The sequence below is a fragment of the Patiria miniata genome, unplaced genomic scaffold (genome assembly GCF_015706575.1).
Source record: "Patiria miniata isolate m_02_andy unplaced genomic scaffold, ASM1570657v1 HiC_scaffold_29, whole genome shotgun sequence".
Taxonomy (NCBI): Eukaryota; Metazoa; Echinodermata; class Asteroidea; order Valvatida; family Asterinidae; genus Patiria; species Patiria miniata.
The window spans coordinates 25,475,037-25,532,267 of record NW_024037068.1 but is presented as its reverse complement, the minus strand read 5'-3'; the positions used below and the strand labels follow the sequence as shown (position 1 = coordinate 25,532,267).

General features: G+C 40.4%; 2 protein-coding genes across 2 annotated transcripts; one reads left to right on the top strand and one right to left on the bottom strand.

Moving 5' to 3' along the window:
• Window positions 1–2,293: 2,293 nt before the first annotated feature.
• Window positions 2,294–19,852, top strand: LOC119735317 (multidrug resistance-associated protein 4-like). The gene is made up of 26 exons (XM_038209016.1): window positions 2,294–2,400; window positions 2,643–2,763; window positions 3,385–3,600; window positions 4,133–4,222; window positions 5,093–5,256; window positions 6,334–6,459; window positions 7,119–7,368; window positions 7,758–8,105; window positions 9,962–10,051; window positions 10,671–10,862; window positions 11,199–11,380; window positions 11,477–11,573; window positions 11,864–12,046; window positions 12,167–12,304; window positions 12,555–12,641; window positions 13,033–13,237; window positions 13,570–13,649; window positions 13,848–13,998; window positions 14,484–14,714; window positions 16,012–16,118; window positions 16,556–16,747; window positions 17,117–17,272; window positions 17,851–17,940; window positions 18,276–18,448; window positions 18,834–18,939; window positions 19,594–19,852. Exons 1-26 carry the CDS (start codon window positions 2,294–2,296, stop codon window positions 19,771–19,773), a joined length of 4,062 nt encoding a protein of 1,353 aa, XP_038064944.1. The 3' UTR covers window positions 19,774–19,852.
• A 30,672-nt stretch (window positions 19,853–50,524) lies between these two features.
• LOC119735316 (tripartite motif-containing protein 3-like) lies at window positions 50,525–53,186 on the bottom strand. The gene is made up of 3 exons (XM_038209015.1): window positions 53,165–53,186; window positions 51,897–52,739; window positions 50,525–51,147 (listed from the first exon to the last, which is right to left on the bottom strand). Exons 1-3 carry the CDS (start codon window positions 53,184–53,186, stop codon window positions 50,525–50,527), a joined length of 1,488 nt encoding a protein of 495 aa, XP_038064943.1.
• Between the last annotated feature and the right edge of the window lie 4,045 nt (window positions 53,187–57,231).

The following is a 57,231-nucleotide window of genomic DNA, read 5'->3' as shown; positions in this document are numbered from 1 at the left end:
ACTCAGCAATTGCTCTGTGATGGATTACTTGAACAGCTATCACACGATTTTGCCACGGAAGGGGGGGCATTCGTGATACCATTGCTATAACGTGCCCGGATTGGCCTTTAGCCGCAAAAGCTTATGCATCGACGCAACTTGCTTTGAGCTGTGCAGAAAGTTGCATGTGATCATCTTTCTCAACCATCCTTTTCAGAAGTATTATAAGCTCTTTTTATCAGATCAGTTATTTTTCTACATGGGATATAGAAGTCCATTTCGGTCTGTTACGCGTCGTGTCTCATAAGTTTGGTAGTGATTGATGATTCTATTTGGTAGATATTGATGATTCTATCTTGGTGGCGCTTTTCAACAAGCTGAAAGACTAAACAACACAAGTTGTGGCATTCCAAATCATTTAATTTACGAATCCAGAAAATTTATCATTCGGTTTTCTGAATCGCGTTGATTAAATGTAATGGTTATATATATTTATTTTTATCAATTTCTGAGATACAATTATTTGGGTTGGATTCTTTTATCGCAAAATTCAAGCTCTTCCTTATGATTAAGGGTGTCTAATACCGAGATTTAAAAGTAAAACAACCACACAACTATCCTTTAAAAAAAACTGGGCGCTGTTGTAGTCTTATTGTGTTATTGTGACTTTCGGGTCCTCTTTTGCGACCCCAAAAATCGGGCTGTTCGTGCTAGTTGTGATTCCATCCGGAATTGTTTGCGTTTTGCGGATTTGTAAGAAATCACAAACCGTGCCGTGCATTGGTGATTGGTCACTGCTGTTCGTAAGCACGGCGTTGGGTAAGTGTGGAATACCAGACACACCAAACGTGTATTGTACATTGTATGAAAACGACAGGAAACACGTTTTATACTCCGTCGTGTCCGATGTAAATAACCGTGGTTTGAGTTTGTTGGTTTTTTTCTTGGGAACGGTAAGACATTATTAGTTGGTTTCCTTTTCAACGTTGTTCAACCTTCCTTTTCAATGTTTGAAATATGATATTCAAACAATTCAAAGCATGACTTTTGGGGGATTTCAGGACGCAGTACCCTTTTAAACGAAATTATATTTACTAGAAATATCGTTTTGAAATAATAATCACCAACCTTTAAAAGCTGGGCGTTTCTGTTTGATTCTTGCGAAAACCATGCAAGAACGAATTTCGGTGGTCACAGTTTTGTCTCTGAAAAATCGAGCTGTGATCCAGCCGCACAGCGGTGAGAAACAACATTTGTGTATTGGTAATGTGTGTATTATGTACCACATACACAACGTGTGCCGTGCCGGGCCTTGATTAGACACGACTTGAAATACGTCTGTGGTTATGCCACAAGATGGGTATGCCAACACATGCTGGGAATTTCAGGCCGTAATGTCCATTTCATTACTGATTTTGTACCCTGGACCCAAATCATATATACTCTATTGTTCTTTGGTCCAATGGACACACTCGAACTTTGTATTTTGGGAAACACACGTGTACACGCATCGGTGACCTTATCGTTCGGCAAGTACGTGTCACTGCAACAAAATAGCTGTAAGAACAAGCACCTATATTCTGACACGATAGACAATAATTTATTCACTCCATATTATATTTCCAGAACCGTCATGGCGGCCCATAATGACGGCGGATTGTCCAAAACGTCGGGTCACGACAGCAACCCTAACCAAGTTCCAGATTCGACGCAGACTGAGGACGAACCCGTCAAAGCACCCTCCGGAGTCAGAAGACCGCCACATCCTATTAAGACAGCTGGTCTCTTCTCTAAACTATTTTTCATGTAAGATAACTATACACCATACCTGCACATTTACCCATACTTACTTTATAATCAGGCGCGGTTCTAGAACCAATATTTTTGGGGGGCTAGCACGGTGGATCCAGAATTTTGTTCAGGGAGGCGTGCTGAAATGTTGACTGGTTATTTTTTCCAGACACTAAGGCCTCCGAAAATCAATAGGGAGCTCATGCCATATTTTCAATGGGGAGCGTCAATAAAATCCTAAAATCATTCACACTAAATGAACTAATGCACCCTTGTCAGGGCTATTTCTTCTTTAGCGGGAGACCGTTCGCATGTACATCACAATCCTTCTTTTTGCTAATGTTTTTTTTTTTTTACGGAACTTATTTTTTGGGGCTAGACACAATTTTTGGGGGGCTACAGCCCCCCTAGCCCCCCCCCCGTAGAACCGCGCCTGTTTATACTCCCTGTATTGTTATCTACATTTCCTCCTTAATTTTTTTCTCCTTAATACAATAAATTATCGTTTTCTTCTTGAAGCTGGATGTTTAATTTCTTCCGTCGGGGCTACAAGAGACCTCTTGTTGAAACAGACTTGTATGACGTTCTGCCTGACGACTCCGCTGTTTTTGTGGTCGGTAAACTCGAGAGGTAAAATATGTGCTAATGCAAAACCCTATCCCAAAACGAAATGTGTAAATGAAAACAAAGTGTCAATAGCATTTGAGCACACTATAAGCTTTCAGATCAATGACAATAACACGAACAAATACATTTACATCTGACTACCCATGGAGAGGGAAAACAATGACTATATTACAGTTGTAAATCTTTATTGTATGTTATCGGTGGTAGGTCGAGTATGGTCTTTTGAATTTCATTTCTCCACGCAGGGAGTGGAATAAAGATATTAAGAAAAGTGAAGCCACTGGAAAGGCTCCGTCTCTTCGATGGGCGTTGGTTAGAGCTTTTGGCTGGTATTCCACAACACACGGCTTTCCTGCATTCATTGAGGTAACGAAAACCAGCTGTATGATGTGAATAAGTTTACTACCTTCCACAAAAGAGATGTAGGGAGACATTTTTCAAATACTTGGCAATTGAAACGCTAGACATTGATTACATGAATAAGACATCCGATTCGAAGTTAGTCACCTAAAGTCGAAATCGTTATTCTGGGTTATGTAATCCTAGGTTATTCACAACATTTTAAATAAAACGCATCTTTTAAATGGTAAACATTCAACACCAGATTTATGTTGAAAAACGACGGAGAGCACTTTCTACAGCAATTAATGGGCTTGATTTACCTTAAGGTGGGGATCGCTGCTGATCAGGGGATCGATATCGAGGCCAAAGGGCCGATTGATAATCAACGATAATTTTCTCAAAAACGGCAGCGGGGATTCTGATGCAAAAATAATCTTCGCCTACAACTTGTAATTTGGAGTGGGTCTCGTGTTTGTAAATAATTGAACAAAATTCACTGTGGAAAATAACCACAAAGGGTCCATGCTGTTTACATAATATATAACTTCAACCAATCGTAAATACGTTATTATATCAGTGTTTTGTTTATTCAGATGTTCTTCTTAATTTTCAAACATGTATTTTGGATGTGGACATTGTCAACAGGAGGTCGTCTTGAAGATGGCGCAGCCAGTGATGCTGAGTCGTCTGGTTCTGTATTTCTCCACGGATCTCGTGTCGACCACGGAAGCCTACTTGCAAGCATTGGGCATGTCCTTGTCTTCCCTCCTCATGGTTATCACCCACCATGCCTGCTACTTCAGCTATGGGATCACAGGAATGAGGCTAAGGACGTCCTGCTCAGGTCTCATCTTCAGAAAGGTGATTCAAGATCCAAATAGGAAAATTCAGTATGGAGTGAACCCTTCATTGAGTTAATCCAGCTTAGTGTTATCCCCGCACGGTCCAATTCCGACCAACCAGTATAAGCTATTCATTGTTATTTCGGTTGTGTAAAAATCAAACGATTGTGTACTATATGAACCTAGCAACCTGTTGTCTACACAACTTGTGTAAAATAGTACACAACTTGTTCAGTTTTTTACACAACTGGTTACACAACTGTTGAATTATAACAAAAAATAATGTGATATTAAAAGACCAATCCCTACCATGTTGTCAGTACAACGCCATTACAGTATAAATAAACCCATCAATGCGTAGCAAACGCAGAGTACATGATTACTCCAACGATGTGTATTTAATCATTTAATCATTCATGAGTAATCTCAGCACAGCTAGTTTAAACACGATATGATATTGGTAAAGGAATCTTCACAAAATTTACAAAATGTCCTTACAAATGACATTGTAAGGAATCTAGCTAATTCTTGTTTTGTTCTCAATATTGCAGGCCTTAAGACTCAGCAACCTAGCTTTGGGAGAAACGACAATCGGTCAACTGGTCAACATCTTATCCAATGACGTCAACAGATTCGATTTGGTACGCGCCAAAAAGAGATCACGTGTGACTGCCAGTGGGACTTACAATTACACGATACTCAAAATGTGGTGGCAAATTGAGCAGTATGTAAAAAACAACCCTGACCGATTGCTGTTGACGTACTAAATCCTCTGATAATTATTAAAAAAAAATTGACAGCGTCTGACCAATATACCAACTTGTTACCTTCAAGAACATTTTTTTTTGCAACAAAAGTGATGCGTAGTGAAGCAGAAAAGCTTACCCCTCTTGCGATCCGAGTGCATTCTTGATACATCAAGTCGTCAATGAATTACAAGGGTTTTATTTTACGTTCAATTACGTTCATTATTTAATGTTAATAAGCAGGGCAGGTAAAGAAAACCTATTTTATACCCAAAACTACCCAGGCGCTATCCGATAGTGTTGACGAAACGCATTCGAAAATACTCCCGTTTTGGTCACGTGACACTGACGGCTACATGACCTTGGATTCATCAGAAATAGTCAGAATCTTTTGGTTTTGGCAAAACTGTCTTGCATCCAGACCAAAAGCGGCAAATCATGGGTACTGTCCGACAAAAGGTGGTGCTCTTCCTGGCGGAACAATGCCAACAATTGCGTGTCGTTTAAAGAAAGAAACTTGTCATAAAAAAAGACACTCCTGAAAACATAATTGATGGACGTGGTTAATGCTCCTTATTCTCACGATGGGTTCTTCACAATGTTGAGACTACGTTTGACTGGCTGTTAACTTTGTGTCATTGTGTCATGGTGCACCAGCTGTAGTAGCAGCTATATATACCCCCATCGATCCCACATCCTTTCCACATTTCGTATGTCAGGAGTTGCTTAATAATGAACCAAACTGCATCGTCTCTTTTTTAATAGGTCGCCGTGTTCATCCACTACCTCTGGATAGCTCCTCTACAGCTGACTGCTGTGGTCGCCCTAGCATGGAGAGAGATCGGAGTGTCTTGCCTCGCCGGGATCTCCATTTTGATCTTCATGGCACCCCTGCAAGGTTACATGGCGAAACTATGTTCCAAATTTAGGTAATCCTGGATGCATTAAGAAACACATGGTGATATCCGTTTTGACTTATTCTTTGGCAAACTGTCGATCAGATAACTAAAGACAGTTTTGACCCCTGTACCAACAGGCAGTAGGCCTTTAGCTGTGTTGAATGTTGACATGGGATTGCTCTCTATTACGTGCACAGTACAATAATAATGACCACTTGGTGCAACAACTACTATACTACCACAACACTGGGCTACAGCTTTCGGTACACTGTGGTACCGGGGCTGTATCATTAGTCCGACGCCTCATAGGTCCGACGCCCCATAAGTGCACAATTTCGGACTTATGAGGCACAAAATTCATTTATTCAGCCTCATAGATCCTACGCCTCATACCGTCACCGGCACCACGAACTGACACCCTCTGCATCACATGTGTACACAAAAATTTAAAAATTCAAATTTCCTTTTTTTTGGCCGATATTAGCAGTTTGTATCATGAAGTTTAACATGACGAAGATTAAATTGCTGAAATCATCTAAAATAAGCAAATTTTACTAATGAATTTTCAAGAAATTAGTCAATTCTGGTCTTTTTTGTTACCACGAAGTGACCCTGCACAGGGTGTCAGTTCGTCAAAAACAAACATTTACGTGTTTTTTTAGAGTGTGCGCATGCAATAGCGTTAGGGAGTGTCAGTTCGTGAAAACGAAAATTGACGTGTTTTTGGAGAGTGCGCGCACGCATGCGCAGTGTGTGCGCGCACTCTCCCAAAACACGTCAGTTTTTGTTTTCACGAACTTCTGACTCCTCATAAGTCCGAAATGTCGGACTTATAGGCGTCGGACTTATGAGCAGACCCCGTGGTACCAATGTCGTCTAAATATACAATTGTCTGGTATGCATATGTGCATATTGTGTTAGACAAACCCTGTGCAATGTGAGATGTTTCGTTATAAAACCAAAAAGGTAGGTTAACATTATACTACACTAATTTCCGAGGTGAGGAGTGTTTTGTTTTAAATTGTCTTCACTCTAAAGTAATGCAACTTTAAACAACCTCAAGATCTTTGTTGTAAAATTTCCCATTTGCCGTTTTCCTTTTTTCAGATCCAAAACGGCCTTGTTGTCGGATGCAAGGATCCGCATCATGAATGAAGTGATATCTGGCATACGCGTCATCAAAATATACGCGTGGGAACACTCGTTTGGAAAACTTGTCGCCGAAAGCCGAGAGTAAGTTGACTTCCCTCATACAATATATCTGCCCAGAGCAAGGGCGGATACAGAACTTGATTCTCGGGGGGGGGGGGGTGAAGATGGCTCGAGTATTATTATTTCTTGAAGGGGAGGGAATGCAGTGTATGAAGTATCGCACGCTATTGCCATAGTGTAATTTAAAACTAAAGGGTTTGTGTAATGAGCTTACCTGCTGACCGGACTTGTTGTCAGCTGTCTGGGGCCGATGGCTGCTGTGTGGAGCCCTTCCGACCTTTGGCAATTCCAGTCTGTTCAGGTGATTATCGACAACTGGGGCCTATTTTTTGGCTTTGCTTAGCACAAAAAAGTCTGGTTTATAAAAGCAGGTTACCAGCAAAAACTCCATGTATGTATATTACTCTTGATTAGTATTTAGCTGTTGTTTGCTATAGCATGAAAACCACGCGGAGTTTTGGCTGATAGGCTGCTTTTATAAGCCAGACTTCCTTGTGCAAAGCAAATTGGTTTGCTTAGCAGCACCGTGAAATTGGGCCCTGGTACCGTGCAGTGAGTAGGTCTACAAAGTTGCGATGGTGAGATGGTCGGCAAATAAACCAGTTTATCTAAGTAAGCAGTCTGCTGAATAAACAAAAATAAGTTTTTTTGTAGACAGTTTTGTTTCTTCCTGTCTACAGAAAGGAGGTACGGAAAATTTTGCACAGTGCCTATTTGCGCGCAATAATTGGAGCCCTCCGGTTCGACGTCCCTCTATTGACGACATTCATCACATTCATCGTCTACGCCTCTCTGGGAAATCCCGTCACGCCTTCTAAGGTCTTCCCCGTCCTCGCACTGTTCTACAGCGCCAGGACTTGCCTGTCCAAAAATTTCCCAAGCGGGGTCATGTACTTGTCAGAGGGACTCGTCTCCATTCGAAGGATTCAGGTGAGAATTGCAAACAGAAAATCCTCAGGCCGACAAAGTTAAGATTATATGTATCCTCGATTTGTGAAGATCGTCTTCCTAAGTGTTCACTATCATTAATGGTTGTTGGCTTCCAATTTTTCAGAGTACTTTACTCTATTCAAAGACTTCGGGTGATAAAGACCGTGGTGAAAGGGTACACTCAAATATAATTAGAGTACACTTTGTAATACAAACAAATTATGGATATAATAAAAATAAATCCTTTGTCCCGGCTGGTAATTATTATCTGCTCACTGAATAGGACCAGCACTACACTCGTTTCTGCTAGGTCTGGCTGGGTATGCTGTACACAGACGAAGGTGTCTTTCATATTGTCTTTGATGGTACTTCTTTGTTCTTCTGACCAGATGTTTTTGCTGATGGAGGAGCTGCAGAGACAGGCAAATGAGCCTAATACGGACATCATTGATAATATTTTCCTGGAAGAGCAAACGGCCTTATTGGAAAAGATCAAAACAGATGGTTTTCTTGGGAACGAATTGGACATCTCAGAGCATTCAGAGAGCGCGCAAACAGAGAGAACGAGTAGTCTAAATGAGTCTGTGGACAATGGTGAGTTGGTTGACTACCTTAGAACTGCCGTAAACAAGGAAAAGGAACCAGACGAGACTAACCTTGATACGAACGAGCTCGATACTGAGAAAGAAGATGGGGCACGAATTGTTGTGGAGAACATGCACGGATCTTGGAACAAGGTAGAGTTGCCCATATTAATAATAATAATAATAATATAATTGATAATCATATACAGGGAAGACATTCACATAGATTTGTGCGTACACACACACACACACCCATTCTCAAATTTGTATCCTTGTGGAGACATTCCTTTGTTCTCATGTAGTAAAGTGTTCAATTTTGAAAGTGAAGATTCAAAATGCTCTTATTTTAACCAGAATTAGTTTCCTTGGCTGAAATTTGGACTTAATATCCCTTTTCTAAAACTCTTTCATTTGCGACAGATCAACCCACCTTGGAAATTCCTAGTTTTTGAGTAAAACCCATATATCTATTTCGTGAAAACCTTGTGGAGACCTATTCATCTATAGAAATTGCCCTGTGGAGACCTTTACAATGTTTTGTTCCCTATTGTGTGTGTGTCTCCACAAGGATACGAATTTGTAGTCACCCCGTCGCGAATTTCTATACGCCCGAGGACAATGCTTTGTGTTTCATTTGTCCTTGTATTATAACACTTCCCCTTACACTAAGCACGCAATCGTGCGATCGAGGACAATTTCGAAAAAAAGCACCGTCGTTCGAGGAATTGAAAGGATCTTTTGTAATCCTTTGTGGGTCTGTCCTCAATCGTAATGCCATACAAGAGCACCCACACACACACACTGACGCTTACATAGGCATAGAAGTGGGGTACTTCATTTGTTCTAGTGTACTAAAATTTCGCAACGTCGCACACTTTTTTTTAAATGCTCTTATTGTAACCATAGTTAATTTCCTGGGCTGAAATTCGGACTTAATATCCCTTTTCTAAAACTCTTTTATTTGCGACTTATCAACCCACCTTGGAAATTCCTAATTTTTGAGTAAAATCTATATATCTATTTCGTTAATAACTTGTGGGGTACCAAAACGGTACCCCGCAAGTTGGTGGGCATTCCTTGTGGGGTACCTCCCATTGTTCCGGTACCCCACAAGGCAGTGGTTGTACACGCCCACACACACACACGCGATTATCCGTTTTTTTCTAAACCCAATTTTCCTCATCCTAGCCCATGAATTTCGGTATTTTTGCTAATTGGAACATGAACGATCGATCTAGCGTATTTGCGACAATGAAATGTCGCCTCTAAAAAGGCGGCTGAGGCATTAGGGAGACATTGAAACGTCTCTCAAATTACGCATGTCTACCCAATGGGAAACCTCACAGGCTAAAGTGTGTCCCAAATGGTAACATTTGCGATAGTATAAATAACAACCACAGTTTGACACTTCATAGACTTGTGACCGAAACTAAGAAGACGTGCATATGAGACGTCATGCACATACATGCCATGCAACCAAAAACTTAAACCGTACGTAGCTCTAGCCTTTGACAAAATGGCGGCCTTAAGAATAGGGCGACAGTACTACTAGTCGACCTAACCAAGAAAATTTTTATGACCATAATGCTTATTCATAAAAAGTACGTATCCACCATTGTTGGTGCTCAAGGCGTTACATTATTGTCATCCTGCTCATGCGACCAATAAAACATTCAAAATACCATCTCAGCTCCATGGGGTGTATACAGCTCGATAATGCCATTTCGGCGCATAGCAGCTAAAATCTACCATAATAACCATCTCTGACCTCACAAATACCCATTTACTCCTGGATTAATAGAAGCAATGAGTGACAAAGTGACTTGCCCAAGGTCACAAGCACCATGGCCGCAGGCTGGACTCGAACCCACAACCTACATAATTACCCAATGGAACGATTGAAGTAATATTGTGTCATTGTTTGTTTTTCCATGACTTCTATATTTGATTCGAAGTAGAAATATCGTATAAAACACAATCAGATAGAATTGTTTTTACTCAATCAAAAGGACATCAGGAACACAGTGCTACAAGACGTCACTTTCCGAATTCAACCAGGGGAGTTGCTTGCCGTCATTGGGCCCGTTGGGTGTGGCAAGGTGAGTAAACCAAATGATTAGAATCCGGTGAATCCTTCCTTTGACATATTGTGGCGGATTCTCCTGATGAGACCATTTCTCAGACCCGAGACGTTGCAAGCAATGTTAATGTTAAGGGATGCAAATTCGTTTTGGTAGAAATGTACCGCCGAATGAATTGATTAGGTAACTCGGCCCAAATAAGTCAAATAAGCACCGTAGGACACCTTGTTTTGGCCACAGCAATAACAATATAGCTTATTGAATCAACAATTAATTGCGCTAGTCTCCTATGAAACAAGTCAACACGTGGGTTGCACTTTCGCTACAATATAGAGGTTCATATTTTTCTGCCCCTTCATATTAGTGTGTGTAGTTCATCTTTCAATATTTATACACGAGGTAAGCCGGGCGGCTTACCGTTTACATCCTGAAGGATTGGTTTAATTTGGGATGCTTGACATGTTCTCCTGTTCTCCATCTTCTCTACAATTTCTCTTGACTGGTACAGTCAGTCAAAGACTTATTCGATAGATATCATTGATCTCTTTGTGTGAGTCCCCGCATGAAATACGTTAATTTATACCCACAATGATGAAGGCGTCACAATCTCAGGTGTTTGATGTTTACTTCTTAACAGTCTTCGCTTCTGATGTCCCTTCTGGGAGAGATGCCTACTGTATCAGGAGTTAACGTCTTGAATGGTCGGGTTGGCTACACGGCTCAACAGCCCTGGATCCTTTCTGGCTCGCTAAGGGACAACATCCTCTTCGGCAACGAATACCAGCCGGCCAAGTACCAACGAATCATCACACAGTGTGCGCTAACCAGGGTAAGTTTGTGGGGACCATTGAAAGTGGCGCTGTTCAATCGCTGGTGATCTTTGCATGACACTTCTTGGGTTTTAAAAATCTTGACTTCGTCCACAGACTCTGTTCTAAAAGAATTTGGGGGCCCTTACTTAAAGGATTTGAGAGACTTTGACTTAATGTCAGGCCGCGTTTTGCTTGGGAAGACATTGAACTATGTTATCCCGGCAAACAAAATAAAGAAAATCCTATGTTGTCTTGACCCTTTTGATAATTCTTAAGCCACGGATGAAAACTCGAGGCTGATACACTTTTTCTGTATGCAGAATAATTGTGTAACCCTGAGCTCCTATTTACAGGATATCGAACTGCTTCCTGAAGGTGACCTGACGCTGGTTGGTGAGCGTGGTGTGACCCTTAGTGGAGGTCAGAGGGCAAGGGTTAGCCTCGCCAGGGCCCTGTACAGCGATGTCGATGTGTATCTACTTGATGATCCTCTGAGTGCAGTAGATCCAGCAGTTGGTAGACACCTCTTTGAAAAGTGAGAACCTACGATGGATAAAAACAAATTGTACTTATCTTTCCAGAAACGTCTCATTTCAAGAGATGGCAACTTTTGTATTTGTTTTTCCAATAGGTGCATTCTCCATGAAATGAGGGACAAAGCTGTGATCCTTGTCACCCATCAGCTTCAATTCATTGACAAGGCGGACAAGATTCTCATTCTTAAGGAGGTACTTAAATAAATATACATGAACCTTTTCGGCACTCACCTTCGTTTCGCGGCAATTTCCGAGGTAAACCCAACCAAGGTAGTTCACGTCATTTAAGGATGTCTTCATGTGAAGATATATATGTGAAGATATAGTACAGGCTGCAGTGCTGAATTTTGATGATTTTTTTTCTTATTAAGAAGCAGTTCATTTCACGTTGATAACTTCAGTGGTGATAGAGAAAAGATAATAACATTATTTGTTTTTTAAATATAGTTATTATTGTCAGATATTTATCTCTCATCTGTAAGGGTAAGGTGGCTGGATACGGAACCTTCCAAGAGCTGCAGGAAGACGGCATGGACTTCGCTGCCCTTTTGAAGAAGAAATCTGTAGATGGTGATTACGATGGAGAGAATGATGTAAATCCTGAACGACTTGACGACACGGTGTCCATCTGTTCCGATGTCTCGTTTCACCCCGACAGTCATGAGGTGCGTTTTCTTGGTTCATGCACAAAACGATTCGTAAAGTGGATTCCTTCGTAAGAAAAAATACAAGTGGAATTTATTCAAATGAGTTTATATATATCAATCAATTATCTAATTGTCTAGGTTGAGACACCTGTTGATGTCGTCCTTGAGGATATGGCGGCCGGCACTGTGGAGTGGATGGCGTACATCCGGTTCTTCAGAGCGGCTGCTGGGGTACCCTTTCTGCTCTTCTGGGTCATTGTTGTAGTCGGTGCACAGGTAGATTCTTATCGCCGGGATTATAAAAAAAAGCTTCACCTGCCTCTTTAACCTCAATAATATCAAAAATTAGGTTTTTGGTATAATTTGGTGACTCTAAAATCAATTGGAAGGCTACACCGTTGATGGGTAATATGCTTACCGTTGATATTGTGTTTGTTTAACAGTAAAAAAAAAACAACCTAAAGCAGCATCCTACTGATTTGGCTTAACTAAGCTACGGTTTCTGCTTCTCTGCTTTTGGTTTAAGGCATTGCTTTCTTACACGAATGTCTGGCTAGCGATGTGGACAATCGAAGAAGAGAAGGATCTAGTGGACAGAAATGTTACCAGTCAGGTTGGTTGACGGGTAGGATCAGTATCAGGAAAGGTATGGCGTACAGAGCCATTTGCTGAAGTACACTTGGTCAAATAGTCAGGGTAGATGCAGTTGTATTGAAATTGAGATACCTTTTTGAAACCTAGCGAGCATGTGCAAGCTTTAATTATGGTTTAATCCTTTTTTAGTTGACCACCCACTAGTTCAACGGTTTGTGCTGACTACTCACAAGTGAAAGGGCGTCTCGAAGAACGTAGCGATGACGCTTACGTGAAATTCCAATCAGGCCATCTTGAAAAATAAAGTTATTCTTTATCCACAAACGATTAGCTCAGTGTTAGTTATGTGACAGGTAAAACCTAAGGAAACGCTTGGCCTAGCTTTTTCTTTCATTTTGTCCTATGTGTAGTATTATCAGGACGGCACGGAGTACGAGGACCGGTCATACTACATAAGCATATACGCCATCTTGTGTGGAGCTACCACCGCCGCCTTGTTTCTTCGGGCCTTTCTGTTCTTCCATGTCTTTGTTACCGCCTCAAAGGCCCTACACAACCAGATGTTTGGCGCTATCATCAGAGCGCCCATGCAGTTTTTTGATACAAATCCTGTGGGTGAGACACTGTTAATCAATTACCGCGTTGGTCAAGTGTAATCGGTGTCCTTAGAGGCAAGGAGAGGTACATGTTTTGTAGTTTACAAAACAGAATATTGTGCGTTGTGTATGCACATCATCGCGGCCGTTCGTTTGTTTAATCATACTGCGGGGCCTGCACACATGCCCCCAGTTCGATGGATCATTATTGGACAGTTTAGTGCACCGAACAGGCTCTACGCTAACCTCAAATGGGATCATGGAAGATACCACATATTGTCTGCACGATGGCAAAATGTAAACGTTCTGCCAGAAATGCAAGGACCTGATGTATGTATATTTCGGTTCCAGGTCGGATTCTGAATCGCTTTGCTAAAGATATTGGCTACATGGATGACGTTTTGCCATCTACATTCACCGAATTCCTTGAGGTAAAGTACAGACTACACAAACACAATTATGCGTATATCAAAAAAAAGGTGAGTTGCCTTCTACTGACAATTTCTAACAAACTGGATTTACTTAAATATTGATTATCTGAGTATCTAGAAAATTAAATCAAAGACCTGATTGTCAGTGCCTCAATTTCTGGTTGTTAATTAATGTCATTGTTTCATTGTCTTCTCCAGATTTCTTTAAGTGCCATTGCCAATGTCATCCTGATCTCCATCTTCAACCCTTTTTGCCTCGTTTTCACATTGCCGATCGGAGTCGTCTTTCAGTTCACGAGGAAGTACTACCTAGCCTCCTCTCGAGACGTTAAAAGATTGGAAGCAATAGGTAGGCCAATCTTGAACGTTGAAATGCATAATCACAAGATCATAATGTAAAATGATGAACAATGATAAAAGAAAAACTTTGTCACAGGCGGTAACATATCCCGCAGGGGGAAAGAGACAAGGGAAGGGGGAATTTTACCTTAATAACTTGTTTTGGGGAAGAAAATAAATAAAAAATTAAGATTACTTGAGGTTGTTTTCCAGCAAAATGAGGTACACCTTTTTAAATTAAATATATACTCTTTTCCCCTTTTTTACAAAATTGGGGCCGTGGATTGTTTTCAGAAACATTACTCATTTTGCCCATTGGACACAAACATGCATTTTACGGTGTAATGATAACACAATTCTTGATGTAGCTTGTCATTTCACCTGATATTCTTTTGTGATGAACTCGTGATGACTACAGATATCGAACACAACTGTCCTGTTGCCTCCTTCATTGGATGGTTTGACCGATTATGTAATCATGTGCACCTGTTTTAGCTCGCAGTCCAGTATTCTCCCACCTGTCAGCCACCCTGACTGGTCTTAGTACCGTCCGCGCCTTCAAGGCTCAGCAGCGATTCACCGAGGACTTTGACGGGTACCTGGACGGCCACACTAGGGCCTGGTTCCTATTCCTGTCCGCGGCTCGATGGTTCGGTGTTCAGCTGGATTTCTTGTGTGTGTTATTTGTCACCGGAGTCAGTTTGGCATGCGTCTTTGCCGCAGATCGTAAGTCAGTACTTACACAAAGTAACTTAGTCCAGTAAACAAAGATAATCACAGGTAGTATGGATGAAGTGGCCTTAAACCATTAAACCATTTCATAATAATGAGTGCAAAACTTCACACTTAAACAACTTTGGTAATATAGTTTTGCCCAACCTTATCATGAAATTACAGTGCCTTAATTGTGGGTTGATTCGGGTAATAAGTGGCGAACCTCAAGGATGAATATGCTCAAGAGTGTAGACAATTGGTGAGTGGCCAACATGGGGCTAACTGCCAAATTTGAGAGTATATTCAACTTTATGTGAGAAGTTAACTTGGTATAACCTATGACAGTACAGCAGTTTAGAATAATATTAATTTTTGAGACCCATTGGGGGTAAAACTATAAAAAAAAATATGCTTCAAGATGTGACTACGATATGCATGTATAGGCTACATGTACAATGGCTTTTAAACACACGGGTATGTACAACGCGCATGTACACTGATCATGTTGACGCGCGCGTTTGCACACCTGACATGTGTATAAATAACGACAGTCACCCTAATAAGCATAATTTGCTACATTAATTTTGAAGTAAAAAAACCTGTCATCAGGTACGTCCATTATTGTTCGGAATGTGGGGCTTAAATGAATATAGTATTAGGCCAAAAAAAGTCTCCAGTTTCTGGTATGGAGCTTGCCCAAAAAGTGTTGCGGCGACGCGGCTTCTTTTTTTTTAACCTGACTTTTTTGCTTCAAATGTCGGCTGATGACTGCAAATGGTGCCTGACTAAACTTAATGCAAATATATGGGAGTCCAGAGAGGCCACATAAAGCTTATTCTTGATCATAACCCCATCTAAATACACGTTAAAATTGTGCAGCAGCAGGATTCCAGTCAAACCAGTGAGTTTGGCGGTTTTGAGACATCATCTTTCATTGAAAAAAAAAATCCTTTTGCCGACGCGCATGGCTACGGCGACGCGCGCGCATACCAGAAACCGGAGACTGTTTTGTTTGGCCTTAGGGACACAGTTATTACAGATATTAATCTTTACTTCATCTTCAAGCTTTGCGCATCCTTTGCATTACCATCTAAGTTTTCAGTTGACCGCCATCTTGAATATACCTATAACAGCTTCAACTAATTAGTAATGATTAAAGAAGGGGTTTTTCACTTTAGAAGGCTTAGCAGATGGTCAACAAAAGACACAAGTGATAGATTTGGTATCCATTGGTCTTAACAATTTGCCAAAGTCCGTGTCGAAGATAATCTGGTTAAAAAGGGTGTATTTTATTTTGTTTTTCCCGTAGTTCTTGATCTCAACTCTGGCATTGTCGGTCTCTCATTGACGTATGCGATGGGTCTCATGGGGGAGTTCCAGTGGGCGGTGCGACAGAGTGCAGAGTTAGAAAACCAGGTAAGCTCTGACAGTTATCCCTCTCCAAAAGAAACGCTTGTGGCTACGGCTTTTTTTCACCGTGTCGCTTTGCCAGAACCAAATCTGTAGCCAAAAATGATCTCGTGCATTTGGACACGACTCAAGTCGGATGCGAGCGGATCAGCTATCATGGTGATCAGCAGAGAGATGTCAGAGAAGATGATATTTTACAATATTGATCTGGTGACTAACGTTTAGTTTGACCAAACATTTCATTTCATAGAGTGACACTTCCGAAGTCCATGCATGTAATTAGGACAGTCCCCAGTGCATCTATGCAGGACTCGACAACATCAGAGCTTTTCATCAGAATTCATTCTGTTTTGACGTCACAACATTTTGTAGACAGAACAAACTGAAGTGATTGAAGGCTATCTGTGTCATCAGTGGCACTCTGTCTTTTTATGTACGTTCAGATGATATCTGTAGAGCGTGTTTGTGAGTACATCGATATCAAACCGGAGGCACCGTTGCAAACCGATCACAAGCCACCTTCAGACTGGCCTCAATGTGGCGGCATTACGCTCCAAGATGTCTCTCTGAGATACAGTGATGATGGGCCACTGGTACTACGCGAAATTAACTGCGTCATCAAGCCAAATGAGAAGGTGAGGCTACATGTCCATGTGTGCAAACGAAGGTTCTACTTTACTTGTTATCGTTATTCTTGCCAAAACAAAAATGCAAAGCAGAATCAGGCGTCAGCCGAGTGATTTGAAGAAGGAAGAGTCTGCATGTACTTTCCGATGTAATCCACGACCATACATGTATTAATTAGAATTAGATCGTATACCAACATGAATTTGGAAGGGAGGTGGGATCAATGCTCTCTCGGGATTGCTGCATCAACCATAGCTTGGTCTATGATTAACTGGTTAAAACAGATTTGTGTTTGGTGAATTCGATCAAGTTACATGAAGCACTTATTTCGAAGGCTTAAAAAATCATCCTGATACCCATCACATCGCGGCTTTCAGGTGGGCATCGTAGGCCGGACAGGAGCCGGCAAAAGTTCCCTGATGACAGTGTTGATGAGACTGGCTGAGCCCACAGGTACCGTAATGATAGACGGTATCAACACAGGCCTGATAGGACTGCATGACCTCCGCAAGAAAGTCTCATTCATCCCACAGGTAATGAAAGCCCATTAGCATTGGTGGCATGGGTGGCTTGTGCGTAAAGCGCTCGCCTCTCACCAAGGTGACCACGGCTCGAATCCCGGCCGCGGATCACATGTGAGTAGAGTTGTGCGTTGGTTCTCCCCTGTGCAACGAGGGTTTTTCTCCGGGACCTCCGGTTTTCCTCCCTCTGGAAAAAAATCAAACACTTTTCTCACCTAGGCTGTGCTCCGTAGTCGTATATGGGTCGATGTGGCCGGCAGCCATAGGCGTCTTTACGTGCCAGCGGCCCTATCACGTTGTAGCCGCGTCCTCTGCAATTCAGCATACCAGCTGCGAGTAAGGATGATTAGCCTCCCCAAATTTATTATAATTATTTTTATAACTTAGCAAACTGTACACATGTTCAGTTTATCACCTCGAGTAGGCCTACGCCATGAGCTTTTGCTACTTTTCTGGAAAGGTTAGGGGTGTTAGTTCTTTTTTAACGTCGAACATAATATCTACGTATCTGCTTTTAAAACTAGTTCGTGATATCGTAGAACCATTTTTTTTGTAACCTTGTGTGTTTTTTGGGTTCCCCATGCTCAAAGGACCCGGTTCTATTCAGCGGAACACTTCGCAAGAACCTGGATCCTTTCAGTGAACACTCGGATTCTGATATATGGAGGGCTGTTGAAGAGGTACGCTATGTGTTCTGCTTTCGTCTATGCCCTGTTTGTTCATTCAGGCTATACTGAGACAATGACACACAAACAAATCTAAAACTGCAGATATAAAAATGCCTTTTTCTCGCACTGGCTTTCGCTCGGTATCGATTTCAGCAGTAGGTAATCTAAACTGTAAACCGAATTAATAATCCAAGATTTCCATCATTGGGGCTTAAAAGCGATGAAAAATGTTGCGACAGATAACTAGACAAATCTCTGGAAGATGGAGAAATGTAGAAAACAAGAAGAGACTACTTGTGGATATGATATTCACTCTTACGAGCGCCTTTTTGTGTCCCAAATTAAAGGTTGAGTTGAAACCAGCGATTGAGGAGCTACCGGACAAGTTGGAGGCAGTCTTGACCGAGGGAGGCACTAATTTCAGTGTGGGTCAGAGGCAGCTACTGTGCCTGGCTAGGGCTATCCTACGCAAGAACAAGATCCTCATAGTGGACGAAGCCACAGCCAACGTGGACATCAGGTGAGTGAACATGCTTAGGAATTACCTGGCAAACGCCATACCCCCGTTTTAACTGAATCAACTGTATCATCCACCTGTTTTATTTCTCATACATACAATCAGATAGCCCGTAAAAAAACTCGCTGGCGCTTTACACTAATCCTGAAAAATAAAATGAGGAAAGACCACTTATAAATATACGCCTATTTCCACCTGCTACTGATTTACAGGATCAGTGTTGATTGAAGAGCTGAGACCATTTATGGTCAAAGTGGATTTCTGGATAAACTGATAGAATTGAAAAGTGGGCTAAACCCCTATTTATATTTGGCGGCGGCTTTTAGAGATCTTATTATTGTCGTAAAAATATTAAGTTCTTATTTTATTTTTTATTTCCTTCCAATAGAACTGACCGCTTGATTCAGGCAACCATCAGACGGCGGTTCAAACACTGCACAGTTCTGACAATAGCTCATCGTCTCAACACAATAATGGACTTGGACAAAGTTATGGTATGACTTCAGGGCATACGAGATTTAATAATAGAATGTTGATTGACCAACAGAATATACTGTTTTCGCATTACGTCGGTCGCACCACGAACCGGCGTATCTACATTTTTGGCAAAATGGAGTTTTCGTTATAAACGTTTATATTGCATCGAAATGCTCCTCTTCACATAGTATTAATCTGATCTGAATATCAAAAACACTCACCAGACTCTGCGGTATATCTCTAAAAACTCCGAAATCATTCACAACAATGTGACGTTTTACGATAAACCGCTTTATACGCAAATTCCCAAAGTGCTAAGACGTCACCCAAGAGCATCGACATGAAAAGTGTGAATTTGGCGTTTCACGAACCGACGTATCCCGGTCTCTGCCACAATTACGTGCATTGTAAGGAATACGATAATGTTTCACGAAGTGACGTGTATCTTGAAAACCGAATTTCTTAAAAACTAAGCAACTAAGATGCACACGGATTGCATACAATAAAGTTTAAATTGGGATACGTCGGTTCGTGGTGCAACCGATTTTGTAATACATTGTGATGTGATGTGTTTGATTGATCCATCCAAAATGTCGGGTTTTTTAACAATTCGGAGGAGATGTGTCTTTTGATTCCCGAGGTGATCATTAAGTCTTGTTGCTGTTTTTCAGGTGCTTGACGCAGGGCAGCTCATCGAGTTTGACGAGCCTTACGTTCTGCTTCAGACGAAAGACAGTATCTTCAGCAAGATGGTGCAAGAGACCGGCAAGGCAGAGGCAGCCAAACTCCTGCAGATCGCCAAAAAGACCTCATCGACACTGAAGACGTTGACGAACCTATCTACCTCTTAACCTTTACCAATAAGGAGTATCTTTTTCGGCTGGGACGGGCTACAAATTCCCAAAATATAATATTGTGTTCAAAACAAATTGATTTACATGAAACCATGTAGTGTATTTTAATTAATTTCGTAATTGATTAATAAATCTTATAAAATATTATATAGCGTCGAATCCGCCAAGTAAAATGATCATGGCGCGTTCAACATCATTAAATGATAACTGTAAGGTTTCACAGCAAAAATTAGTGAAATTCAAACTGAAAAGAAAGGAGAGGTGAACAAATTTAAATAACTGCAAAGAAGACGTTTGTCGTAATTCAACTCTTGGGTTGTTCCAGAGGCAAACGCATGACAAACGTTCCATGGCAAACGCATGATGGAGCACTGCATTGTGAGAAGCTTTTCATGTGGACATGATTTACAGACGTAGATACGAGTTTGCCGACACGAGCCAAGATTTGCAATCAACAATGACTAGTAGAAAATGCAGATGAACCTATGCATGCCTGTCTATACATGTGGACACCCATCGTTGCCCAATGATGTTGATATGGTCATGGACGAGGGAAGCGTAAATTGTATTCCCAGAACAGTTGGGGCCAAGTCATGCATAATTCAGTAGTTTCAATCTGCCAGGTATGTTTATTCATGAAAACAGAACAATGTTATCAAGAACATTGTTGTTATTTAGTCAACCAGTTACGTTAGAGCATTTGAAAGTGCGGCCGTCGTCGAGTTACCGCAGGAGCCTAGCTAGTAGATAACGAGATGAGCTATGGATATAAAGATCCCTGGTTCGAATCCACGTCGTTTTTATCAACTTTTTTTTTCTCTCAATTTATCGTTGCAATAATTTTAATTTAACCCAAAGTGCCTTGCAAGTGCCTTGCAATGATTCAAAGGAAAAACTGAACTGTGCATGATTAGGCCCCAACTCTCCAAAATTGCGCACGCAGGAAGTGACTTACCATTGAATATGAATTGCGCCCCCTATTGTTTTCAAACGATATTGAAACTATCAGGCAGTAAGTTCTTGGAAGAATCCATGGAGGGATTCGGGCATATGGTCACCGTACACTCACGAAGACCCCTTCAATTGAGAAACCGTTGTGTTGCTACTGTACAAAGCAATTGCTCTGTGGCGGATTACCTGAATAGACAACACAATGATTTTGCAATTGAAGGGGGCCTTGTGATAGAATTACTAGCGTGCCCAGATTGGACTATAGCAAACAATTGTATGCATCAATGAAACTTGCTTTTAGGTGTGTAGTCAAAATTGCATGTTTGTAGTTTCCCCACCATCCTTTGAAGAAGCATTATTAGATTTTGTTGTCAGATCAGTTATTTGTCTACAGGTGACACGGAAGGTAATCTCGGTGTGTTACGCGCCGTGTCTCATAGCTTTAGTAGTGTCTGCAGATTCTATCTTAGTGACACTCTTTAAGAAGCTGAAGGGTTAAACAACACATTTTGTGGCATTCCAAATCGTTTAAATTACGAATCCGGAAAACTTATCGTTCGGCTTGCCAACTAGCGTTGACTGAAATATATTGTTTGTTTTATTTATTATTTTTTGGCAATTTCGGAGATACAGTAATTTGGGTTTGGCATGCAGCTGTTCTTTTATCGCAAAGTTAAAGTTCTTCTTAATGATTAAGGGTGTCCACTGCCGAGATCAAATGTGATCATGGTTTTCAAATTATAAATAGGCCCAGCCTATCCAACTAAACGCATCCAAACCTGTCAACCCAACCAAACTCAAATAAGCCATTTCACCTAAATAAGCCTAACTCAGGACAAAAACAAATTAACATAATGTGTTATCTTCAGTTGTTGTTATATTCCTGTTTATTGGTTATGTATTGCATATAGTTTGATAATCAAATTCTACATATTACGCTGAACGACCTCATCATCGATTTACACGATGCACTTATGCACTACGTTTTTATATCGACGTTGCTGCAGTGAAGTATTAAACGTGAATATTACAAAGCGATCCAAAATATTGGTAATGATTGTAAAGTGAACATTTTTCCCGCAAGATGGTATTGTTTACATATTAATTAGACATAGCAATATACAACAAAACAACAATCACTGACAACCAGGTATGTAGTCGGGTCCATCACATGTTAACCGCAAGTCCAGTCACAAGCTCGGTCACAACTGCAGTCACAAGGCCAGTCACAATTTCAGTCACAAGTCCAGTCACAACGCCAGTCTCAAGGCCAGTCACAATAATAGACGAAAGGTAATGAAGAAATATCTTTGTCAAATCTCAGTTGTAAAACTTGTGATTTGAATCGGAGGACTTGTGACCGACTTGCGGGGACTGTCAGTGAATTGTGATTGATTCCACTACATCCCCACTGACAACGATTATTAAAAACAACCGAAGCGTCCAAAACAAGATTGTTTTGATTAATAGCACATATCTACTAATACAGTTAATTTAATTTAATGCATGATTTGTTTTCTGATAACTGATGGTTAATTAAGTGATAACAAACATTTTTTTTAGAAGAATTGTAGCTTACTATGTACAAGCCATTAGTTATTTGTGTAAATTATAATCTTTTTAAATCGATAACGACAAAATGTAAATTATTCTAGGGGGAATATGGGGAGGTGAGATTATACATTCAAACATGTACAGCTTCGAATAACCGTTAATGACGATATGCGTGTCTTCAAACTTTTAATTGTGTTGTAGGGAACTCAAACCTAGGTTCGTCAACAGAGTTGAAAAGAAGAAGGGATATTTGCGCATGGTGGCATTAAGCCAGCAGGTGCAAAGTACCAAGATTCCTTTTTTTTTCACGTGTACACATTTGTTTTCATTGCTAGGCATCCGGTGGAGAACATGAATAAACACAAGCACGTTGTTCGTATAAAACCGATTAAACCTCAGGTGTTGGAAGGCGATTTCATGCCGGATTTACATCGTTGACATCGCACCTCGTGAAAAATCTTGATTGAATGCCAGTCAGCCACTGCCAGCTGCTGTCCATCTTATGTAAATGTGATTCCTTGGGGATTAGAGAATGCCAGTTTAGCTGTATGTTACTAGCCCTCCCCCCCCCCCCCGCCCCACCTATTGATTTTCGAAGGCCAAGTGTCCGGAGAAAAAAAAAACTGTCTACATTTCAGATTATTTTTGTGATGAAAACCTCCGCCTGCGAAAATCAGAAACCGAAAGCGATCGTCATGTGGCACAATACAAGTTTACATTTGGAAAAAAATATTGGCAATAAGCCAGTTCATTATCTCGATGAAGTAGTCCAGTTCAAATGTCATTCGGGATAAAATTGGGAGATGTTCCGTTTCTTTGTAAGCTTAGCGCCTCTGAATCTAAGAATATAAGCATACCCGTGCATTAATCTTGCATACATCATATTTTTCGCCGCGTTGAAATGGTGTAAATCGTCTATTATCGACACATAGAATATTTGATATTAGTTTTATCCGGCAAAGATAAACAGTAAGCCTAATCATTAAAGGTGAAATATTTGTAATTTGTGCTCTTTGTTCCGTTCAAGCAACAAAAGTGCTCAAAATCTAAAGAAGGTTGATTATACAACTAACCTGATAACGTTTTAGCCCAGTGAATGCTGTATACTCCGAGAAAACAATTCTTGATTTCAATTCAAAAGCTGAATCATGTTTTGAATTGGGCCTAAATTCAGCGTCCCAGACACGTTCTCACTGAGCCGATTGCAGCTACGCGATGCCACGCACTCGTCCGACGAATTTCAGCAACCGCGCGCGCGGATGCGTAGTGTCAACGATTTCGCGCACTTCGCCGGATTAAAAAACGAACTACTAACTAACGAACTAACACATCGTTGTAAATAGCCTTCTTCAACTGTTTTCTTCAAAATGACAGCTTGCCAGAAAGAATAATGTCACGGGAGTTAAATGTCCTTACTATCTTGAAACCAAGTATGCTTTTTTACAATAGTAATTGTGTCAGTTACTTTTTGGATAGCTGCAAATGATGGACTGTACCGTTAAAGATGTTAAATGCGATTTTATTTATCCTAATATTAATTTGTTTGAACTTTTATGTTTCCTTTTTCTCGAAAAAAAAACAAACTTTGTGTATTTTGGGCGCCTGAAACTCAGAAAAAAAGGCGTGATATTTAGACAGGCCAGTTTTTTGATAAACTGCTTCACATTTGCTGCATTGCTGTTCCTCGAATCAGCAACAAAAAAGAGAGATCAATCTGCGGATAACCTGTTAATTTGTCCTTCACAAACCGCAATACAAGTCTAGCCCCATCTTGGTGCCAAGTCGGTGATTGTTTTGCGTGCGATACCGGGTACAAGCTCCACGCACGCAAAATATCGCTGCAAGGCGCGTAGTCTGGTTCCGAGACCAAATAATGATGACTGTTGATGTTCAATTACCGACTTGGCGAATTTCGTTTTCAATTGTACACAACGTTGCGAGTATTTTGAATCGCTAGCGAATTCGTTGCGAGCACTCTGATTGGTTCAGGTTCCAACGTATATTCTAGGCCGCCACGGAAGATCATTCTAATTACTTATTTATGTACACAATTGACCAAGCTGAGTGCATTTAGTCGTTAAAACGTCGCCAGATCTGCAAACATGTCCCCGACGTATTGAGAAGAACTCCCCGTGTAACGGAACGAATGAGTCCTCATGTGCATAGCGGTGCGCCATTGAATCTCAACGCAAAAATGCACTGCATATGTATTGCGCTGCACGCATACCGGTATATGAATAACTGTGCGAGAACGTACGGTAATTGTCAAGTCGTAAGGGCCCTGTCACACTTCTGCGTATCCCAATTCCTTATGAGTTGCGCATTGACATTTTTTTTTCATGCGCAGTCGTACGCACAATACGCACCTCATATGCATCTCTATCGTTTTGTGTAAGTTTTATGTACGCAGGCATACGCATGGTACGGCCCAGTACGCCGGATAGTTTTGGGCATGCACAAAACTACTGTTACGCAGGTCATAAGTTATAAATGCGCAGCGCATGGGTCCCGCATCTGTCGATCACGGTACGAGTACGCTATGTGTTCGTGGGGGATAAGCGGTTCATACGCAGTAATACGCTGACCTCCCGGCACGCACCCCGTCAGCATTTGAGCCGCCTATAATTGGACGTATACATAGCGTACTTGCAGCGCAGATACAACGCACGCTGAACGAACTCATAGCGAATGCCGACGTATTGCGTCAGGCATGTGGTCGGCATAAGTCGGGTGCGTCCGGAATACGCTCAGCATGCGCACTGCATACTGACCTATTCGCAGCCCGAAAAATAATGTTGTGCACTGCATACGCAACTCATACGCATCTCATACGCGATTGATGCGCTGAATTCGTTACTTGTACGCTAGATGTGCGTCGCACATAAGTCAAAGTATTCAAAAAATTTCGACGTTTTGAGCGTACGCCTGCGTATTGAAAAATTTTGATAAGGAACTCATAAGGAATTAGGATACGCGAAAGTGTGACAGGGGCTTTAGATATGTCGCAACCCGGCCGATTACGTATACGTACTAGTCTCTAACCAGCTGCGCCGATGGAGTTCCACTGAAAGTCACGGACAAAATACGCCTATCTAACGAGTTGTCAACAAGTAATTTCCCATCTCAGTCTGAACATCACTAATGGAATATGTGCCTGGCCGGTTTTAAACACCCTGTTAAAGACCGGTTGAAGCCTGGATGTTGATAAACACCCGAGCGGAAAATAAAACTCAAAATCACTTGAAACAAGTGTAAAATTATTAATTTCCAACTATTTCGTTTAACAAAACATCCCTCTAACTATGCAATGGCCGCTTAAACAACTCCTATTATGGAAATGGCGCGCACGCGTTGCGCGAACTGCGTAATGTGACGTAAAAGGCAGCTTTGCCGGTATGCGCTCCGTTCACAAGTACCCCCTCGCAGGCAAAGAAAGTACAGTTGAGGGTGACCGACCGACGCCATCTTGCCTGACTGCAATTTTGCCGCGACGCGCGGCCGTACATACCACTGCGTGTTCATAGTACAAATCCCCTGGCGTACGTGTGTCACACACAAGGAACGGTGCGCTTCAACCAGCTAAATGTCCCGCCCATGAAACGTCGTTGCTAGGTAAAAGGGCGCCCTCTTTTTAGCGCACGGAGCCCATAGCGCGAGCATTGACCGATCACGGTAAAATCGCGTAAAACGCAGCTTGTGAAATATTGTCCAATAACATGATATACAAATGGACGCGGAACGCGCAAAATCTGAGACAAACAACATTTACCCGTACAACATTACATAGGGTTGTCTAAAGGCGTGGCTAACTGCAAACGGCGATAGGTTGGTTGCGCATGCCTACGTGAGGATTGTGAACGTTCCACCAATAAAAAAGTACTGTCTCCGGATTTCATAGTGGTCTAAATTTCATGTGACACTGAAAAAGTGTTTTATAAGATGAACCAGCCAGGTTTTTATTAACCATTTAAAACCGGCCACACGACGGGCTCTCGACCAATAGGCATGGGTGAACTGTCTTAGGTATTTATGCATTTTAAATAATCAATAATTTATTTTTCTTTTGTTGGTTTTATCACACACTTCCGTGTTTGTGCCCTAATCTTGTATGGCCAGTTTGTATTCGGATATGATCGTGTGGTTGTTATTATTTTTGTTTAAATCTTAATCACTTTTTTGATTTGTGTGACAGAATTCTTAAAAAGAGAATATATCAAACCAAAAAATGTGTTTGTGTTCATTACAAAAAAATAGTGAAGAACAAAATGGAATTTGCTTTGATTTATATGCGGACTGAAATAGAAAGTTGCTCAAATTACAAAAAAAAATAAGCAAAACTAAAAACAATAATAATCATGAAACCATAGTTTATGCACGTGTGCATATATAGTCCGGGAGCCTATAATGTCCCATGGGAACTGAATGATAAGAAGATCCCAAAACAAAACAAAATCATGTTGGCAATTTCGAAATTTTTGCCGAGGGCGGCCATCTTGGATTTCAAAATGGCCACCGGTTAAAGTTTCATAATGCAATAACTCTGGCTCTGAATGCAAAGCTGACTTAGGTGGCAAAACCTACCCTTACAAGGAAGTAATCGTCTTCGAACTATTCAACCACATGGTCTCAACATCCAACTTGGAAATGATTAATCCTTTTCTTCCTCCATTGTCTTCTGTTACAGATAATCCATCTGGTCTTCCTTGTTTGTGTTTACCCATCTTCCCCCATCTTTCATCCCTTTCCACCTCAATACTGTCCCCCCCCCCCACATCATCCCTTCACTCTCACACTCTTTTGTCCGTTCCCACTCCCTGTGACCTTTGATCCTTCCCCTTTCTGGTCCCTCCCCTGTTTACACAAGACCCCTTGTGGTTTGCCATCTCCCTTTGTTTCTTTGTTCTCTCATCCACCTTCCCCTGCATCTTTCCACACCTTTCACACCTAATCCTCCTTTTGTGTTTCTTCTTTCAGCCCTGCATGTTTGTGTGCACCCCCATGTTAATGTATGTACCTCTGTCATTTCTGTTTTAGCCTCTGAAGAAGAACTTGCTAAGTTCGCAACGTCAGGCCACATTAATTTTAAGACTTACAAGGAAGTAGTTACATCTCACATGATCAGAGTAAGTTATATTTGTTTTCCGCAATATTTATTCAAAAATGGTTGCCCCTGTGTCATTGTCGCTAAGCGTATAGCATGTGATATTTTCTGATGAAAATTTAAACTGTCAAATTTCAACCTTTTACAAAAACAATTGGGAGTAGAAAGCCACCAAGATTGATGTCATATGGCATTCAGAGGTTGACAAATTGCCAAAAAGAATCCCTAAATGGCGGTCGTTTTGAAATTCAAGATGGCCGCCATCTGCAGCACTTAATATTTTGCTTGGTTTTTCTTGTTCCTGTGGGTCTAATTAAGGTATCTAGCTTGGTGACATGTTCTAATTAATTCGGTGCCCACGGGAATCAATGTCATGTCATTAATCTGCCTGACTAATCAATCAAATTAAGAAAGAAACAGAAAACAAAAATGTTTCTTTGTTTAACAAATACTGAAACAGGTAGTAACAAGCCAAAATAAGTAATCATAATACTAGAAAAACACTTTGACATGTGGATATTCTGGGTAATTCAACACATTAAAGATGACAGAAGTATTAAACTTAAAAACATAATGTTATTAATCCATAAATTCACGTTATCGCCTCCTAAGTGCCGATCAGCTTGTTACGCCTTAAACTGTTACTGCCCCAAACTGCTGCAGCACTCTATAGTTTTATGCATTCTTCAAGGAATACATACAGGTACAATGCAGTGCAAATGGGTTAAAAATAAACTTCCACAGAGAAGTATTAACACACGACCAAAGCCCTTGCACATGATGGACGTGTTTTTCAATCAAAAATGGAAAGGAAAACCAGAGGAATGGGATGTAAACAATGGCTTGTTCAAAATAAATATCCCTACTCCACAGAAATGTGTGCGAGGTAGGGAATCTATTGTCATGACTTGAAGTGAAACAGGTTGATAAAGTAACAATAACACAAGAGAGCAAGAGTTTATTTCGCTTTATGGCAAACTGACAAGCTGAGCATTGAGAAAACTAACAATTCATCTGCGTATACTTTTATGTTTATTATTATTTTTATAAAGGCCAAATTGCGGTTCAATTTACATTTCAATAAAATTTTTAAAATGGTTAAAAAGTTAGCACAAAAGTCATAAAAACCTTGCAATATATATTACTTGTAAAAGATCAAACAAAATCACTAATGGATTGAAGAAATTACGTCCTGGAATACTCAAACTGGGCTACAAAACGCGTTTTGAACGAAATGATTAAGTACAATGCTTTATAGCAAAACAGTGAAAAAATCGAAATCGAAAAAATGGCATTGTTTGATATAATTATGTTGCTCTTCGTGAAAACGGGTGACGAAACTTTCCCCCACGTGTATTGGGAATCCAATTTTCTCCTACGCGTATCATAGATATGTAGTACACATTTTATATTTGTAAAACGTCTGAATCATAATGTTTAGAGCAACTTGTGTTAATTTTCGATGGAAATGCTTAAATCTCAGGTTCATTCCTTTTGCTGAGAACGTGTTGGCGTTCGCGCGTACAGGGAGTACGGGCATTGTCGCCTTCTGCCAGGCACACTTGAAGTGAACTTCAAGACTTGAAGTGAAACAGGTTGACACAGTAACAATAACAAGACAAGAGAGCAAGTCAGACTTGAGTTAGCTTTATGGCAAACTAAACAAATTTAGCACTAAGAAAACTAACGATTCACCTGCTTATTTGTATGTTTATTATTATTAGTGTGAAGGGCGAATTGCGGTTCAATTTACATTTCAATAAAATTTGAAAATGGTTAAAAATTAAGTTAACACAACAGTCATAAAAACCTTGCAATATATATTACTTGTAATAGATATACTACAAATCTGCCTGTGATTTTAAGTGTTTATGGTGTATTTCGAGTAATTTCTGGCAATTTGGCAGATTTTTGATAAATCTGACAGAATTTTGAAGTGCATTGAGCAGAATTTGGCCATGACCTTACGGTCACCCTGTCGGGAGGTTTTTATCACTCTGTTTAAAACCGCTTGAAGTCTGGGTGCTGATAATATAACCCGAGCCGAAGGCGATACATGTCTTGGGTGAAAAAAAATATCCAATGGGTTCAATTCGCTTCATAGATTTAGAAAAGACATTTTCTTCCCTATCCTATTTTTTCTGTGTTATTTGGGTGTTCTGGTCAAAAGTTATGTCAAATTTGCTGACTCACATGTCAATATCCGCATGGTCCACTTTTTGCACTAGTAACTGATTTCATTCTCAGCTGTGCTTAATGGTTACCAGCCATGTTGGAAGGAATGATGACATGCTTTGCTTGATATAACCCTAGCAATTTAATTTACCTGTTGTACTTTGCCAATCAATATTGAGGTGGGGGAGCTCACAATTATTGTTTTTTTTTTTTTTTTTTTGAATTTTCAAAAAATGTTGCTCCAAATGTTTGACCGCACTATTTTGACGTTGGTGGCGCCATTTACACCCATATTATACTACTCGAAAATAGGCTACATACACATCACCACGGTCAAATTGTGGGACTAAAAAAAAAACTGATCAAACAAATAAGAAAATAAAAAAATTGACAACCTCTGGGAGGGGGGGGGGGCACAAGGGAAAACAGCACCGTGTTGAGAAAAAAATCGTTCTTTTTTTTCTAAATGTATCATTTTTATACACAAAATAGCGGGGATGACTTGAACGTCGGTAATGGAACGCTCAGGACTTGCGCCAGCGTGGGGCCAGGTGGATTGTAGAGACAGCTAAGAAGCCCATTGTGATGTCGTCCGCCTACTAATTAAAAACGGGAAGTCCTTTTGATGGCAGCATATGTACATGCACAGAAGACGACTGCAACGGTGGTAAGATAACGGCGGCGGCAGTGCGGTGCGCCCTCTAGCAGCTAATAGTGCTTCTTCCATCGTTGTCAAACAGCACCTGCTCCAAGTGGGTGGGGGGAGGGTTCAAAACCCCTCACTTTGCCTTTGACTCATCAAAGTATTTCCTAACAAAAGTGACAATGTTTCTCAGTCACAAATTCATGTTTTTTTTAATGTTTTTGCAATGACTTACCTTTAATTAGATGATATATGAAGTAAAAGTGTGACGTCAAGTTGCACTATAAGACTTTAATTTGCTATCTCTCGAACAAAACTGTATACAACTGTACATGTAAGCCTAGTTATTTTCAGGGAACTTAGGTACATGTAAACGTGTTGAAGTTATTTAATTAATGTGAAAATAAGCTATGTACAAGCCAGTAGTTATCTGTGTAAACCATTATTTTTTTAATCGATAACGACAACAAATGTAAATAATTCTAGGGAGAATAGGTGAAGGTGGTCGAGATTAAACATTCATACATGTGCAGCTTTAAATAACCGTTGATGACGACATGCGTGTCTTCAAACTTTTAATTGTGTTGTAGGGAACTCAACTGAATAATGCAAACCTAGTAAACATAGATTCGTCAACAGAGTTGAAAAGGAGAAGGGATATTTGCGCATGGTAGCATTAAGCCAGGAGGTGCCAAGTACCAAGATTCCTTCTTTTTTTTTCACGTGTACACATTTGTTTTCATTCCTAGGCACCCGGTGGAGAACATGAATAAACACAAGCGCGTAATACGTATAAAACCGATTAAACTTCGGGTGTGGAAAGGCGTTTTCAAGCCGGATTTACATCGTTGACATCACACCTCGTGAAACATCTTGATTGAATGCCAGTCAGCCACTGCCAGCTGCTGTCCATCTTATGTAAATGTGATTCCTTGGGGATTGGAGAGCGCCGGTTTAGTTTACTGTATGTTACTAGCCCCCCCCCCCCCATCCCCCACCCCCGCCCCACCTATTGAGTTTCGGAGGCAAGTGTCCGAAGAAAAAAAAACTGTCTACATTTCAGATTATTTTTGTGATGAAAACCTCCGCCTGCGAAAATTCCTGGATCCGCTCCTGATGATTACTATTATGCAACTAGCAATGTATTGCGTGTTCACTGCCGAGATCAAGTTTTGTCATGGTTTTCAAATGATGAATAAGCCCAGCCCATTCCAACTAAACCCACCCAAACCAATCTACCAAGCCCAGCCCAGCCCAGCCCAGCCCATCCAAGCCTATTCACCTTAGCCTAACTCAAGACAAATACAACATGACAAAAAAACATTATTGTCGGTTGATATTGTTCTCATCTTTTTTTCTGGCTCGTTTATTACAAACAGCGTTTTAATCAAATTCTATATACTACGCATTTCAAACTACATCCATAATTTTACACAATGCATTTAACTTCTTTTCACATTAACGTCGTTGCCGTGAACTATTAAAAATGTATTTTCTAAAGCGATATAAAACATTGTGTAATAAATGTAAACTTATTTTTCCGGGAAATATGACGTTGATGTTAGCAATAGCAATATACTTGTGAAAAGTAATCGCTGACAACCAGGAATTTAGTCGAGTCCATCACAAGGTAATCGCTATTGTTTTTTTTTTTATTGGTTTTTTTTATTCCAGTCACAAATAACAGTGGATGAACAATAACAAAGGAATGCCTTTGTCAAAGCTCATTTGAATAGCTTGTGATTTGAATTGGGGCCAGAGGACTTGTGTTGGACTTACAGGGACTTGTGATCGACTTGACACCATTCCCGCTGACAACGATTACTAACCGCAATATAATTGAAAACAAGAATCGAAAACAAGATTGTTTAAACATATCTATACTGAACAAAATATAACAGTTCGTATGCATGACTTACTCTTGTTTTCTTCGAGTAACAAATGGCCGAGTGATAACACAAAATTGTTTTCTTTAGTCTTTGAATTGAGTAGAATCTAGATAAAGTTATCATGAAATGTGGAACTCAGCTACCTGCGTACACATCAGTAGCAGTTATTCTTGTAAACCATTATTCCGATTACCATATAAAGTTGCGCAAAAATCTATATAGGTTATGACTTATCAAATAATGATCGTCAGGTGAGCATTTAGGGCTTTATGCTGATTAAATTTAAATGTACTAGTTAATATTCCTACCTACTTCCTTAAGCAATCTGATAATACTTTTCTGAGCGACTCTTTTTCCTGAAATTCAACAGTAGCATTTCCTTTCTCCTATTTTCATGCTTCTAGAAAAGATGGACCATCCGGATAACCTTTTTGGTAATTTACGATTACATTTGGACAGTAAAGCATTTATTTATATAATGCGTTGTGCATGATTGCAATCAAATTGGATATACAAGAGTTTCAATACAAATTTCACGTGATTTTCACTTCTCATTGGCGTTTAACCAACACATCCAATTTTTTTTGTTTTAGTTTTCCTATAGTATTTCGACACTTTCCCCCAAATTACTGACTAGTATATGTCATTCCACTACTTGGAGGTTAATAACGTACATTTGTCATGTGAACTGAACATACCACGTGCATGGGATCAAAGACAAATAAAACACTTGATATTGGGTTCTCAAAATATATTCAGGTAGAATTCACTTATTTACCACCAGAACTGACAATTCCCAAATCATGTTGCAAAAATGACACTCAAGTAACCGAGTGGAATTTACAGGACAATTTTCAAAAATTTCAAGTATTCTTCAACAAATTTTTAATTTCGCAATTATGCAAATGGATATGAAAAATCGAAAGTGGATTGTACATTGAACTGTACACAAACTATTTGGGACTCTAAAATTCAATAATCAATGTGCCCAGAAAATGCAGGCCCTACTCTATAAAATAGCCTACGATATCAAGAATGAATTGCGAAAGTGTCTCACTTACTGAATGGTACCATGTTGATCACTACAAACCCATTAAAACATCAATTGTATACATCCTTCAAATGTTTATATTCTAAAACCTTCAATTCTCAAATTATTCTTCCCATTTTCGATTTCTGTATTACTTTTCAAACATTTAGTGATCTTAACTCGAACACTCCACTGAGGATTGTACTACCATAATTATGTTTATTAACCTTAGTCAATTCGCAGCTTCAAATCACCAACTAACCCGTTAACCTTTAATTTCATTCATCAAATGATAATACCTAGAGTTTCGTTCTTCCTTAAAATTCACAATTATGTTCCTCAGATTAACCTTTGAATCACTGGATCTTCGTTTAACAAAGCGGGCGCTCGACCGCGAAGATTGTGACAGGCGGAGAAGCCACCTCTCGACCTGGAAGCGGACGAAAGGCGGCAAAGCCGCTTTCTTGGCCTCCCGCGTAGCGGGCAAGGCGAAGACTTGTCTTAACCAGGCGCAGTTTTAGGGCCTATATTTTAGGGGGCTAGCAGGGGTAGATCCAGATTGTGTTTGCGGGGAGGCGTGATGAAATGTAGACCGTTTTTTTTCCCGGACACTTAGACCTACGAAAATCAATAGTTGGGCGTGTACATGTTCATCTTTTCAAACCGTGCACGAAAAATACCAGGGAACAAAAGAGAACAATATCGTCCACGATTCCCAGCATACGTCCGCGATTGGGGTCGTGTTCAAAACATATGGGAGTCTTGCTAAAAAGTTGGAGTACAAACAAAAGAGGGGCAATAGGAGGTCCACGATCGACGGTGAACACACGTTGGGTGTTCCTGCATGTGTGCGTGTGTGTGTGTGGGGAGGGGGTCGTACCATATTTTCAAATAAAATAAAATCCTTCAATCATGCACACTATATTAACTAATAGTGTACAAAGGCCACCTTCTCACGACTATGTATTTTGAGGCAACCGTTCGCATTTGACGTAACCTTTTAGCATTTGCCACTGCCATGTTTTATGGAATGTTTTTTGTTGGGGGAGAGACTAGACATTTTTTTTTGGGGGGGGGGGGGGGCTAAAGCCCCCAGCCCCCCCCCCCCCCCAAGAACCGCGCCTGATCTTAACTAATGCCTACCACAACGGAAACTCACTGCTTAACACATGAGGGAAAAAAACCGCTTTAATATCGTATGCTAATTTTAAATCTGAAATAATAATAAACTCGTGGATATAAATGGTCTCCTGAGAGGGTCTTTTTTTCCGAGTGTTTGTTGTCGTTGCATGTATTATCCATAATAGTATATGTGAACACACTTGATTACGACAATCGTTTAATTTACGTTACAACGTTTTACCTCAAAATGTAAATCAACTTTAGTCGCCGGGAATCACAGAAGGGTGTACACGATAGATATAAATTGACAGATAATATGAATTCAGGAATTATTGCTTTCCGTAACTCATCTGAAGCCATTGGTACTGCGAATTGATCACCTTGGCTTTACCAACAGATGACAGGAGAATACCCTTGAAATCTTGTGGAAAGGCTTTCCTGAAACAATCGGTGCACATATGCTTGTAGCCGCCTTTACGGAGGTAAGTGATGAGCCACTCACCTTTTACGACTGAACGTGAGCCCCCCATCCCAGTACTTGCCCCCACGCTCCAATTCGAAGTGACGGTTTCTGTTCCCAAAGCCTGCTTCATAAATGCGTAAGTGCCTTGCCCCGTGCTGGCCACCAGCTCACAGATGAGTGTCACGCCACATTGTACACACCTACAGTCACATTCGTCGGCATTTGGGCTCCATGTGTTTAGTCCAGCTACTGAGCTTCCGCTACCCATTCTTGTTTCACTAGTTGACGTGATTGGTTAACTGGGCGCAAATGGTATGATACTCAGAGTTCGACAGCAATTACTAGAAACAGAAATATGGGAAAGAAAACGTACATATGTTTGTTGATGCATACACATATACTTCCACTTTGTCATCTTTTGATGGAAATGTTCACACCTGTTTGGGAGCTTTTTTTCACCCAATGAAACCACATCTGCAGAAAACCTACCCCACAACCACCAAACAAAATGTGTTCGTGGACATGCACACAAGCTAGCTGTTTTGGCAGTTTAAAATGACTCTATAACATCCCTTAAAATGTCATTGTTATGTCCGTGACGTAAACGACATAATGATTAGTCAGCATGACGCAATGATATCGTCACCGTTTCACAAAGGGGCGAATTTCATGAAAATCGTCTGTTTTTTTATTTTTATTTTTTTTTGTGAAAATGAATAAATATATCAATATCTACAACCTGGTGAGGCTATACTTTGAAAAAAATTAATTAGAATCCCAATTAACCTAATTAACGAATGGGTGCATTTGCCACAAGTGCCGTTTTACGTTTTCACGAAGGGGCGAATTTCCGCACTCTATGGTATTAACAAACTTTCAGTAAATACATACATTGAAATACAATGGCGCGTTATTTGGAAGGGGCGAATTTCAGGCGCGTGCAATGAAACGTTTTCACGAAGGGGCGAATTTTAATGCGCACGCGCAGTGGGGCAAAATCTGCGCGTACTGTACACAAAAATGCATTTACTCAGGCCGCAGAAGGGCGAAATCTGCGCGTACTGACTTTAGCGTTTTCACGAAGGGGCGAATTTGCTAATTGTTTTTTTTTTTTTTAGTTTTCACGAACGACCACTTTTCTTAATTGATTAATTCTGCAGAACTAATAACCTATTTTTCTTAAAGTTTTGTACATTTAAAAAGATTAAAATCTCTTCTTTTCTCTGATACCTAAATATTGCCTATTGTTTGCATCATTAAGTTTCAAATGTTAAATGAAAAAAAGGACCAACTTTAAACGCGATTATCTCGAATGTTTGTTCAGACAGTGAATGCTAAATTTGCCTCTTCGTGAAAACGATGACGATATGTAGATGTAGATATTTTGAATTGCCCCTTTAGTGTGACGTCACCTGACGTACGTCATCATGACGTCACTGAAATGGTCATCTGTAAAACATCCCGGTCTAAGAACCAACCAGCTTACAACCAAATCCGACCTGTAGTTATATAGATACAGGCCTTCGAAAAAAATGCCCTTTTGATGTGACGTCACTTGACTTGTGATGACGCCATCATGACGTCACTGAAACTCTCATCAGTACCACATCCCGGTCTGAGTGCCAACCGAATTAACAAGTTTTAACCAAATCTTGCCAATAGTTCAACATATTCAGGCCTATTTGGCCACCAAAAGCATCTTTAGTTTGAAAAATTATTAAGTATGATATTTTTGGGTTGTAAAAGAAGATATTTTGGTTAAGATTGTTGTTGTAATTGAACAACGACACAGCTGTTTGCCAGATGGTTGTTATTTGTGTCTTAGACTGTACAGAACGATTGAATGATTTATCAAAAACTGTTACATTTAAACTGGAAATTATGACGTTAATAATTGCACTTCTTCCGGTAACACCGGAAGAAGGTGTAGAAAGAAGGTGTACAATTTAGATTGTACCCAAGATGTTCATCCTTATGATCGTTTTCCTTTAGGGACAATCTATATCGTTTTGGTACATTGAAGACGTAATCTTAAGCTTTCTTACATTACCTTTTTGACAGTTTTTAAAGATTGACGCATTCAAATTAGCAAAACGTCGGTGCATATTGTCACCTTTGACCATGCTAACCAGATTAACCAGATGTTTTAATTGACATGCTTGTTATTTCCATCTGAGGTTCATTTAAAAAAAAACACCTTTGGTCTGTAAAATTTATAATGTAATACTTTACTGATATAAGGGCTAGAGATAGTTAATGTAACCAAATACTGAAATGGAAAAAGCTATCGACTTTTTTTTTCAATGTTTCATTTTTTCTTCTTGTTAAAAGTTATTCACACACATCCCTATGTGATTTGTTTTCGTTTTGATGAAAGAACAGTTACCTTTTCGAAAAGTGAAAAATAAGATGACGTCATCATGACGTCATAAGAAATGTGATGTTATAAAACGCACACAAGGGAATGTTTGAATGTCATGAAAGTTGCTGTGTTGGTAGATATATGTACTATTACTCGTATGCACAATCCAAAGTTTGACATAAAAATTGACATCAAATACAACAAGTTTAATTAACTTTAAACTAAACAAAGACCAAGTCGAGGTTGGTCCTTAGTGACATCATTATTACGTCATCATAAGTGGGGTGTCATCCGATTGGGTTGATACCTTGCATTTGCAGACAGTGATTGTAATAGATAATTGAAATGAAGTTATGGTGATGTCATTGCGCGGTTTAATCATTGTGTGACGTCACTGTGACGTTAAAACGACATTTTTAAACGTCTATAAGCGAATGACCATTCGTCTTTAAACTTGGTGGGTAGTTGGATAATGTTAAGGTATGCAATATTTGAAATTACGTCATGATGTTGTCATCAGTTAATTTGCTTCGAAATTTAACAGTTTTATGTTTGAAAGGTGATGTTTAAAAGTCTTATAACTACAGGGTGTTTCAATAAAAAGGAAACCCAACTTTGAAGAACCAGTATGGACAGACTAAATGTTCATTGGCTGTAAAACTGGTATCATCTGAAAGCGTAATCTCTATGCTTTTCAATGATACCTTGTTAACATTTCCAGGGTCATGCATCACTGAGCGCCACTGTCCTGAGAATTTGATGCAAACTTGCAGTTGGTTCACTTTCATGTCAAACACAATGGTGTGGTAATGTGCATAATAAGTATTTAAGAAGAAGACACGAGTGCATAAAAAGAAACCCCAAAAAAGTCGGGTTGGTTTCAAAATTGGATCTTATTGTTTGTCATGAATTTCTCGTTTTGATCAAGCTACGTTGAAAACAATATGCCATTTTCCCTAGGATTATTACATTCAAGCAATTTCACAGACATTTCCGTAAAAATAGGCACACCGTGCCCAGTGGTTTTTTTTTTTTCATGGAAGTGAACCAACTGCATTTTTTGCATCCAGTTTTCAAGACAATGATGCTCAGTGATGCATGACTTAGAAAACCTAAACGCGGTATCATTGAAAAGAATGGAGACTACGCTTTCAGATGATACCAGTTTTATAGCCGGTAAACATATCGTCTGTCCATACTCATTCTTTTGACGTTGGGTTTCCTTTTTTTTTTTTGAAACGCCCTGTATATGCTTATAACTGTTAAGACTTGCCATCCAACTATTGTTCTAAAAACCTCTGTTCGTCCATTAAATTGAACTTTCACAGGACTGCACAACAAGATTAAAACTTTTCAAAAATATTCATCGAACAGAAAAAGCTCTTAGGTTTTTTTGGGGGAGAAGGTATGGAGGCATTAAGCGCCAAAGTTTCAGTAACTTCAGTAACTTCTAGGAGATATGAAAACATTTAGAGAAAATGAACAACTGATGTTTTGTGGAGGACAAATTAAATGTTGTTCAATTAATGGACTCATGCTTAATCTTTTGGTTGTACAAGTCACTTACCTTATTCAAGATGAAATCTTGTAAATACCGGAAGAAGATTTGTTCTTGAAAAGCCTGAAGAAGAAAAAAAAGACAAATGAATTTAGACCTCAAATTAAGGCTGAAATATTATCATCACAACATTAGCTGTGTGCGAAACGTCTCGAATTCCCCTCAGGCAATAGCGTTGAGACGGTGGGAATGTCTCCAAAAACTACCTTTGTTTTTGGCTCAAAGCAATTTAGATAAAGATGCCTATTTCAAAACACATTCTGAATAAAGATAATTCAAAATGATTATCCCGACACTTGTTAATACACGAACTACTTGTCGTTTGTCTGTGTTTGTTCGTGTTTGAAAAAAATATATATAGCTTCCAAATGAATCATTAGGCGAAACCTACATTAAACAGAAGAGATGTTGTTCGAGAATGAACACTCGTCCTCAAGAAGGCTCTTGTCGTTGACTGCTTGTCCACGCTCCTTCTAATAACAGAACTGCGTAGTTTGCAAACCACCACGCGTGACGTCTAGATGTAAACTACTAGTATTCCTAACCAGTCCGGTCTTCTATATGCACAGATAGTTAAAATCGAGGGTCCGAAAAGTCACGGAAATTACAGGATCGCTCAAAAAAAGCTGCACCCGTCAATCTTTGCCATCAATCATTTTATTATCTTGTCTTTGTTATATGCATGCGTGACAGTCACGCCACCTGCAATATCAATATAATTTTTTTAAGAGCAAGTTAATTTTTGTTAATTTGTAATGGCAAGTTTTGTTTTCCCTTTCGTCGTGGAAGCTGGAAATGTCGAGAACACCAGAAACCATGTAATTCGACACCGTGCTCACGAGCAACCACGCACGCGCCGTGTGCTTTCGGTTCGTGAAAACCGCGTTATCAATAAATTCAGTTTCTCGAAGTGACACGGGGGTGTGCGCGCGCACTTCGTACACTGACGCGTGATATAATAATTTTGATTTTTAACGAACTGAAACGCAAACATGTTGCGAAAATACAGTTCGTAATTTGATGGGTGTCTCAAATCACTTGGATAGTTTTTCCCCTGATCTTGAAAAGTTTAAATGGATATTTATCACAGAGGTATGGCAGTGTATTTGTTGGTCCTTAACCCTGAAGGGGTTTGTTAAGTATAGGGCCACCGTCGTAGCCCACTGCCCGAATTGTGCTGGGTATAGGAGTTGGTACCGGTCTCGTAAAGAATGAACACGCCAACAGGTTTTCGAAACTCGCCACGTAATATCGGGGAGTAGATAAAGAACGTCAAGAACTATAACGCGTATACTAATGCCCCTACCACAACTTTCGGTAATCTGTTGTTCATACAATTGGAAACAATCATTCAGGGTAGAAGCAGTAGGCCAAATGATGATCGAGTGGGATTGTTGTTGCCAATTAGTGTCAGATGATGTCCACCACACCTCACCATTGCAATTATAGCTTTCCCGCCCGGATCGCATGGTCACTTGGGCAAGTTTGTTTTTTTTAAACCAAACCATATGGTGACACCCGTTTCTGTAATTATTCAAAAATGAAATATAAATGTCCAGGCAGAAAAAAACAGGGGCGGATCCATGAATTTGTGAAAAGACTGGGGTTTGAGGGGTCTAGCCCGTCAATCTCTTTTCTAATCAGCAAATCAGTGCTGAAATGTAGAAAGGTTTTTTTTCTTTCTACGGACACTTAGCCTCCGTAAAATCAAAGAGTTGGGGGGGGGGTACCATCTTCCTATGGGGGCGCTGTTCAAATCAGATGATCAAGCAGACTGTCGTACAATGTGCAAATACCCCCCTTACCCCCGTTTGCTACGTCTCTGTATCCGAGTGTTGCGGACAGGCGGACATACATAATAGGTAATTATTATTAATATCATTGTCATATTTTGGTGTGTGTCAAAGCAGCCCCCCCCCCCCCTGTTTCGCGCCTGAAAAAAAAGTGTCTTTTAATATCCTCAGGTGTCTTAGTTCAAGTTGAGTTTTCCATACCGATCGGTGGCGTGATGTAAAGATGCAAATATATAACTCCAACACAATTACACTGGTTTCTGGTGTCCCGAATCCGGAAAGTCCAAACTTACATGAAGAGGTGAAAACAAAACTTGCCCTTAAAAAACAGGGATCTTAATTGACATTGCAGATGGCATGACTTTCATAGTGGGATTGGGTTTGTGACTCGTAATTTTTGACCGGAACGCATGGTCATTTGGGAAAGTTTGTTTTTAAACTCAGACCACGATGGCAAAAAAAACATGTTTTATTCTCAACGTACTCATCATGGATTAAAAAAGTAAACTTTCACTTAGGCCATAAATTGCGAAGGAAAATAAATACCCTTCAAACATATCAAAGACGTTATCCTGTTCTTGCAATATCCAGAATTCCTATATCACTCGGTGGCTGCAGAAACAGCCCTGACACAATTACATGGTCTGAAGGCGGTCCCGAATCGAGAAATTTCTAGCTAAAATAAGAAAGAGAAAACAAAACTTGCCCTTAAAAATCCAGGGATCTTATTTGACATTGCAGATGGCAGGACTTTCAAGCACGCACACTGCAAATCTTGTTGGCCAACGTTTATTCAACCTTATACCCACGTAGAGTCGCATATCAACTTAGGCGAAACTCCGAACCAACAGTTGTTTGGTAATAGGTCTGTGCAACAACTGGTTATGGATATTGGTTAAAAACGTTGTTCAACTACGAGGTAATTATCACTGACCAAAAAAACCCGTTTGTGGTTTTAAAGTGAAGTTTTTAATGTGAATGTGCAGAACGAGGAGACAAGCTTCACGTTTTACATGATGAGAATGAATTGAATTGTTGGGCATGTTGTTGAAGTAAGTTTTCATTCTCGAAGGGCGTATTCGAAATCCTGCGTTCTCAGGCTCGTATCAAGGGCCCGCGGACCGGACATTCAGCACTGTTATGAAAAGCCCCCCTCCTCCTGGTAATAACAAATTCCTTTCGTACCGGCGCGGCCCAGCTACTGGGCTGAATATCGCCTTATCCACGGAGCCCAGGTTTCAGTCTAACGTCTGCATTTCAAAGCATGCAGATTTATGCGATCTCGCGCCTCAGCCAATCGAAGTCGACTTTACTAAATCGTGAAGTCATTTCATTCCCAAAACAGGACTGAATGTTTGATTGGTCAATTCGAATGCAGTGTTTTGTATAAATACAACAACAGCCGGGCGCGTATTGCGTAACATAATTACATACAGGGCGTTGGACCACAGCCTCTGTTGCTGTGTCATGTCTATGGAGCGACAACGGTGAATATGACCGAAAACCCGATACACAAAGCACCCGCTGATTGGTCAACATCTAGAGGCCAAGATTCGGTTGCCTTGCATAATTAATCAGCGAATCTGCATAGAGTACCCAGCTACCGGGCTAGCTAGGAGCTGGGCCGGTTACTGAGCAGGAACTCCTCAATCCTGGGGTCTATTGTTTGCAAGTGTTAACACATGTAATATCCCCGAAGAAACCCGCGATCCATCAGCGCCAAACAATAGAACACCTTCGTCGGCGCAGATCAAAACCCCTGCCATGCAACCTCGTCCCAGTGCTTACTTTATTTCCAACTTCGTTTCCCAAAATTAAGCCCTGGATAGGAAACTTTCTTCCTGTATCCTGATTCGATATTGCAATTATTGGTTAGTAATGGATTTACATCGTGTACGTGGTGTTGTTATTCACAACGTGCAGTACGTATTTTCGCGATCATTCGTCCACGCCTTCCCGAAAAATGTTCATTTCCTTTCCAATTTGTTAATATTAATAGGAAATGTGATACTGCATGTAACAGTTTGATTAAAATAAAATCGTGTTTTCGTAACTTACGCCATGCTTTCGCTGCGACGAATTGATTCTGGTTATTACCCCAGACACCGCATACAAAAACAAACCCAAATGTAACGCACAGGCAGGCACCGGACTATTCCTCATTTACGTGTAAGTCTTGCACATGCAAATGATCCAATATGCGGTTTCGCACACAATGGGACCGTAAATTACCAACGCCTTTGGAAGGATTTCATCTGCAGAGTGGAACAATAGAGCCCCCTCACTACAGGCACATGAATGCCCGTGCCATGGAAGAGGAAGGTCCATGAAAGTCGTTTGGGGGAAAATTGCAAATTGTCGGGTACAAACCCTGCAGTAAAAATAGGCCCAGAATTTCCCACACGGGCCAAATCATGATCTGTATGCCTTTTATTTTGTTTTTGTTATTTAGAGCATTTTGTGGGCCAAAGAAGTTGATTTTTTTTGTATATTATCAGAAACCGTGGACAGGACTGCGAGCTCGTATTTTTGTGAAATCAGGATTAAATTGGGTCATATAAGTACTTTCTTTTGTAATTGATCGCAGGCATCATTTTTCAAAATGGCAATGGGCTAGATGATGTGTTTAGGGGTGATAATCTTTGGAAAGATTCTCGCCAAAAAGTCATGCGATTCCCACACAGAAAATAACAGAAAATGAAAAATGATGAAGCTTTAATTTGAAGTGCGCGTAATTATTACCGAAGTCTATGGGAGTCTGCAACACCAGGCATGGAGAACCGAAACACATTGTCCAAGCCAATGTCATATTGACTTGACAGAAACACGGGCCGACAGAAACACGCTGGGACGTATCCAATTTTCTTCGTGGACAGAAGCGTGTGCACGTCGGTAGCGAGCAGACCGTGCCTACACTGGTATACACACCGGTGAACTCATGGGCGTCGCCAGAATTTTTTCTAAAGGGGGCAAAACATATTTTCCCAAAAAATTCTTGTATTTCTTAACAAATTCTCGATTTCTCAGTTTTAGACGGGGGCAGGGACATTTTGCCCCCCCCCCCCAACTCATTCAATTTACACCACTATGACTTCGCGCCTCTTTTTCTTTTCTTTTTTTCTCTCAGTTTTTTCCCCTTCCTTTTTTGTGTGCTATTCCGGGGGGGGAGCGCCCCCTTGCCCCCCTCGCGACGCCCATGGGTGAACTAAGTCTCAAATTAACGGAACTCTTCTCTGCATGCTAGTCGGAAGGAAAAAAACTCTTCAAAAAAATGCATCAGCTCACAGAGCCTCCCGTCCTCGTAATTGTTTGCATCCCAAGAAATGTAAAGAAATGAGGAACGGCCCTGATGGTGCCGATAGCGAGTCCCACTCCTTGATAAACTCTGATTCACGGCAGCAACTCTCTTGGAATAATAATTATCCTACAACAAATTAATATCGACGATTTATTTCCTGACCGGTTTTCCTTGGCCTTGCTATTTTCTCAGCCATAAAATCACTTCTCAAAGAATTAAATTCTGTGCTTAATAAGAATTCCTGGTGGCGGCCATTCTCCTTCCCATTTTATTTTTTGATGTAGTAGCGGCATGTATGATTACGCCCCTTCCCAATAAACCCGTGGCACTTTTGCCTTCGCCGTGGCGCTTTTGCCTTCGCCGTGGCGCTTTTGCGCTTGCCGTGGCGCTTTTGCGCTTGCCGTGGCGCTTTTGCGCTTGCCGCGGCGCTTTTTCTTTTGCCGTGGCGCTTTTTCTTTTGCCGTGGCGCTTTTTCTTTTGCCGTGGCGCTTTTTCTTTTGCCGTGGCGCTTTTTCTTTTGCCGTGGCGCTTTTTGTTTTGCCGTGACGCTTTTTCTTTTGCCGCGGCGCTTTTTGTTTTGCCGTGGCGCTTTTTCTTTTGCCGTGGCGCTTTTGCGCTTGCCGTGGCGCTGTTGCGCTTGCCGCGGCGCTGTTGCGCTTGCTGCGGCGCTTTTGCGCTTGCCGTGGCGCTTTTGCTTTTGCCGTGACAGTTGTGGGCCACCGTAATTCTTTGCCATTGAGAAACGTGCTATTGTTGGTATAGCACGCACCAGTGACCATTACGGACACACTCTCGCAAAGTGGTCCAGCAGCTTTCTATACAAAAACCACGCTGGCTCGGGGTTTTGTACGTAAACCTTATCAGTCAGCCGATCACGCTCAATTGACTTCGGCCAAACCGCAGTCCCATCATAAGAAATAAGTTAACAATGTTAACCGGACCATTTTTTTTCCAAGAGTGTGTCTCTAATGACGACAAGGTTACACATGCGCCTACACGTGTGTTTCCCATAAACAGTTCGGTAATCCGTACGCAATGGCATATCCAGGATTTGGGTGCAGGGGTACAAAATTGATTATTTATAAAAAGAGTGACCCGGATTCAGATTTCATCTTTTGATCGTCGATATGGTTGAAAGTGTGGGGTGGGGTTCGGGTGGGCAGAATGTAGAGGCGGGGGGGGGGGGGTTGAAGATGTACATCCTTATATACATTTGATAACATGTTATGTTGCAGAAAAACAAGTTTAACATTTCAGAACAAAAGACAGGATAAAATTGCCTGATTTTACCAGAGTAGTATACGCACTCAATTCATAACTGCTGCTAGGTACAAAACATAAAGGAGTGAGTGAACGTAACCATGGATTGAAATGACGGTTACCGAGAAAAAAAAATAGACGCTGACACAGGAACTTTATTCCGTATACAACCTGCGTATAATGCGTATAGCATTTTCGTGCCAGTGAAATAAAACAATTCAGAAAAACTGAGCGTATGCTAGAAGCTGATTACGCTCTCAATGTATAGAGGATTAAAAAATCATAAAAATAAAAAAAAAATATCTGTTGGTCCTATCCCCATGACATATGATCAGTCATATTTCAATCCAATCAAATGGCGTCCAATGGTTGCCTTTGCCGTATAAAAATTGTTAAATATTACGAAGACTCCCAAACATGTATTACAGAAAGTCTATATAAAATGTTATGCTTTCTAGATGGGTACTAATATTTTTTATGCAAATCGTGTAAGTTAATCTTTCACGAATAACATATAATATATCAAAGGTGTGTCAACATATTTCGAGGTTACATTGTTGTTTAGCACAATTGTACTGCGACTATAGTAGGCCCATATCTTATTGTTTAGTGAGGATACGTGTTCATCAAATATCCATATTTTCCTTTGAATCACAGTTAGCAGTTCCGATTACTGTATCCTCCCCTGATATTCTTTTTTTTTTCAATTCATATCTTTTCCCAGATGTTGACTACTGTGACGGTGATCCTGAAAGAAGTCTATTAGGCCCCCAAAAAATATTCGGTCTCTGGTCAGACCAAAGTTCCGGAATTGACGCGGCCACCCGGCTTTTTTTTTTTTTTTTGCTTTTTCTTCAAGCTTGGATTGCACAGACAAGGTGGGTACTATTTTGCTTTTTTTGTGTGTCCTCATGTACATTGGTGTCCTCCATAATTTGCCTTGGTGCTTTCGATCATTTGCCTTGGTGCAATTTTTCCATTCCTTGTTGCTCTTTGGTAAACAAAATTGAGAAGGTCAGGAAATAGAGCATTTTGGGGAAAAAAGATCGACGCGCATGATTAAAATCGACGCGCGCGCTGACCAGAGGCCGACTTATTATTGTTTTTGGCCTTACCAATAATTGTTTACTGCTAAAATCGCTGACATTTTGTTGACTGAGAGATACATATTGACTCCCAAGAAACAAATGATGATGTGGCCACAACGACTGATTCTAATTTGTTTAGCGTTCACCACAATGGTTTATTTAATCTCTCACTTCATAACAACTCTGTGCGGATTGCTTCAATCTGAGACATTTCCTTGGCAACGTTTAAGTTGATTAGGTCGGCGTGTAATACATCTCCCAAACTATACTTCAAATACACTCACTGGCAGAACGAAGTCAGCCGATAATTCATAGCTGAATTAACCGTATGGTCCTGGTATTGGGCAATTGCGGAGACGGCCGGGCTGAAGCAGAAGTAGTCTGCTATGATACGGTGATGGGGAACAACAGTTGGCTGGGGCCAGCGAATGAACCACACCCCACTACATTTCCAACCAGGGTGTGCATGTCGTAGGCGCAGCAAGGTAATTTTTTTATGGGGGAGGGGAAAACACCTCGTCAAAAGGCACTCGCACATCCGTGCTGCAATTTTCACCTTTTTTTTTTCTCCAGACACGTGGCCCCCGTCAAATCAAACAGCTGGCGCTACTCAGGACGGCAAGACTGCCGTCACTTGGCCCAAATATAAAAAGGGCAGTCGCAAAAGGCCTGTGTTGACAAAAAGACGCTTTTAAATTTTTTTTTAAAGGGCACTTGTCTATAAAAAAATGCACTTGTCAAAAAGGGCACTCTTCAAAAGTACTTGAGGTGGGGTTAAACGCTGTTGAAAAGAGGCACTAGAATGGAAAATGGCAGTCGTTTCAAATATTATTGGGAAGATAATGCTGGCCTACAACAACCGCCTTGGAGGGATCGATAACAATGAGAATATGTGGTTTTTAAATAATCACATGTGTAAATAGTATTAATATTGTTCAAATGTGGATGCCATACCCCAAAAAGTGCCGGGGCAGAATCCACCCCCTCAACTTTTTCTGCGATAGCCTTATTTTTTTCTCGGGACCAGAGCTGTTTTATATGACTTTTTAGCCTTGAGCCTTGCGCATCGTTTAATACCCAAAACATTAAAATTGGACCAGGGGTTGCCGCGTGGCGAAACATTTTCCCATATACGTTACGTGCACAGAGCAGAAATTACCATTTAAACATATGAATAATTAATTAGCCATAATCCCAAAACCCTTTGACCTAAAGTCATGAAAGTTCTTGGGTACGTTCATTATGAATTTTCCTATGCATGTACCGAGTTTCAGAGATGGCTCGAGATGGCCGAGATCTCGGGGGAGGACCCCCCCCCCTCCCCCGGCTGAGAGATGGTCAAAATAACCCGGCCTGATTAGGGATACAGGTGTTAACCTTATCTTACAAAAAAAACACAACAAAAAATACACTAGAGGTTGTAGGAACAACCACACGGTGTTGGGCCATGGATTACCGCAAACTTTGCCACACACATCAACTAAAAATATGCATGTTTAAATCCATGTTTGACTTTTCAACATGCCGCCAGGGGGCGCTCTAACATTTGATGACGTCACCTGTGAAACGTTTGTACAGTACTGCATAGGCAGACACTCGTTTCGTTGAAAACAAGTTCGCATCTTCTGCCAATTTCAATTAATAAGGCACTTCCAGTTTCGACCGGAAGGAAGGGTCACGTGATTTTGCACTTAAAACCAAAATTGAAAACCCTGCAATATTTTATCGATTGCCATAAAAACAAAATTAAATTGGAGCAGTTGATTTTATATTGATTTTCAAAGAATAAATATGAAAATATTTATTTGCTTGTAATATGACACTTGATGACGTCATTGTGACGTCATCGCCAGAAACCTCCAGAGCCATATTTACTCTGCTATATATAGCCACATCTTGATTAAATCTCTCACGGTTGATTTTTTTAGCAATTGTTTAAGGTTTAAAGGTCTTTTCTTTATAACTACCGGTCTGATGACGTCATCATTTTTTTTTCGCGCACAGGTCTTTTCTGCATTAAGTTCATCATGTATGTGAGGTTTGAAGCGATTACCGCAAATTTCGCCACATACATCAACTACTCAACCCACCCCTACTCCACCCCCTTATAAAAAATCAAATCTTCATATAAATCACGACATATCACTTTATAACATTACGACCATAAGCAAAACAATTGACACACTTCCAAAGCCAAACATTATAAAATTATGGTTCATTTCTTTTAATCTCTTATTTGTCATGCTATGAACAAAAGTAATAAGCAACCGTCATTGTTCTAAAATCCAAGTTAACTGCCAGATTACCGCACTTTGTATTACAATTCCATGTCAACTGCAGTTGATTACAACGAAAGTTTGTTACCATGAACAAGTCAAGTCAAACGTTAAAACGAGTGAATTGTTAATCAATGTCGTCAAATCTCTGCATTAGGCTGGCTAGATACAAGCAACAATTTAATTGATACCATTAATTTATACACCAAACAACGGAACTACGCCATTTGGATGATGTGTTTACGACATGTTTTAGTCTTCAGGTTATGCGGCTATTGCGTGTGTTAGGACGAATAAAAAGTATTATGTGTGTTCAAGTACAAATTTAACATGAAAAGTGTTTTATCAAATATATCCACCAAATTAATTCAGTTTCAACCTGAACATACTTTTGAGAAGTAAAATCTGAAAGTTATGCGGAAAAATGAAAGCAACAAACGATCAAAACAAAGGTAAAAAAGGGCTCTGCAATTTACGAGGTTACTTTTTCGGTAATCAAAGGGGGAACGCAAAATACCATTCGTAACGTTTAATCGCAAATTACCAATGGAAACGTTATGTACTGCTTTAGTTTACTTCGTTGATCATAAACTGTGATTTACCGATTACTATTCAAACTAAACAGTTTTCTTTCGGATAATCAAATATTAGTCTTGGGAAGAAACAAAACTTGTATTTATTATAAGAACCTGTCCACACGAATACGGAACATCCAATGAAAAAAATGCTATAAGATCATTTAAAACACAACAGTTCACAATGCAACCAAAACAGGTCCCACAACACACAAAAACAACAACGAAAATATGCAATACCAATGAATGTTGTGTACATGCAATTGTACAACGTTTACACACTGTAATCTATATGCAAACCATTTGTATACACAAAAATCGGAGTCGAATTTTTCTAATCTAATTCAATAAAAATGAATTCATAAAAGGTGTAATAAATTCATAAAAGGTGTTTACCATGTTCCTTGTAGAATAAAGCACTGTACCTCCAACATGGAAGTAATGCAACGGGTCCATATTAGATCGATTAACCGGAAAAGCAATGTAAAGATTCCACTGTTGTCATCGGAAGCTGGTACGACATTTGCGTTTTCTTCAGACAGTATATACAGAAATTATAGCGTTGCTGAACTTGCTGTTGAAACCCCTCAGCCAGAGTCAAGTAATCATCCGTGACCTTGACCGTTGAACTTTGACCCCAGAACCAATCCCAACATGCCTGTACCAATGGGCAACCCCTACCGAAGTTAGACACCAAAATCTCATTTCCAACATAAGTCATCATCCACAAACCATTTAACTTTAACTCCCCCACAGTGACCTTGACCTTTGACCTTTTGACCTGAAAACCAATCCCAACTTGCGTACTTATGAGGGCAACCCGCTACCGAAGTTACAATCCCAATAATCATTTCTAACTCAAGTTATCATCCGGAAACTAAGCTGCCTGGACACTCTGGCCTAACGGACGGACAGACGGACAGCTAAATATTTCATTTGCGGGGTACCTCGAACAGGTACCCCACAAGTGGTCCATGGTAAGGGTTTCTCGGTGGACGGACGGACAGACGCCGTAGGCGTACGCGTTGACAGTACCCCTTGAGCCTCTCGGCTGAGGGGTAAAAACTAACATACATGTTTTAAGTGTGGATGCGTTTCAAAACCAAGATTGTATCTCTATGTAAGGTTGACAAGACATGCAATTATCGCTTAGAGTCACCCATCAAGATTTCTGAACAAATATGGCTGTGTATCAATATTACCTATAAAAATGTAATTTTAAAGAGTCAAAGTCGATACACATACCGGCGAATGGGAGTCAACTTCGTGCAGTGGTTCTTTCCTCACCTTGCACATATGCGACACAGATTCAAATTATGCCTAGTGTTGACATGTGGATAGGGTTTATTGTCTCACTCTATGGGGTTTGCGTGGAGCTTTATTCTGGGTTTCTTACCACCTCATTGTCCGAATATTTCTTCATTGTATTCACGTTGTCATTTTCGTCAAGCATTCGAGCTACTATTGCTTGCTCACTTCCGTAAACTAAAGAAAATACTTCCAAGAAAATTATGGAAAGATGGGGATATCTTATAGAACAATGTGTATAGACCGTTTTCAACCGTTTGTTCGGAGCTAGGGAGTGACATGCCAGTCAGCGTCATGCTGAATTACACCTTGTGATATATCTTAACTGAATGGAGGTCAGCCACTGCCAGCTGCTGCCCATCGGCTGTGAATGCGATTCCTGTGGGATTGTATAGTCCCTGGGCCACACAGCTGACAAACTGACCTAAATCATCATAGTGGTGAACGTGACCGCTGTTGACGAAGCCTGTGCTCACCACAAGGTAGATACCCGAGCTGTTGCTGCAAACACCCGCGCAGTGATTCACTGGATCGCCGTCGATGGTTGGTCGGACGGTGGCGACTTCAGCAGCTTTGCCATCAGACACATCCACTATGCCCGCTAGTCCCTCTTCATAGTCACTGATCACAATCCAACCATTGCTCAGTACAGACAAGAAGTCAGGTCGTATCGAAACCGGTATGGTGCGTATGAGTTTGCCCCTTTTTCCCGACTGATGTTGCGTCAACACCTTCCGTTTGATATCGCCGGCTATGATGTCTCCATTCTGCATGACTGTTACACTCACGAGGCGTACCTCTGTCTTGCCAACCTCACTCTCAGCTACTGTCTTGAACTCATATGCTAGCGTCATGTATCTTGTGTACACCTTGACGTCTCGTTGGCTAGCAACCACCCATCCATCCGGCATAATCGTTACGTCATCTGAAAATAAAATTGAGAAACTGAAATGGAGTTCTACCTGAATGGGTAAAAAAAAATACAGGATTCAAAAAAGACATCTCAGGTTTTATTACTATAAAACAAATCTCGACGATAGCCAGCATAGAATCTACACAGATTGAACCAGCCATATCAAAACCTTGGGATAAAAAGAAAAGAAAGAAATTATCTAATTCATTGATTCGCTTTAAAAAATGTGGGTTTTTTCGGTCTTAACTCATGATACCTAAAAACAAACATGGAACACTTTCCTGCAATTTTGTTGGTAAAGTCACTTAAAACTGTAGTCTGAAACACTGAAGTAACGTATACCTTTTATACAACTGATAGTTAGTGGCCAAATCCCATTGAGAATCATGTCAGTGTCAGTATGTATAATGGATGCAAGGGAGGTACCGTCACTCATATTACATCACTTGCATTACTCCCTCTTCGTTGTTTCTCACACGGTAATAATTCTAAATTTTCCAAACGGAAACGATTTTTTTGGGCAAATGTATGTTTTGTTTAGAACAATTGTGCAATTACTTCATCACTCGAATAAAAGCTTTTGTAGTTCTCTTTAATTTGACATTTGAGACTGTGTTTTTGTTTGATTGGAAGAGTTCGAAGAGTTCCCTATTTTAGCTTTCTCCACTAATTATTTTTCAATTTTTAAGGAATATTCATAATTGTATATGTAAGACCAGGCTTTGAGTCTAAATGAAATGCGTTCAAGTCAGATAACTTACCTGAATCTCCGGAAATGTAGCCTTTAATTCCCCCCTGATTGTTACAGATGACGAAGCGCCTGTTTTTCCAGTCCGTCACAGCAATCTCGTCAGGTTCAGCAGCAGCAGCAACTCCTCTGGCTGTTTCAAACTCCCCTACACCTTGTCCTTGTTTCCCAAATTCATGACACAGCTCCCACGTGTCCTCCATCACCACCTTACCAAGATCGACGGCACCAATGTTTTGACTCCGTTGAAACGTTGGGTATACAAGTTTGACGTCGCTTTTGGGAGGACGTTCGCAACCACGCTTTTGCAACTGCATGCGTATGTCAGTGTAGCGGACCAAAAAAATGCTGCTAAAGTCTTCCTGATTGGCAGCCTCGGCTACAGCCAACGTATGCAGTTTCTGTTTCTGCAGTTCAAGCAGTATTTTCCTTTTCTCTTCCAATGTTTGTCCGTTATCCTTTTCTCGTTGTTTCAGTTCATCCAAAACTCGTTTCTCTTCTGCTTCGACTTCTTTCATTGCCCGAGCAGCTCTGTCTTGCACGACGCCTAATGCCTGAGTAACTCGGGAGCTGAATGTCTGTTCGGCTTGAGATATGGACATCAAATTTTGGTCTATTTTGACCAAGTCTGTGTTGAGTAACTGCAACTTATCGTTCAAGTCATGTTTAAATTTTGCCGAAGCTTCTTCAACAGTAACGTAATGATGAGATTCATGATCGTCACGTAACGAGCAGAACCTGCAAATCAGTTCTTGACATGTTTCACAGTAAAACTCTTTCTTGTACTGATGCTCATCACACGACGTGGTCTCAGCAAATCCTTGTAGTTTTTTTGCACCGTCGCCCTGGTGAATTCCTGTGAAGTACAATAATATTAGAATTCACCTTATAAAGTTTCCCATAAAAACAATAATCCTAACAGAAAGCAGTTGTTCACCTCTATTGCAATAAGTGTCACAAGAGCTGTACCTTTTGCTCACAGTGTCATGCTCGCCGAGTTTCATTGAAAGGTGATTTAACGGCCCATTTTCAAGTTGAAAGGGAAACGACATTTGCAAATACCAAAAAAAAAAAAACGTCAAAGTTTTACGAAATACCTTACAGGATAATGGTAAATGACAGTCTAAAGCACCCTGTAAAATAATGGCACCTGATGTGAAGTTGTTTTCAAGAAAATGGTATTTTTTGTATACATTTCCAACGATGGTTAGCCGACCACCTTTGGAAAATCCTAACTATCTTTCAACCACTGCTCCAAATTTACCCTTGTTTCAGTCCAACTTTTGGTTAGTTTTCGTTGCATGTTTACGAATGAATGCAGGCCAGCTAGACCGGTTCCCTTAACGTACAATTTTCCGGCATCTTAAAATTGATCAATTTCATCTTCAGTGGAGTCAGGGAACCAGACTACTTAAACATATGGGGTTTTTCTTGGTTTCCCAGCATTTTCAAACACAAAACGTCAAAATGTAAGTGTAACAATAATTTGATCTATTATACTGAACTCCTTAAATAGTTCATTTCTGAAAATTAAAGCAAAAGCCAATGATGTACATTCGCTTTAATACCATATTTTGATTTTAATGCAAACATAGTTAACTTTTGAAGGAGATAAACAAAACAATATTTTGCCCACGTTAGGTATGGACTATTTATTTTACAAACAGGGGAACTATTATGCATCCCAACAACAATTCAGGAGTAACGATTGTTTGCATTAAGGGTGCTAAGGCAATCCGAAACAAAGGTGTGTGTTTTTTTAAGAGGGAACAAAATAGAGTTTTCTTTTGAAATAAAAATGCGCAATTAAAACCGACAATTTTCAATGTAAATGGTTTTCGAGTACATTTTGTAAAAGAAAAATGATCCGGCTACTGGCAATGCTTCTTGGAGATAAGATGGAAGTACCTAACAAATCATCAGCTAGATGCTCTCTGCCAACTTTACGCAAGTGGCTTGACAGTGTTTTAACCTGAGCGTCAGGGGTTAAAGGACTTTGTTGTCTCCACTCGACCAGCATGCTGAACATTTGCTCTTCTGTTTGTTGTGGATTGTCACTCTCTAATCTGTAGATTTGCGCATTGCTGAAACCGAGGCGTGTAGCTAAGTTTTTCCATGCCTGACCAAGTTCACTAGCCAGCTTCCGCAAGAGTACATCAGTCAGCTCTAAATGAAACGACAAGGTAAAAGTAATCAAATGACAGAGCGCGCAAAAGTCTCAACAATAAACATTGGCCAGTCACTGACAGTATTTTAAAGCTTCTTGTGTTGATAATGGACCGGATTTAGCCCGATAACTAGCTGGTAAAATCATGTATGTACGAGGCACCAGCCCACAGGCACAGTGGCGTATCCAGCGGCGGGAAGAGGGTGTATTGGGTATTTTAACCCCCCCCCCCCCCCCGCCGTAAATAATTACTACCCAGGTGCCCTTATTTCAGCAGCAGTGACCCCCCCCCCCGTAATATTTTATACAAATTGCTTTTTTTTTTAAACACAAGTGTATTTTTCGAGTGCCCTTTTTGGAATTTCGCGCAAATGTCGGCAATTGTGCTGCCCGAAAAAGCGCCACATTTTGTCCGATAGTGCCCATGACCTTCCTGTTTGAACAGCGCTAACATGGGAATTATTGTAGCACCCCTACACTTACATTTTTTTACGGCGGCCCAGTGATAAATGAGAGGAAAAAAAACGATATGTTTCAGCACGGATGTACGGTGGCCCTGGTACGACATTTTAATATTGACCTTCTTAATACGAACCTTGTAACTCCTAAATGTTTACGTTGTACGTTCGCAATATGCACGTTGCACGTACTTAATATCGTATTGTGGAAGTAGTTTCTGCTTAATGTGAATGTGCCATCTTGTTAATGTTCACGTTTGATCTTCTTAATATACACCATTGATCATGCTTGATGTCATCGTTGCACCTTCCTTTTTCGCAATATGAACCATGTACCTTCGTATTGTGAACGTTTGACCTTGCATCTTCTTAATATCATTGTTTAATCGTCCTCCTTCGCAAAGTGAATCATGCATCTTGAAAAGTACAAAGTCCTTGCCAAGCCCTACACTTAAACAACCAGTTATGAGGGAGTTTCAATCTGACGGCTGTTTAATGTCACTTAACCTGTTTCTACATTGTAGTGAGTTTTATCATGAATCAAAGCTCTCTGTTTTAATTCACTCATCTTTTACAATTCATGTTCATGATATTGTGCGCTGTTTCACTAGAAAAGAAGTCTGTTTAATTAATTAGACTAATTAATTTCTTGACGGTATACTCTCCGTCAATTACAAAAATGCAAAACAGTGTTCTGTGATCACGTTGAGAAGGCTTTTATCGTAATACTTTACATCCTTCTATCCCTTTCCCTATGGATTCGTCTTGATATCCGCGTATTTAATTAGTATAAGAGTATGATCTAAAGAAGCAATTGAAAGGACCATCATTTATTTGCGGTGGTACCGTTACGAAATAATGTCCACGTCTTTTAAATCAATAACAACAATAGTAAGGACATACTTTGATATTTATTACTTATGGGAAATATCGGGGATTTCACCAACGGTCCCATTCCCGTCAATCATTGCAAAAGCGATAGCGCGCGGGGCACAGGTGGCTTCCGTCAATTATTTTATTGTTTATTCAGTGCATTCCCCCGCAACATTTTACTCGAGTTTGTCTAGGGGATGGATGTTTTCATGGTTTAATGCGCGATTACCCGCCTCTGCGATAACCCGCCACCGCGAGAGAGCGTTATCACGACCACACCGTTGCGTTGAGCGCGAAAAAACGTGTTGCCGGGGCACCCTATACGAAGTTGTTTGCTTGGAGTCAGCCAATTGCACATATTCTTCATGGGGGGGGGGGGGGGGTGGTTTTACTGAGCAGTAGACCGAAAACCAAAATGCTAGTCAAAACAGCGGGGATTCTCATACTATTGACAAATCCGTAGGGATAGGGATTGAAGGATGTAAAGTATTATGATAAAAGCCTTCTCAACGTGATCACAGAACACTGTTTTGCATTTTTGTAATTGACGGAGAGTATACCGTCAAGAAATTAATTAGTCTAATTAATTAAACAGACTTTTTTTCTAGTGAAACAGCGCTCAATATCATGAACATGAATTGTACAAGATGAGTACATTGAAACAGAAAGCATTGATTCATAATCAATGCTCACTACAAGGTAGAAACAGGTTAAGTGACATTAAACAGCCGTCAGATTGAAACTCCCTCATAACTGGTTGTTTAAGTGTAGGGCTTGGCAAGGACTTTGTACTTTTCAAGATGCATGATTCACTTTGCGAAGGAGGACGATTAAACAATGATATTAAGAAGATGCAAGGTCAAACGTTCACAATGCGAAGGTACATGGTTCATATTGCGAAAAAGGAAGGTGCAACGATGACATCAAGCATGATCAATGGTGTATATTAAGAAGATCGAACGTGAACATTAACAAGATGGCACATTCACATTAAGCAGAAACTACTTCCACAATGCGATATTAAGTACGTGCAACGTGCATATTGCGAACGTACAACGTAAACATTAAGGAGTTACAAGGTTAATATTAAGAAGTTCAATATTAAAATGTCGTTCCAGGGCCACCGTACGGATGGGCTTCTCCCCTTTTTCACGTCCCCCTTCTAAAATGGAACCTGCACAGGACACAAGTCCTGCAAGTAGAAAAAAGTGTGAAATCACATGCGAATGGACTCCCCAGTTGTGAGGCCGATTTTCTCGGTTTTACCCCACCTTATGTAACCATACACATCCATAAGAAAACAAATTATAGGAATTGCGCCTCTTTGGCGGGTATTTATGAACTACCAGGGTGACGTGATCAAAACAAGAAGAAGAAAGAACACCATTCCGAAAGGCTGAGACTTTATGGCACGTCTATGTCAACTAAAAGGATGAATACTCATAATTAAATACAGGAACCAAAACGTGATAGATAAAATATTGCTTTCGCCATTGAAAAGGGTCTCCAGTGTACATTTAAAGCGTGCTTTGATCGGTCAATAGGGTCTAGCAAGAATCATGAAACATAACACTTTGCAATATTTTTTTTGTTTTTATAGGAATGAAATTTCTCAAAAGAAATAAGTCAAAACAATAACTAGATTATCAACTAGGACGGATTTACATCGGACCATCAGAGTATACGTCTGATCCCCTGATGTAAATCAGAGTTAAAAAAAAAAAGGCTATCCCGTCGGATTTTTACCTGTAACACAGGTCTTACGCAGCCTCTTCACACCAGTCGTAATTTCCTCGTCATCTCCGACCTGTGTACTAGCTTCTACCGACGTTCTCTTGGCGGTATCCCTT

What these genes read in the sequence shown, in the direction of transcription:
- LOC119735316 (XM_038209015.1), bottom strand. Translation starts at nt 53,186, where the DNA reads ATGCAACGAAAACTAACCAAAA. An exon ending in GCAACGAAAACTAACCAAAA is followed by an intron (nt 52,740 to 53,164) that starts GTTGGACTGAAA and finishes TGTACTTCACAG; the next exon opens with GAATTCACCAGGGCGACGGT. An exon ending in CTACATTTCCGGAGATTCAG is followed by an intron (nt 51,148 to 51,896) that starts GTAAGTTATCTG and finishes TTTTATTTTCAG; the next exon opens with ATGACGTAACGATTATGCCG.
- LOC119735317 (XM_038209016.1), top strand. Translation starts at nt 2,294, where the DNA reads ATGTTTAATTTCTTCCGTCGGGGCTACAAGAGACCTCTTGTTGAAACA. An exon ending in TTCACCCCGACAGTCATGAG is followed by an intron (nt 12,047 to 12,166) that starts GTGCGTTTTCTT and finishes CTAATTGTCTAG; the next exon opens with GTTGAGACACCTGTTGATGT. An exon ending in ACAGAAATGTTACCAGTCAG is followed by an intron (nt 12,642 to 13,032) that starts GTTGGTTGACGG and finishes TCCTATGTGTAG; the next exon opens with TATTATCAGGACGGCACGGA.